Below are 66,620 nucleotides of genomic sequence, written 5' to 3' on the forward strand. Positions count from 1 at the left end.
GGGTGCAATGAGCATCTCATGCTCAGCAGCAAACCTGGAAGTGGACCAGAAGTACTTCCGGTCCACTTCCGGATCCACCAGGGAGTATGCTGGGCCCGCCGCCTCCCCCCCCACCCCCGGCTCAGCAATCAGCTGCAGGAGAACCCCCCAAGACACAGGAGGCACCAGTCACTGAGCCAGGGGGGCCCCCAGCATGCTCCCCAGCAGGCCCAGAAGTGGACCGGAAGTGCTTCTGCTCCACTTCTGGGTCTGCTGCCGAGTGCACTGGGGAGCTCCCTGTGATCCTGTGGGATGCTTCATGCACCCCAGAATCACAGCATTCACAAGCTGCCTGCTACCTAGAGGTATATAGAAAAAACATTTAAAGCTGTCTCTATGTCTGAATCTCCAAATATTTCCAAATAAATTCAAAGGGTTTTGATTCGATTCGTAGAGATTTTAGGGTCCTCTGATTCAATTTAAATTTGGAGATTCAGCCACTGAATCGGGCCGAATCTCCTCCGAATTAAATCAGGGACCGGTTTCGCATGGCCCTACTGAGCACCTAACACATAGTGGCTGTGTCTACACAAGATGCTGACTGCACAGTAGCCCAAGACTACAGTGTAGTAGCATTGCGTGGGTGGCAGAAACCATGATGTCATGCTACTGTGCAGTCAGCACCACAAAAAAGGCATTCATCGGTGCTACTGTGCAGAAACTTGGGTTACTGTGCAGTCATTTTGTATTTGTTTATACAAGTACTAAATTATTGCATAGTAAAGACTGCACAGTCAGCATCTCATGTAGTCATGGCCAGGTGAATCTACGCATGTGCTTTAATGTGCATTAGCCTATTTTAGCTATATTTGCAGCACAGAGAGCCAAATTTAAACATCAGGAAATCCTGATATCAAAAAAAAACAAATGTGGGGAAAAAAAGCAGGGCAGTGCACATAACAGCATTGTGTGACACCTGAATCTGGAGCTTGGCCAGCCAGAGCCACGCTGGCTGCTAGCCAGGCTCCATGCTTCCAGAGAGCTGCTGCTGACCTCAGGTAAGTCTGCTGGGGCTAGCCCAGGTCCTGGCTTCAGCCTCCCCTACCCCACCCAGAGCATTTTTTTCCTGTGCTAACCCCACATGCAGGGCTGTGCACCAGGGCAAAAAGAAGCAGCACAAATTTGTGCCACGGCGTTTTCCCCATGGCAACCACATGCCCCCACTTGTGGGGATGTGGCCTATAAGAATATCCTCACCCACCCTATTCTTAAGGCACTATTGCTGGAGGAAGACAGTGGAGGTTTGATTCCCCTCAGGCTGAGGTGTGCATAGAACTGAGCTCTCCCTTTTCATGACCATCAGCTGCATTTTGAAAGAAGAGTGTGAGCATGCACCTTTCTTTCAAGGAGCTGATGTAGAAGCCTACCCTTGGGAAAGGGTTGCGGGCTCCAGATCCCAAGTGGATCCCTGCACTTCTATCTAAGGTACCTAAGCCCCAGAACTGGATCTGGTCCACAAAGAATTTAGATCTGTCCTGTGGTGGTAGGTGGAGATTGTTGGCACGTGACAACAGAGGTCACAAAGGGGGTATCTCAAGGGTCCTTCTGCCTGCTGTCTGCCCTTTATTCCAGCACATTTCTGTGCCACGTTCCACCTCTTGCCTGCACAGCCCCTGCTGTAGCCCCAGCCCTACTTGCTCTCTACTTTCCCTGCCAAATTTGCCCCTCAGCATAGCTGTTGACTACAGGATTCAGTGGCACTTGGTAGTGACTGTAAGTGGAGACTACAGAATGAAGGAGAGAGCAGGGAGTGCTAAGGTGGCAGCAGGGATTAGTGGTGCACGAGGGTGGCTGGGTTGCAAGCTGCCACTGGCCTTTTGTAAAACTGACCCCTGTTCCAGGCAGTTCCTCGCTCACTGCATAGATTTTCGAATCATGCTTCTGAGGTGCCTCACAAAGAGACTCTCAGGGGATGTACAAGTGTTGCATTTAGCGTGACATAACACACGTTACCCTGATTGATGTAAATGCCCCAGTGAGAAAGCATTCACAGTGCTTAGATCATCCTAAAAATGGTATGGTCGATCTAAAGTTAGTTCACCTCAGAGGTCAGCTAACTTTAGATTGATAAAGGGTTAACCTGATCTAGTGAAGGTTAACCTGACTTAGTGAATGCCCTTACATGTTCACAGCACATCCCCAGGGCTGGGAAAGCACAGCCACTCATCACAGTCCACAACCCCTCCAAGTCTGACTGGGCTATTTTTAGCTTGCCAACTATCCCACTCAGACGAGTCATCCCCCTGTAGATCTCCCCCTGGACCCACCAATCCACCCTGGACCAATCAGCCACCTCCACGGATCCACAACCCCCAACCCAATCCCACCAGCTCCTTCTCCCCTTCTCTTTCTTAGGTGGCTTAAACTAAGTCACCTAAACCTAAGCTGGGTCCCATGAATGCTTGTTTGCACCCTCAGAGCATAACTTCAGCTCTCATATTCTACTCTGGTAGCTGGCACCTAAAAGTTAAACATTGTACCTCACCTGTAGACTTCTAAATAGTGTATTGCTTCTAGCCCTTAGTTACCAAGTTCTTATTAATTAAAACTCTGGACTGTCTGAAATCTCATATTGCTTCTGCATTCTAAGGTTCATAAACTAAATCAATAAATAAACCAAAGGAGTGGAAGAAATAGGAACAGTTTTCATTAATGCGAAATCTATCTAAGTTAAAGATCAATGGCTTTTTGTTGCAGAGTTTATTTTTAATCAGCATAAAGCTCTGAATGACATGAAAATGCCCTGGCTACTGAGAGGCCTTTTGGCCCTTGTTTAGCATCTGCAAATAGCATTTTCCTTTATAATTGATACAAATGAGTGTTTACCCCTATTTATATATCAGAGGTGTGTACCTACATCAGACCTTCAGATCCAAACACATCCAAGGTTTGGATGTAGAGACTAGAACCCAGATCCTAATAGGAATGTCACAATTAGCCCTTCAGGTAGGGTTAACTTAATTATTAATCTAAGCCAGTGAGGGACAAGCTTTTTGACAGGCATGGCAATACCCCTAGTGCCATTCTAATCCTCTCTCCCTGCCTGATCTGCCTCTTTCTTCCTTTTTCCATGTCCTATCTCCTACCCTTCCCAATTTGTTGTTCTGTGCTCTCTCCTCCCTGCCCTGCTGCTGTTCTTCCTGGTATCTACCAGATCTGTCACATGCCATACAAAAAAGCTGTGTGTACCACTTGTGGCTCACATGCTTCAGGTTGGACACCCCTATTCTAAACATACTGAAACTTTTGAGTAAGAACACGAGGGCTTACTAAATTCAGATGATCTCATCCCTCTCTAATATCTATATAATGATATCTGTACACACAATGTGATAATGCACAATCTGTTAAATATTTATTTACTAGTGAAAATCAGCATATGTGTAATGTGAGATACTAAAGATGTAGGGCAGTGACTTGTACATATATATATACTGTGCACACAGCAACAGTCCCTAATAGATTTCTCTACATGCCTAAGAATGTGTACCCATAGGGAAAAAAGTGGCTTGTTTAATTACATGTTTTGAGTATATATCAAAACATTTTACAAGTGGTGTAACAACACTAACTATTTTGGTGCCGTCCTACCTTTACTTTTGGAAATCCTGTTCACGTATTGTAAGAAAGACTAGTCATGCAAGGACTTGCAGACATGCTTGAGCTTATGCATTGTAAAAGGTTCCATTTTAGTCAAGGGAACTACTTGCTAGGTAGGAAATTAAGCAAGGGCATATGGCTTTGCAGGATTGGTACCAATAATTTCTTAGTTTACCACTGAGATTTAGCAATTTAATATTGGGAGTAGCACATGCTTGCAGCTATTAAAAGTTGTTTGCATCTCATTACTTTGTACCCTTACTACTACTGAAGTCTGATTTTTTATTCAGAATTTGGAAAACCAGCAGTCGGCTGAGTTTTGAAAACTCACACAGCCTTATTACACTTGGCAGCACCTTTCCTTACAGAATAACAATGGCTTTTCTAATAACATAACATAACATAACATAACATAACATAACATAACATAACATAACATAACATTTTTTTATTTTCATTAAGCATGGTTTTAAAGCTCATGTTCCCACTATTTTGTATCATGAAACTGTGTTTTGTACAATTTCACTGCTGTGCTGTTATATAAGATCACATTATTATCTTAATTTTGCAAATAGAGATTTCTGGATATTTGCCATAAATGAGTTATGATTCCAAAAGTGATAGTATTTTTTTCCAAACAAATGTTCATTAAAGTGCTATTATGATTTAGCAATCTAACCTTGGGAGCAGCACATTCTTGCAGTTATTAAAATTGCTTCCATCTCATTGCTTCACATCCTCACCACTACCATCTTCTGGCAGCTCAACAAACATACTATCTCACAGATACATTTTCACATAATTCACCCACACTGCAGTACAGTAGCATTTAAACTAATTAAGCAGCTCAGCTTGAGATGTCTGCTAGGGAGAGACAACTCACCAAATTTATTACTGTTAGCCTGTGATAAACCCTGTTCGTCATGGTGCATACTTTTGGATCACGATAGTGGAAAAGAACCAAGGAACCTCAGCACAGCTCACAAAGACACTCTCATGGACCCAGAGGGACAGCCTTCCATCTTCAGTTCTCTCTGTGCAAAAATGAAGTTTATTTCCTACCTATGGGGGCTTTTTACCATCTTGTACCATTTCAACTTTTTCCCAGAGCCTGACGAAGGGACTTTGATCCCGAAAGCTTGCAGGAAAGGACAATTTTCTTCCAATTTTTCCATTGGTCTAATAAAAGGTATAATTTTGGAACCAAGAGTTCTGATTTTTTGTATGTTACCCATTGAAACATTCTCAAAACAGTAACTTTGCTGGAAGTGTTCACGGTCTGCTCCTGATCATTATATTGAGTACAGTCTTAATACATCAATCAGAGCTCCCCAAGTGCATATGCATGACGACCTATTACCAGGGTGCAGGGTTCACCCTGGCAATGTGAAGTGAGAGATGTGGGGGTTGAAGACCCTGTACAGGGCCATCCCATCCTGTTAGCAAATCTTTTAAAAATTCGTATCACTTTGTGCAACTCCTTCCTTTCCAAAAACGTATCTGTGCTCTTCAGTCAAGACTTTCAATTTCCAAGGATGACACAGGGGTAGATGGAAAGAGACAATTTGAGTAACGAAAATTACTGAAATTCAGGCAAACACAAGAAATTAACCACATCTCCCGTTCAATATGGGGGTGCAGGAACTTGGGGTTCAGATATAGGAGGAGTTGCCCTCCTTTGCATATGATTTTACAGCAATTCTGTGATATGAAACTGTCATAGATCTGATTGAGCTCCCCTGTTTGGGTACTTACCAGGCTGCTGTATTGGATCCCAGCTCATGGGGTTTGGTGTGAATCCAGACAGATTCTGGGAAGTGCCTCACTCTGAGGTAGTAGAGAGCAGATCCTTTCTTTCATACCCGTTTGAGAGCCTGGGTCAGCAGTCCATCTGCCTGGTCCTTAGCCTCAGACTTAAACATGCCCATTCCCAGAACTCCCCACTGGAGATATGAACCTTCTGCTTTGCATTTGAATACTTCGGGCACGTCCACACATGCAGGCATGTGCACTTGCAGCAGCTCAAAAAGGAGTGGCACTATTTTGAGACAGGGATTTTTGCCTGAGCGCACATGCCCAGGCATGCAGTTTGGTGTGGGGCAAGTTGTGCCACTTGGGGGAAAATAACCTCCCAGATCTGCAGCCATGGGAGTGCTACAGCCTGGGACTAGCACCTGTGTGGGCCCCGGCAATATTCACTACAGCAGTCTGGTAGCACGGGCTACTGCCTGGCTGTGACCTGCTGCCACTTGTGACAGCATTCGCCCCCTTGGACCTGCAGCCCCATGGCTGCATGCCTGCCAGACCCAGATGGAGCACCCCCACTCTGCCATCTGGGCAGCGATTGCCCAGAAGATGTGCTTCTTGTGGCCAGATGGCCAACAAGTCAGGCACCTTGTCTGCCCTCCAGCTGGGTCCCCAGTGCTGGCCCTGGACAGGCTCATCTGCACAGGTCTTGCCACTTGTCTCACCGGCAGAGATCCTGGTGTTCTTTGTTTAAAAATCACAAATTCTCTGATAAGAAACCCAAATTCTCTCATTAAAATATCCAAATTAGTGTTCTTTGCTTTAAAATAAAATGCCACTATATAGAGAGAGATCTGTTGGGCAAAGTCTGATTGATATATTTACAAGTTTAAAGCAATTTGGAAGCCTACCAGTGCCACTATCATCATAATAAAATAAATTCTAAATATCTGTACACTTTGGCATTTACTTTTTGCTTTTTTGTCATAGAAAAATCAGAGCTTCCCCTACCCCCTTTGCACACCAGGATGTGCAGCACTGAGCAGCACTGATATGCCAGTGCCTTGCCCTTGCCCCTCACTGTCAACCCACAGCCTGCCCCCTCCCTAGTCCCCTCACTCCTGACCCACAGGGCTAGGTATGTGGGTGAGGGGTTTGTGGGGGTCTCTTGGGGTGGGGGTTTTTAGGGTGGATTGTGGGAGGGACTGTAAAGGGGGGCTTCTCAGGATGGGTGGGTCCTCTGCCCTTTGCAAGGTGCAGCCTCCCCCCTGCACAGCTCATGGATTGCCCCCCCAAAGGAGCACAGCTCCCCCCACAGGGGCTACATCCCCCCAGTAGGGCCCACAGTCCCCCACAGGGTCCAAAGCCCTCCCCCACAGGGGTTACAGCCCCCCCACAGGGCCCAGAGCCCCTCTGTATGGCCCTGGCCCTGGCCCCCTAACATGGCCCACAACTCACCCACAGCAGCAGCAGCTGTCAGGTCACTCAGGGCCTCATGGCACAGCCACCCTGTGTGGCATGGGGCAGCACGGCTTGGCCCCAGCTGCCTAACATCCAGCACTGCATCTGCCATATCATACTGGTGTGGCCCAACTCAGCATGGTGCAGCACAGGGCTGTACACCTTTGGGCAGCTCTGGACTACTTGGGCTGTCACCCGGGGCCCCACGCCACTCATGGGGACTGCCTGTCATGCTGGGCCAGGTGCTGCATGCACAAGACCCGTGTGCCATCAGGCCAGGTTGGTTCCATGCATGTAGGATCCAGCCCAGCATGACAGGCAGTACCCATGAGTGGCGCAGGACCCCAGGTGACAGCCCAAGTGGTCCAGAGCTGCCCAAAGGTGTACAGCCCTGTGCTGCACCATGCTGAGTTGGGCCACACCAGTATGATATGGCAGATGCAGTGCTGCAAATTGGCAGTCCCTGTGAGCAGCGCGGGGTCCCAGGTGGCAGCCTGACTGGCCTGGAGCTGCCCGAAGGTGCACAGTGCTGCGCCACACTGAGCTGGGCCTGCGCAATTTGCCACAAGCAGTGCTGGGTGCCAGGTGGCAGGGGCCAAGCCATGCTGCCCCATGCCATGGTTGGGGGCTTTGCCAGGAGGGCCCCAAGTGCCCTGATAGGCTGCTGCTGTGGAGAGGGGGGCTGTATGCTGCACGGGGGACTAGGTGGGGGACCCACCTCTCCCAATCAGCCCCCCACTATGCACCCACAGTCCCCCACCTCTCCCCCTGCTCCAGGTCCCCCCATCCTCAGTGCTTTATTTACCTGGGATGGAGGTGGGGTCCATGCAGGCCACACCACTCCAGGCTGCCCTGCATGTGGAGGCACTGTGCTTCAGCACTGGGGCAAGGCTCAGCTATAGAGATGCTCTGGCTGGATACTAGAATGTCTCTTTGGAGGAGCCAAGCCTCCAGTCACCCTGCTTTTTTCTTTGGTGGGTTTTTGGGGTTTTTCTATACCTGGATTTCCAGGTATCAAATTTTGAGCCTGCACTGCAAATATGCAGTGCAGGGAACATTTTTTTCATTCTCGCCGTGCCTCTTGTGGCGTCACAAACTGCACTCATTTGGATGTGCCCTTCATGGGCATATGATAATAAAAAATCATCTGGATACTGGACTTAACAGCTCTGGGAAGACTCTTATTGTTCTACTAGACAGACTGGATAGGGTCTTCTAGTTCAGCTCAGTTGCTTTTTGTTGGTCCTGCAGTTAACCCAGCCCTGTTCCTCTTGCTACAAAAGTATGCTTATTTCTTCAGTCCTGCTCAAAAGTCTCTGTGTGTCTCTTTTAAAAATGTTTCTGTTGTACCTCTGTCTCTTCATCCTGTTTGGGGAAATCCCAATTGTCAAACATCTTCCTTTCAAAGAGCTTAGGAAAAAAAATGGTTCTCCCAGATCATTGTTCCTACTCTGGTGCAAACTTGCTAAGGGCCTCATTGGCAAAGGTGGGTACAAATGTACTTAGAGGCAGGGCCATCCGGGGGGTGGGGAGTGGGAATCGGGGTGACCACCCCAGGCCCCACGCTTTGGGGGCCTTGTGGTCAGTGCCATACAGGACCCATCATGGCCATCATGCGCTACTGCTCATCTGCTTGCTCCCCTGCGCTCACCACTCCCCAGCCCCACACAGACTGATATGCCCCAGGCCCCACACACCCCTAGGATGACTATGCTTAGAGGTATTTCATTGCATAGAGTGATGTTGTAGCCATGATGATACAGGAAGAGGCAAGAGGCAAATGTTTTTTTTTAAGGTGATATCTTTTATTGGATGAACAGCAGGGCTGGGATAAAGTTAGACAAATTTATGAATGCAAGGAATTCTTAATCAGGTCTGAGCAGTGAGAGCCAATGCAACCTGATAAAAAATATAGTTGTAAGAGGTGGGGAGAAAAATTCCCACAGGTAACAGACAAACGATTAAGATAAGAAAAGAAGCTGACTAGAGGGAGATCAAGGCTTATCAGAAGAAAGAAGTCTCTTTCTCACCTTTCATATGTGGGGAGAATTCAGAGATCAGGTAGGTTATTGTGAGTCATAATATCTCATATAACTAATCACATAACTAATATCAGTGTTAGAGCCTTGGTTCTTAGGCCCCCTCTACACATGCAGGTAAAGGTGTGATGGGATCTAATGCGTAGTCTACACAGTTACAACACCAGGGCAGGAGGCATGATTGCAGGATTATGCATTAGATGAGAGGTGGGCAAAATATGGCCTGCGGGCCAGATCTGGCTCGCCAACTAATTGTATCCGGCCCATGGGTCAGCAGCCACAAAGTCATAGGATCCAACCCATAGGGAGCCAGTGGTTTTGGCTTCTGCATCATGCTGGGCAGGTGGGCATGTCCTAGCCCCATGCACACCTTACATCAGCACCCTCCCCACATGCTGGAAGCAGCGCCAGGTACGTGCCAGCATTAGTTGTGGACGCTGCTTGCAGGTTCCCTTTGGGGATTGGAGTGACTGTCTGGGACTGCAGCTGATGTGCTGATACAGTGGCATCACCTGTGGATCTGGGGGAATACTCCAATACTCAGGAGGAAGCTGCTGCCTGCATCTGAAGCTAATGCTGGCACCCTCAGCACTGCTTCCAGCATGTGGGCTAGGAGCTGGTGTAAGCTGCCGGGCCATGCTGGTTGGTTGGTAGGGGGAGGGGGAGGTAGGGGGAGAAGGGAGAGACAGAGAGAGTCAGCCCTGCATATGATGAGCGGCAGCAGCCAGTGCTAAGGATTGGTGAAAAGCAGGACCCGGCAGCAGGCATGCTTGCTGCTTCTGGGTCCCTTCTGACTGCAGTTGTCTGCAGCCCATGCCAAGGCTGCCCTGGGACCAAAAGTCAGCAGCTGCTGGGGCTGAGAGTTCCCTCAGTTGTGGGACTTGAAGCCCTGGCTGGGCATGGTTCACCCCTGTGGCTGGGAGCCCTGACAGTTGATGGGATTCCCAGCCACAGGGGAGACCCTGCACCACGTGTAAATTAAAGCTTGATAGCAACCAGCTGTAAAGTTAGTACATGTTTTTGGGGTCTAACTTTATAGCTGGTTGGAACTTTTTAAGATGTGATAATTACTTTGCACATCTAGCTGACCTTAAGGTAAATGCACAATTAACCAGCTAATTGTATGATGTTTGTAACGTGTAGAGGAGGTCTATGTGTCCAGTCAGCTTGTGAATTGTTGTTCCCAAGTTCATTTTGGAAAGGAGTTAGGTAGATTTCCCTTGAGCATTAGGAGAGTGAGGTCAGAGAGGGAGTAGTTGTCCTCTGAAAAATAGGCTCCTAACAGTGCATGTCTCTATCCTTTATACTTTTTTTTTCTGTGAAAGTTCATTCCAGTACATATTTGCTGTTTAGTTTAACCCATGCAGTTGCTGTAAAGGCATTTGGTACATTGGATAAGATATATCACATTTTGAGAGTCATGTGTAGGAACCGCGGATTCTGATGGTTTCGTTATAGGGTGGTGTTTATTGTAGGAGCAGTGGAGATGTGTTAACAGGTTAAGAATTTCTTGCTAAGGCAAGGCTGTGTCCTACTTGATGTCTGTTAATAGTAGTGCAAAGAACATCTTAAGATCTTGACCTTTGGCCAGTAAAAGACTTCTTTCTGAATAGTCTTTTTTATTAAAAAAAGAATACAATGCTTTATTTTTCTGAAGTAGCCTTTGATTTTTATCCCCACAGTTTTGTGCCTGCAGCAGTTTCACAGAACAAACATTTGTTGATGAATGTTGTAGCCACAGGAGATCCCACTACTGATTGCACCTGAAAATCCTTATTAGTTACAGAGAACCGAGGGTGTGCCCGCACTTTCCAGGCAAGTAAAAGCAGAAGTTTTGCCCTTTAAAGGCCTTAAATTCAACAGGTAGGTGAAGACAAACAGAAAAGGAGGGTGGAAATGGACAGATAGACAAGCTCCTGCATGTTGCTTGGTCTGTTGTTTTTAAAGGTACATTTTACCTGCAACTTGGGTAACCATCTAGGGTAGGGTTATTAAAGGAGCCTAAGGGAGTTAGGGCAAGATTTAGAAAGGGCATTCAGACCCTAACTCCCTTTGATAGCAATGGTTGGTAGGTGCCTAAATACCTTTACAAATCTGGCCTTACAAATCTCAAACCCACTGTGTTTCAGAGGGACCTGCATGCCTGTCTCCTGTGAACACCCCAATCCCTCCCACAGTCACAATTGCACCTACTGGTCTTTGCAGATACAAAATCTGAGGCTGTGCTGAGGCCAGTACAAAAATTCTGGCCTTTATTCCAGGTCATCTCCACCCCTATTCTGTTAAAATATAGCCTTCTCTGTTGATAGAAAAAATATTCTTTTATCTGGGCAGGTCTACAGCACAGTACTAATCTTAACATGGTTATGCAAATTCACAGGTTTTTTTCCATGTACTTTCACATTTCAAACTTTCCTTTAAAGCCTGTAATTATTACAACTCTAATTATACTGTCATTTAAACACATTTATATCCATTTTGGAATAATCAGCTGCATGAATATAAAATACTTTCATTATGATGGTAGTTTCCTCAGTGTCTGACCCTGTGCAGACGAAAATGGTTCTCTCTTCCTGGTTTCCTGCAATTACATTTGGAAACAATAGCTCAGTGAATGATATAAACCTCTCTGAACATGGTTCTACAGAAAATCACGTGCTGTCATAACACTTTTTGTGCATAGACAAGTTAGCATATTGGCTGAGGGGATTTAAATTTGACATCAATGAACAGTCCAAAAACCAAGCCAATCCAGCTGCCTAGAACTTTCAAATCCCACTAAGGTGAAAAAAGGCTATTTTTTATCCCCACTCTGCATACAAAACTAATTAGGATCTGGTCAGAGATCAGCAGAGGCATAACTGGCAGGGTTTGTGTCCTGGGCAACAGTGATGTCTGTTCTTGCCGATGCCTAAGCATGTGCCTAGGTCTGGTGCCATAGTTGCCCTCCCATGCCACTGGAGATCAGACATTTGACAAGGATGAACTAAATCAGCTTGGACTGAGAACCTCTAAGGTGTTTCACAGGGTGATTGGTGGTGATGGAGTTCCTCTTTTCTTTGATCCAACCTACAACCGAAGTCTCACAGTAAATCAAGGAGTCCCGGTGCAGCTAAAGTAATTTTTATTCTGGATGAAGTGTAAAGTTGGGGTTTTAATCACATTGGGGCCAAGCTTTTTGGCAAGCACGCCACAAACTATCCCTGCACCCTCCCCAAGTTTCACTCTGTCCTCCTTCCCCTGCCTACTCTGCTGCTCTTTCTGCTCCAAGTCCTGTGTATCCTGCCTGATCTGCTGCTTTGCTTCCTCCTTCCTTCCCTGTGCTCCATGCTTCTGCTTCCAGCCTGATCTACCATTGTGCTGCCTGTCCCTTCCCTGGTCTGCTATGTACCACACACAGAGGCTGCTTGTGCCACTTGTGATACCATTGCCTCAGGTGGGCCACCCACCCTGTTCCAGATGGTGTTAAACATTTGGTGAGAGCAAGATAGTTGTTCACATCAGTGGATTTCGGAAGTATCATTTGCTTACCTAAATTCCCAGCCCATTTTCAACTGGGTCATTCTATCACAATGACTTACTAAACTGGGCTCTCTTAATTGGATTGTAATCCAAGTTGGGTTTCAACATCGGGGACAGTGATCCCTATTTATCTCTTACTTATAGTGAGCCTTAATCAGTGGCATAATTAGAGATGAGCAAGGGTGGGTACAGGCCCCAGTCACTGACTAATTGGGGGTGCCAGAACAGAAGCAGGAGGTGTGATAACAGGGGAAGGGAGCCTCAAGACTTTGGCTGACTCCAGCATCATGGAGCAGGTGGAAGTGGTCGGTGCCTAGATTATGAAAGCAGGGGGTCTTGAGGCTCTGCAGCTGTGTGGGGAGGGAGAAGAAAGGGAACATGCAGTCAGACAGTTAATCCTGTTGTTGAATCTGTCATTTTATGTTGTTGCTCAGCATGGCTTTTGGCAGCATCCTTTTAGCCCCTTTGCCTCCACCTGCTGTGTCCAGTTCATTTCCTACCCCTCTTTGCTGATGAAGCCCATAACTGCAGAGTGGGCTGCCTCTTTTCCAGTGCCTCACTGGCAGGTACACCTCTGCTTCGCAGGGTGTGGAAAATACTAATTACTCCTCTGGCCTTAGTTAGCAGTGGTTTTTAAGAAGGGGATACTGCTTTGGCCTTTCATTGGAAAATCTCAAACTACAATATCTGTGTTTGCTGTAAACTGAAACCTTCCTTTCATCTTTTCCTCTGTTAAGGAATATATTCACAGTTATTGAATGCTGCCCCTTCGCTCTTACATTTATAGTTTCATAGTAGCTAGGGTCAGGAGGGACCTGAACAGATCACCTAGCCTGACCCCCTGCCACAGGCAGGAATGAATGCTGGGTTCACAAGACCCCAGACAGGTGATTGTCCAACCTCCTCTTGAATTTGCCCAAGGTAGGGGAGAGGACCACTTCCCTGGGAAGTTGGTTTCAGATTTTGGCCACCCTAACTGTAAAATATTGCCTTCTGATCTCTAACCTAAACCTATTCTCCATCAGTTTATTACCATTGTTCCTCATCACCCCAGGTGGTGCTGGGGAGAAAAGGGCTCTACCTATTTGCTGTTGATCTCCCCTGATGAGTTTGTAGGCAGCCACCAGGTCCCCCCTCAGCCTCCTCCTGCTGAGGTTGAACAGGTTCAGGTCCCTCAGTCTCTCCTCGTAGGGCCTTCCTGCTGCCCTCTCACCAAGTGAGTGGCCCTCCTCTGAACCCTCTCTAGGCTGGCCACATCCCTTTTGAAGTGCAGCGCCCAGTACTGGATGCAGCACTCCAACTGTGGCCTGACAAAGTCGCATAGAGGGGAAGTATCACCTCTCTGGACTGGCTTGAGATGCATCTTTGGATGCACGACAAGGTATGACTGGCATTGCTGGCTGCGGTCTGGCATTGGCGGCTCATGTTCATCTTGGAGTCAATAATGACTCCAAGATCCTGTTCTGCCTCTGCTTTCAAGAGGGGAACTCCCCAGCCTGTATGTATGCTGTGGATTCCTTCTCCCAAGGTGCAGCACCCTGCATTTGTCTACGTTGAACCCCATCTTATTCTCATCTCCCCACTTTTGTAGTCTGTCTAAATCTACTTGCAGCCTCTCTTTCCCTTCAAGTGTGTCCGCCTTGCCCCACATCTTAGTGTCATCAGCAAACTTGGACAGCGTGCTTTCCACCCTCTGTCCAAGTCACTGATGAAGATGTGGGCCCAAGGACTGGGCCCTGGGGTACCCTACTGATCACATCTTGCTAGTTTGAGTACAACCCATCCACCACTACTCTCTGGGTGCACCCCATCAGCCAATTTTTTACCTATCCAACTGTGCAGACATCAATGCCACAGTCACTTAATTTATTAATGAGAATGGGGTGAAAGACAGTGTCAAAGGCCTTCTTAAAGTCTAGAAAGACTATGTCCATGGCCACACCATCATCCAAGGATTTAGTTACTTGGTCATAAAAGGCAATCCCTAAGAATGATTGTATTGCCTTGCATATTTCTCCAGGAGTATCTCTACCTCTGAGTCAAATCCTCAGTTGATATGCATTAATGAAGTTGATGCATTTGTCTCAGTTTACATTGCATGGGTATCTGGCCCGAAGTGTGGAGATCTAATACTTCTACATCAATAAAAGGCTTGATTTTTTGTGTTGGGTATTTATTGTTTGACGTGCCACTTACATCTTCAAGCAATTTTTTGTTTAAAATAGGAGCTGGTATATAAAAGAAACAGGTGTACTGCATAGGCCTAGTAAATAAACTACAACTGCTGAGTTCTTGTGTAATGAAATCTACTATATTTCTCATTCTCTTGTCTTTCAGAATAAAAAGATAAAATTTAGGCCAAATGGTGTGTAGGGGAGCTTGGCCATTGCTATCAATGGAGTCAGGATTTCATTCAAAGTCTGCAAGGATGGAAAGTCTGCAGTGAGCAAACTATGAAAAATATAATCAGAAAATGAATTATAAACAGTTTTTTTCAAAATCATGTCATTATATTGTTGGTAGGCAGGCCTAAATGTGTCTTTCTGCAGTAATACATTATGAGCTCAAATGACGATCATTTTATTTTCTCTTTCTCCCAACGGTCTCATGGAGTTTGTTTGTTTGAACCCAGGTCCCCACAGAACAGCCTGTGACTGTAGCAACATTTTAAATAAGCAATAATAATAACGTATATTTTATTTAAGAGAGCAGTAATGCATGGTGCTGACATACAAGTGGTAATTTCTCAGCAGTGTATTCCTAGGGAATAACAGTAGTATTGAAAACACTCCAGAGTTAGCATGCAAAATCTGTTGCTACTTTATCTGCTTTGTCAAGTGGAAACAGACAATTTGGAGAGATACACGTATACAGACATATAAATTGCCATGGAGTACCGAGCAGAAAGCCCTCAACTCATATATCAATATGATTATAGAATAGGATTTCAATTTGTCTTAAATCTAGATCCCAAATTCACATCTCAGCTGAAAGCTAGGTTTGCAAAGTCTTTAAATGGTTTATATTTTATTACATATGGATAGAAAATATTGCTTGTATTCCTCATGCAACTAGTGCCACTAAAAATAAATGATGCTACTGAAAGGAGTAAGGAGATTAATGTTTTGATACAAGACCATCTCTGAGGAATTTTGACAGCAATGCAGTTTCAGCATTTCTAATTGAAATGTTTCCAGTTTTTGATTAAAGCTGGTTCAAAGCGATGTACAGAAGAAAGCAGTTTTTGCAGGCTTTGTAATATTCTAGAACAAGCTTTGAAAATAAAGAACAGTCAGTAGAGGATCCTGCAAACATTTTAGAAAATACTGTGTTTCTGGACCTGAGAGCACATTTTAAGGCCTGCTGGAAAGTGAATGGATTTGTATCCTATTGGCACTTCTCTGCGATTCTTCTGGGTTCGCTTGTTGCTTTTGAATCTGCCATGAGTCACCAGTTAGTGCTTGCTTTTACTTTTTTCCTTGAAGTAAAATTCCCAAGCCTGTTTCTGGAGCGCTTGATATTCCCCCTCTTAGGCAGGGTCTGTCCACTGCATGCTAACTCTTCATCTATATTCTCTATGCTGCAACCTGCACTACAGATAGCAAACCACAAGGGAGTAGGCAGGTTCTTTACTCAGGAGTTTACAGCAGGGCTTAAGATCTGTCCCTATACTGTCAATGGATTCTGAAATCAGTGAAGTAACTGTGCTCAAACTGAAAAAATTACATCAGATCTTTCAACTGAAAAGATGGACAGAACAAAAACTGTCCAATAGAGAAGTATTTCAGTTTAAGAAATTGTTGGTGACAGTGTAATGGAAAATTGCAGAAATTAAATCACATCAGGAAAAGTGATGCTGCAAGCTCCTGATAAATTATAATCCTCTGGTGTCTTATCTAGGAAGTAAACTAATTTCCCTTCATGCAGGAGTCAGACACAGAGAGATAGGTAACAAAAACATATTCATTAGTAATCAAAGAGGCAGCTGTGTACACATCCACTGAAATGTTTTTTCTCTGCAGTGCAGAGAGCAAGAAATGGGAAAGTCCTCTGTCAAAGTGGTGTCACACTTCTAGGGCAGTAGGGAAATGCAGATCACTACTCTGACTCCACTCCCAGGGATAAAGAACAATGGCCTTTTCTGCTGCTGCTCAAACAGTTAAACATCTGATACTTAGATCATTGTAATCCCAACAGCCAAACCAAGAGGTCCCAACAGATCTTTACATGGCAACCTCTGAACCTTGGATTGTGGGAACAAAACCCACAGGAACTGTTCTCAGTTATACATATAGAATCGCCAAAAGCGATGTTGTTTGCTCAGTAGACCATGAGATGTTGCTGCATAAAACAAAGCTTATTTTGTAATGGAACCAACACAGCTGTTGATGTTAAACCTCAAATCTGGTCCGAGTGGGTGGGGTAATATGTCTGATGGCAGAGGTACACTGAGTCTGTAGTGTGTCTGGAACTGCCACTGGAAACACAACCTGCTTACTCACTCCTTAGCAGTGCACTAAATCCCTGAAAAGAGGGCAGGGAAACCACTCGGGCTGTGAGAAATTTCACCAGAAGCTTTGTTTTGAGGCTGTTTCGACTCATTTCGAGCTCAAAACAGTGAAATTGAAACAAAACATAGAGCTTCAAAACAGCTTTAAAACAAAATGAGGCAAGTCAAAATGTTTTGAAATTTTCTAAATGTTTCAAGTTTTGAAGCTCAAGCTGGGCTTGCCTGCAGGGAAACAGAAACTAAAGTAAGGAGAGGGAGGGGAGAGTGGGGGGAAAGAGTGCTCTCATTATTGACTGTGTAGCTGGCCAGTGACTGTCATCCTTTCCTGAGCTCCCTTACAATCCCAGTGCTCTGGAAGAGGGATGGAAAAACTTCATAAAAGGCAGCATTGTTTGAACAGCCCTGCTTTCTGCCTTGGTGTCAGTTGAGTGAGGGCACACCTTAACACACACACAGTGTCACCCACCCATGTCAGGAGTTTTGCCTGTCAGCAGCTAGAGGTGCAGGGCCCCAGAACCCAGACTCCCCCTGCACCTATCTCCTTGACAGCTGGCAGGCTTTGTGGCCTCAGCAGGGGCTAGCAGGCCTGCAGCTTTCACCCTGCTGTGCCTTAACACACACAGTGTCACCCATATCACAAGTTTTGCTTGTCTGCTTCTCCATTTTTGTTGTTGTTTTTTTTAAGTGATGGTGCCTGGGGTTGTGGGAGTTTCCATGGGGGCCTGGGGGTTCAAGTTTGGGGGGGTGTGGCTGGGTGGGACAGGCATTGAGGGTCTGGGGGAGTGGGGGGTGGGCCTGGGTGGGGCAGCCATTGAGGGGGATGCAGCAGCTGGTGGGGAAGGGTCCAGGGGAGACACCAATTGGGGGGCTGGGGTGGGGCATGTAGGCCTTGAAGGGGGGTAGCCCCTGTGGGGGCCATTTGGCCCCCATTGGGGGACCATACACCTTGTGTGGGGGCCAGACCCCCTGTTGGGGGGCCAAACCCCTTGTGTGGGAGCTGAACCCCCTTTTGGGGGGCTGAACCCCTTGTGTCGGGGCTGAATCCCCTGTTGGAGGGCCAACCTCCCTGTTGGAGGGCTGAACCCCTTGTGTGGGGGACAAAGCTTCCTGTTGGGGGGCTGAACCCCTTCCATGGGGGCTGAAACCCTTGTGTGAGAGCCAAGTCCCCTGTTGGGGGGATGAACCCCTTGTGTGGGGGCTGAACCCCTTGTGTGGGGGCTGAATCTCCTGTTGGTGGGCTGAACCCCTTGTGTGGGAGCCATTGCCTCTGTGGGAAGGAAGTGAAATATGTATTCATGAGCTCTCAGGGCTGCTTCAGCAGTCCAGCTGGCACAAGGGGTAGTGTCCCCAGGTACCAATTGGCCAGGCCCCAGAAGCTCCTGATAGCTAGTAGCCCTGAGCTACTTGCCAGGGCAGCTTGTTGTACTGCTGGGACAGCACAGGTGCTGGCCCCGGGCTCTAGCTCCCCCTGGCTGCAGATCTGGGAGGAGCCAGGCAGGGTTATTTTGCCCTAAGTGGCACAGTTTGCTCCACAACAAAGTGCATGTCTGAGCACATGCACTGAAGCAAAAAGCCCTGGCTCAAATTTGCACCGCTTCTATTTCAGCTGCTGCAAGCACACATGCTTGCATGTGTGGATGCATCCTATGAGTCTTATGATGGTGCCGTTCAATAACTGTGTAAAAATGCAAATAATACATTTTATATTTGCAGGGATCAAATATTAGGTCTTGGGAGGTCTCCTCAATTGTCATCAGGCTTAGCAGTGATTACTTTAAAAAAAGATAGCTGTAAACACAGTAATCTCCTTTAAAGAGAGTTGTGGTCTTGTCAAGGAGTTATTGCTCATATTAGAGACAACATATTTTTATTTTAAGACTCATATTGTTGTATTTTCTACTAAGGAAACCAAAGAATCTAAGGTGGGAGCGTTGATCCTCTAGCATTCTAAGGTACCCATTAAAACTTTGCAAAAGAAATCCTCCCTTTAAGATTTTTTAACAAAATGTTAAAGCTAAGTGCCTTAATCCAAACCGTTAAAGAGAGAATCCAGTGCTTTAAAGCAGAGATGCACAACCTTCAGCCTGCAAGCTAAATGTGGCCTGTGGAACCATCCCATCTGGCCTTCAGGGTTCCCCATGGGGCAGGAAATTTGGCAGCAGGATGGCAGTGGCTATTAATGTGGTTGCACTGCCCCAGCCAAATGTGCAAACCCCAAGCCCCACACTGCTGGTTTCAGCCGAGTCATGCTCTCTCTCCCCACATCTGGTTTGGGGCTGGGCCAGGCCTCCTTTTTCCCCTGCAGGGCTAAGTCATATCCCCTCTTTCCCCACAGGGCCAAGCCATACCTACCTTTTTCACCAGGGGCTCAGGTTACAGCTGGGCTGCCCTGCACCCCACTCCACATGGTCAGATGCCCACTTCCTCAGCATCAGATTAATGTTGAGAACCTGGTGTTTGGTCATATAAAGGATAAATTTTTAATCTGCATTAACTAACCTAAGTTAGAACCCTCACAAATCCTAAGTAAATATCATACAAACTAGTGTTAATTGGTCAAGGTGAATGAACTAATTTTTAGAAGGTGTGAAAAAGCCGTCACCTGAAAATGTAATCTCTTTTAGGTGTATCAAATTGGATACCCCAAAATGGAGACACCTAAAATTATGACTCACTGGGCATGTCTACACATGCATTTATGACAGCCTAGATTTACTGTGCAGTAAGCTACTGCACGATAAGTGATTTTGGCTAGGTGTCTACAGGTGCAGAGACCTGGCAGAAAATTTGCTGCCAGGTCTCTCCGGCTCTGCTATGAGCCCCTGTGGCCACCGGTGGAGCCCCAGACTCCTGCTCTGGCTCCAGTTGTCAGCAGCCTGGCAGCCTTCATTAAAACCCAGCCCCATGCTCTGGTCCCTGGGCAACCAGTTTCTGTGTCAGAGGAGCAGCATGGCATGTGGAAAGGCAGCACTTTGCAGCTGTGTTAGTGTTCACTCTGCCTCCCTACAGTGTGCCTACCCCAGCCCATGGCCCTGGAGAAACAGGGTCCCAGGATGTTGCTGAACACCTCAATTGCCCTGCTGAGCCTACCATGCTGACTGATGGCTGGCCCACAGCCATCTCACCTCATCCAGCTCCCCTACATGCAGTGACTTCCTGCCTGCCTGCAGCGTGCCCTCCCAGGTCTCCTGCTGTGCAGCTGCAGCCACCAGGGATACTGCCAAGGGGCTCCTTGAGGCCACTGCCAGGGCTACTGTCACCCTCCTGGGCCTCCAGCCCCACCGCCTCTTGGCCCACTGCATCAGCCACACTAGTGGCATCACCTTGTGCAGCACACCTGGGATGATAAGCAGTGGCTGGACACCTTTCAGTTGACCCAGGCCACCTTCAAGGACCTGCTCACCAGCTCCAGCCCCACCTGGAGTGCCAGGACACCAACATGCGGCTTCCCCTCCCCACTGACACCCCTCCCCACTGGCCCTGGTGCTTCTCAAGCTGGCCACACCCATCAGCCTCTGGTATATGGCCCACGTGTTTGGTGTGGGCAAGGTCACCACCAGGAAGAGTGTCCTGGAGGTGTGCAGCACCCTCCAGACCCCCAGGTGGTGGTGGCATAGTTCCATGCACTGAGGTTCCCCCTCTATATCAGGGCCCTGGACAGGACCCCCATACTGGTCACTTGCCCACCCCACAGAGATTGCCCCTATTATAGCCATAGGGTGTTCCACTCTAGAGTCCTACTGATTGTCATAGGCCAATTGGGGGGGGGGGTATTCACACACATGACTGATGGCTGAGTGGGCAGTGCACATGACACCTGCATGTTTTGAAATTCCAGCCTGGCTGCACTGGTGGAGAGTGGGTGCTTCATGCTGAGGGAAGCAAGGCTGCAGCTGGGTGCCATTATCATCCCACCCTTGTTCATTGGGGACCCTATATACTCACTCCTGCCCCGGCTGATGCCCTAACCCAGCCCCCTGGACCTCTTCCAGGCTCACTTTCACAGGTACCTGGGCTGGATCCTCACCCTGGTCAAGTGCACCTTCGCATGCCTCAAGGGCTGCTAGTACTCCCCCACTGCCCACCTCAAAGTTGCTGAGGAGAACCTCTCCTGGGTCATCATTATATCCTGTGTGCTACATAATATCTGCGCAGATGGGGGAGAGTTGTTTTGTGAGGCCTGGGCAGAGGAAGCACAGTGGGCAGAGGTGGCCTGGCAGAGGGAGCACCAGCTGTGGTGGCAGTGGCAGCAGCAGCTCCCCACCACTGAGGCCCCAGGTGAGCCACACACCTGCCAGTGGGGGCCAGGGTACTGGGTGCAGGAGGTACTGGTGGACCACCTTCTGAGCACTCCCCATTCTAGTTGGCCTGCCCTGCCACCCACAGACCCCCTGCTCCCTGCCCACCCCAGTACCACTTTCATGCCAAGCAAGGATCCAAACAAGAAAACTTTATTCTCCTCACAGTACACACCCCTCATCCCTCCCCACTCCCCCAACACACTGACCTCCCTCCCTTCCCCCTCCAACACAGCCCTTTCACCACCCTTCTCACCACCAACAGTAAACAAACCTCTTCCCAGTTTGAAAACTATGCACAGAGTTTTCGTTTTTGTGTCCCAGAGTAGGGGGCTGTGGGGTTGGAGTGCCTAGGGGGCAGAGCCCGGGGCAGGTGGCCAACACCCCAGCCTTGGGCTGATCTCCCATGGGTGTGCATGCCACAGCACATGCAGTAGACAGAGGGCTCACCCAGGGGTGACAGTGGCTGGTGCTCCTCTGGAGTGGGTGGTTCCTCCTCTGGCTGTCAAAGTCTAGGCCTAGCAGAGCTAATGTCAAGTCCTGGCATTGCTGCAGGCTGCTCTAGCTCCACACCTGTATGGTACTGGAGCAAGCAGTGGGCCTGGGCCCAGGTGGGTGGCAGCAGACATGGGGCAGGGGCCGGGCCAGGGGTTCCTGTGGGTGGGAGGCAATGGTGGACCTCCTCCCAGGCCCAGGTGGGGGCCTACTGTAGGGTGGTGGGCAGTTGCCAGGGGGGCTGCAGGGCTAGGTCTTGGGCCTGCGGGCCGGTGGTGGGCACGCACAAGACTGTGAGGCCCAGAATGGTGTCCAGGGTCTGGCGGTCATCATCCATGGCCTCCACCGCCCAGGATGTTATTTTGGGCCCACAGAATATGGGGTGCTTCCACTCCAGGGCCAGGAACTTGGCCCAGAACACCCCTTCCCAGGCAGTGTCCTCCTGCTGCCACATCTCCTGGCAAGCCAGGTCCTCCTCTTACCTCCTCTCCTCCTGGGCCAGGTGCTCCTGTCACCAGGCCCAGGCATCATCTGCCTTCTCCTCTGCCACCAGCTGCTGGAGGAGGAAAGTCCAGTCCTGCATGCACCTCTGATACAGCTGGCATATCCAGAGGACTTCAGCAGTAGGTGGTGGCATCCCTGAGCCCACATCCTCACTGGGCTCTGAGGCATCTCACCTGTATCTAGATGCTGGCCTTGCAGATGCAAGATAGAAGCCTTTTGTGAGTTTGAAACATTTTAGAGATAAGATGCTGTGCACATGCCTCAGATCAGGGGTTGGCTGTGCACAGATGCCCAGGGACCATAGCAAGTTGGTCGGGCAGGCCTGGGCCAAGGTGGCTGCTGGCGAAGCCCCTTGTCCCCATGCTCTCCTCTGCAGCTGGTAGCTCACTGGGTACTGGCCGCAGGCAACCTATCTCCCCCACCCCCTTCCCAAGCCAGGCTGCTGACAGCACTTGCTGCTGTGGCTCCAGACCCTTCTCCCTACCCTGCAGACCAACTGCTCTGCTGTACTGCCACCCAGCCCATGGTGCCCAGGCTTAGGGCGCATGGGGCTCCCAGACAACTGGGACGAGGACCTGGCCATGCCCCTGCCCTCCCCGCTGGGGACCTCTCTGGGGAGGCACCCCAGGACCAGCCCCCACATTGTACCGCCACTGTGCCCTGAGCATGCCCCTGCTGCGTGTGCCCCAGGTGGTGCACGAGGAGCTATTTGTGCAGGCTGAAGGGTGACCAAGCCACTACACCCTGCTATTCCATATGGGCAGGAGTGGGCCTGGATGGGGAGGACAAGGCCATTGTGGGTCCCGCACCAGCTATCTGGGCCCCCATGCGGCTGTTGCCAATCCTGAGCAGCTTCCAGAAGCACCCAGCACAGGGGCATGGCCCAGGACTGTGAGCTGCAAGACTAAGGCTATGCCCTAGAGCACATGTAGTTGCATGGCAGGCTGCTGGGGTTGTGCAGCAGGGAGGTGGTGCTGGCCCTCCTGTGCTCGGCTGGCTACAGGTGACCCTGGGGGCTGGCAGGCCTGAACAGAGGCTGAAGCAAGGTGCAGCAAGTGGCAAAAGACTGTGGCCAGCAGCAAAATGCTAAGCAGCACTGCTGGGGTGGTGGCAGGCATGCACAGCAGGGCTGTGGCCTGCCCAAGGGGACACACAGGGCCTGCAGAGCCCTCAGGCTCCCTGTGGTGTGTGCCCCAGGGTAAAAAATGGCTGCAGACTTTTATAGCCAGTAGACAGGGGCTGGCAGTGAGACAGTCTAGCCCTGGAGCAGGAAAGGCTCCCAGCCACTAACCCTGGGGCTGGCCTCAGGCCGGCCCCCTAGTTGCTGGGCAGACCCGGCAGCAAACTTGCTGCCAGGTCACCTCTACATGTGTGTTACTGCTCAGTTACTAATTGTGATTAAATTTGCTACCTGCTTTCGCAGGTAGCAAATTAAATCACGGTTAAGGAAATTTTCTGTGCAGCAAGCGCATGCATGTGTAGATGCATGCTGTTACTATACGGTAAGTTAGGCACCCGTGCAGTAATGCATCTTGTGTAGACACACCCACTTTGGATTTTTTGCTATGCTGTTCAGAACATGAAGAATAGTTGGTCTGAAGATGCTGCATTTGGAATTAAAGGAAGCCACTCGTAGGATTTCTTAAACCAAACAGAAGTGCTTTACCATCCATACATTAAAAACAAAACAAAACAAAATCCTTGTGTACACAATTATAATGGGTGAATTTATTCGTTTCCATTGTAATGCCCTCTCTATTATGATTCACTTCTTCAAGAGAGCTCAGCAACCACAAATTAGTGTTTTGAGAGTACACAATAAATCTCATCTCTAACATTGCTGTCCCACAAAACTTCATTGCTTCTGATCCATCTTTGATCAGCATCTGATGAGGTAAGCTACTGTTTGTGAAAGTCTATGAGTCTCTGATTAAGTTAGTCTGTAATAGTGATTCTCAACCAGAGTGCTGTGTACACTGGGGTGCCTTGAGATCCTTGTTGCCTTTGAATCTGCAACAACATTGGTGTGACAAACAATGGTAGCACTGTTAGGCGTACAAACATGATTCACAAAATAAACACAAAGATTTTAAATAGGAATCTATAGTGTTCAAAATATTCCAACCTGATGCAACAAAAGAATTGCTCTATCATTTCCCTGTAAACAAAAAATGAGAGAAAACGAAGAGCTGACATTTTCTGAGGGGCACCTTGGGTCTACCTAGAGGTGCTTTGAAGCTGACTAAGAAAACAGAACCACTGGTCTATAAAGTGCATCCACTACCCTGCGTGCACTTTTAGAAATTCTTATAGTTAAGGAGGAAAGGGGAGAGAGAGAAAGAGAGAGAGAGAAAGAGGGGGAGAGATTTGTCTCTCATTTTGCTTTCAGTTCAACCCATCTGTTATATCTCTGCTGATGGGGCACTATACAGAAACCTAGATCAATCAGGGTAGTGCAGGAATTTGTATAAGCCCTCTACATGTAGCTGAATTTCACTCAAACAGAAAAGTAAAGACTTTCAGCACCCATGACAAGCTAGTGCATCCTCACAAAGTTTAAAATAATCTCCAAAACTTATCTGCCAAGGTGGAAGTTAAATCCTTGGGGGTGGGAGAGGGTTGGAAGATAAGATTGGTGTCCAGTAGCATAGTTGGTAACTAAGCAAATACATTATAAATAATGAGAGAAAAGCAGTTTTTGTACAACTTCTGGGGAAATATATATTTTTTACTTCATATACATATCTCTTTTTGACAGTAACATGATCTGTAACCATTACAAAAGATTTACATAAGTTTTAGTGTTTGGATTTCAAATCCTAGCTGATGAGGAACTTTTGCAGATCACCTTGTAATTATTTTTAATGTGCATTATATGTATTTTTATTTTAATTTGTACCCTTTTTCAAATGACTGGAAACTTGTCTGTTTGAGTGAAATTCAACTACATGTCTGCTTAACAGTGAGGTACCCTCTCTAAAGAGCTGTCACAGAACTGCTCTTTGTTTATATGATGTTGGGAGCAAAAAAGGTGTGTTTTACACCTCAGGAGACCTATATTACTGTAGCTGAGAAAAAGCAGTCTGCTTTTTACTTAGTTGTAACTAGGTGAGAATAGATGGAACAGTGTTAATCTTGGAAAGCTACATCCAAGTACAAACTGCCTGTGCTTTATCTCCACTACAAGTTTACACCTGGGTAGTTAATGTTAAGTTAATTATCTAAAAATATCACTTTTTGGCAGTAAAGACACATCCTACATGTTTGCTGTGTGTAATGATATTTTAAGACAGATATTTACCTAATTATGGCAGCCCTTTGTACAGAGATTTAACTTTGTTAAATTAATGAATTGGTATCTGAAATGGATTGTATTTAAAAAACACACCTTGTAGTTTAAATGACAACACATAACATTCTGACACAGTTATATATATTTAATATACTTAAATGCAGAGTTACTTCACTGATTTCACTGAAGCTAGGCTATTTTCCCTGAATATCTCCTGATTAAGTACTGACTACATTAGAGAAATTTGCAGGGACGTATAAATCCTGGCTGAAGACAAATCATAAGTGGCTTAAGCAGGTGTAAGTTGCTCCAACATCACTGATGCAAATTTTCCTAGTGTAGCTTGGGCCTACAGTCATTAGACTGAGGAAGGAAGAAGAACCTTCAAAAGAAAACAAACAGGTTTAAAGGAAAAGTCATTTTTTATATTTATTTCTAACAACTGTAACTAGGGAGAAACAGGCTTATCCTACCTCAGGTGATCTATTTCTGTGTTCTTATAAGGCTGTACAATGTGCAAACATACACTTTTATTTCTTTATTCAGAGTTGGGTTTTCTGTACAAAATGTTTATACAGTCATATAACATTTAGTTTATTGCAACAAAATGTTAGTCATCTGTTGGGATGCTTGTTATAACTATTTTTCTGAAGTTTGGCACCACTTCATTGACCTTACCTTCTGTTTTATACTTGCTTCCAGATCTCAGAGTGCTTTTTTTTTCTCAGGCAGTGTACTGGTTATCTAAAGAAGACATCAGAGCAATGAATCATGAAAACTCTAAAAGTAATTTTTATGTAAAGATAAAAATAGTCGAACCAAAGGCCTGTCAAAGAGCACTGCAAGACATCTTAAAGATGACCAGCAAAGGATTTCTAAAAGAAATTAACATCATGTCCTTTTCTGCTTCTTTATGATAGGTTGTTTAAGGGGGGAAAATCTGCTTATTTTTTACATTGGGAACTTCAGTTCTGCTCTTTCTTGCTTTCACACCTTAAGTGTAACATGTAGAAGGGGGCAGGGGTGATAGCTTACCTCATCAGATGCTATGAATGGACTTACAGAAAGCAGTCTCCCAAGACTATCTTGAGATAGTTGCCGTTTTCCAGGAGGGTTTGGAGGTCATTAATAATTGTGTCCAAGGTGTTCAAGTTGAGGGCAATAGGTGACTGCTAGAGGGATTCTGATGTCTTTATCACAGGATTGGTATTGTAGCAGGTCAGAGCAGGATATAAATCTGTCTCCTGATTTGAGTGGGTATGGTTTTGGGATTGTATTGTAACTAATATAGTTGCTGGAAACTTGTCAATAGAACTTAGTTTCTTTAAGAAGTCTGTGGTGTCCTTCAAATAGCTGGCAGTTCCAGTGGTGTATGGGAATAGGATAGAGTCAAAGTAACCAGAAACTGATGCCTAAAAACATGGTTATCTTATCATGAACTCTTACCTATTTTCTCTCCATGCTGATATTTAATAGGGGAGGAGAGAGAAAACAGCCTACTGGAGGGGTAGCTGGAGAATAGAAGTTTTGTTTCATAGAGGACTTGAGATTCTGAAGCGTCTTCAGATAATGGATGGCAAATAGATATATTCCGATTTAAAAATCCCGAAGTACTGACCATGCCTCTTGTGGTTAGTACTACTAAAATTATAAAATCAGACTACTTATATAGGAATATAGGTCTCCATTCCTGAAAATCTTGGCCACTATATTGAGTCATATATTTTGTAATAAAAACATAAGATTTATGCTTGTATTATTACTGTAAATGACCCAAGAGCATTGCAGACAATAGAAACAAAGAGAACCTTCAAATACAAGTTCCCATGAATTATGAACAATGCAGACAAGACTTGTATCCTGAATTTCCGTCACTGAATGCCTTTGCCTTTTCTTGGTTTTAAAGGTTTTATATTCTCTTCATATTTTTTTTGGCAGGTCCTCATGTGTAATGAGGTTTTACCAGGTGAAGTATCTATTCTCTGGGCAGATGGATTACTTCTGTGTAAATATGTAATCAATTCCAATTATGGTGATGCCTACTATATGGTACTTTAATAGTTAAAGTTACATCAACATTCATTACAAGCTCAGTTTTCACAAGCTCAGGTTTTGTATAAGTTCATCCTGAAAAACTGCTTTAGGGCTAAACTTATATTATAAACTCAATATTTATAAACCACTTGTATAAACATTTTTAGTTTGTCTTTAAAAATGAGTTTGTCTTTCCATAAATCATATGAATTGAAGGACCAGAGTAGTTTACTGAGCTAAGATCTTTTACAGTTGTGTATCTAAAAAGTCTTAGCTTTCAAAAAAAAAAAGTACACAATACAATGTAATCAAATACAGTGTTCTGGGAAAAGTCTTAATGAAGCAAATTCCAGGCCTGCAGTCCATATTTAGGAAACAGTAGAGTGAAGTTTCGATTCAGTAATAAGTGCAGGATCAAGTGCGTATGTAAAAGGGGGCAGGAGATATTCTACATATAAGGTCATGACTTTTGATGAAAATCATTTGACCCAAATGCAGAGGATCAGAGAGTGGGAAAAAATGTGTGTACTGGGGGCACTTGAAAACACTCCCATTTTTGCTGAGACATGCATGCACACACATGTGCACACCACCAGCTTGAGATAACTGAGCATGCTGGAGAGCAGCAGGGCGGACCAGAGTGTCTTGTTATGAGACCAGGGAGAAATATGGTCATCCTAATCAAGCCCTGCTTAGATGATTACTTCCTTTAACAGCATCCAACCTCAGTTGTATGAAGTCTTCCTCTCCAAACCTGGATCTAATAGTGTGTTGGAATTGGTTTTAATGCACTATGCCCCCTGCTGCTCTGTCTAGTCAATTCACAGTCAGATTGAATTCTTGCCTGTCATGGCAATGGAAATACACATTGGTTATTCTTGGCAACTTTGATCTGCATGTATATGATAGATTTTCTGAGGCAGCTCAGGATTTTGTGTGCCAAACCCTGAAGTGCAGCAGCACAGCCACTCCAGAGGGTTCCTCTGTGATCACTCTTGAGACCTCTGCCTCCAGCTTGAGAGGAGTAGACAGGGGTGCCCTTGGAATAGCTTCACCACTGCATTTCCACATGTGGCATATGTGATTGGGAGTCAGTGGGCAGGACATGCTCCAGAACATCCTTTCCCAAGAATGTCACAGAAACAGTGTTGACATACACCAGGATAAAAAGGGGCCCATCCCAGCCAGTTACTGATTTGACTCATATATGTGTGTGGCAGAAATGCCACTGTCGGTGCCCCTCTCCAGAGATCTGTCTCTGCCAGTCTGGGAGACTGGTGTTGAATCCCTCAGGGCGGGGATCTCCCACCTTGTCTGCATGACAAAAGCCTGGCACCTGGGAGGCAATGCTCTGGTCACCTGGGCAGGGGGTACAAGCCCGGCCCTGCGCGCGGGCCCAGGTAGCCAGGGATGCTTTGTAGATTGGTCGGTTTGTGGCCAGTATTGTCAGCTTCGATTGGACTGGGCTGCTGAGGTCAGAGAGGTTATTTAAGGGCCCCGTCCAAGAAGAAGGCAGCCTTTAGCCATGCGGTCATCCAGGTGAATCTGAACCTGGCTCTCTCCTCATCACTGCATGCTCCAAGAGTGCCCTGCCTCCAGAGGAAACAACAACTACCTCTGGACGATGCGAGTGAGTAAGCTGCTCGAGATCCGATTAGATATTTAGCTTCAGTAACTCAGATGCGTGTTTAAACGGCTACCTCAGCCACCCTGGTTTGCTCTATGGGATTCCTTTGATATTCCTGTAAGATTTCTATGATACTGCTCTACCTTTTACCCTGTTTCCGCCCTACCCCCTGTAATCAATAGAGTTCTCCTTTGTGACCGATGTGGGAGACTTATTGAGGGGTGGGTCTAAATTATGCCAAGGAGGCCCCTTAGGTTGGTGGACTAAGGGAGGCTTCCTAATAAGCCCCTGACTTGGGGAAGTGCCCCAAGTGCTGCTATTGGGTCTAGTACCCATTGGACAATCAGGCCTGCGTTTTCCAAGGTGCGCAGAGCCAGAAGTGAGTCCAGAGCCTTGGATGGTGGCAGCGGGAACCCCAGGCTAGCGGGTGTGCTCCAGGGAAGGGGTTGGCCGGACGGGAGGCACCCCAAGGGAGGCACTCGGAGCCTGGAAGGTGGTTGGCGCAGGGACGTGGGCGGCTCAACGCAGAAGCACCCCCTACTGGCCCGCTACACGTGGTGGCAGAGGTGGGATCCGAATACCCTGCTGTATTTGAGGCATAATTTGGTAAAAGGAATAGAGTCACTGAAATCCCTTGAGCAAACAATTTCTAATTTGGCATCGGGTCGACTGGATAGTGTAGAGAGTCAGGATGGAGGACGAGTATGTCCGGATGACTGTGCCTGAACTGAAGGAACTGGCAAAAGAGAGAGGCCTTCAAGTGAAGAAAGGGCTAAAGAAGGAAGAGCTGGTTAGACTCTTGTGCACCAGTGAGTCAGAACAAGCATCAGCTTCATGCTTGTCAGCTCCTGGGCCTGACTCAGGACCACCCTTCCGCTCGTCAAGCCCGGAGGCTGCCGAGAGATCACTCTCTGAGAGCGAGCAACAGAGACTCCATGAGAGAGAGATCAAAAGGATGGAGCTGGAGGAGAAACAGCTGGAGGCCCAGCGTGAAAGGGAACAGCGGGAAGAAAAGAAGGAACAATGACAGCTGAGAAGGCTGGAGCTGGAGGCCCAGCGCGAGAAGGAGCAGCTGGCAGCCCAACGCGAGAAGGAGCAGTTAGAATTGAAAAGGCTGGAGCTCGAGGCTCAGCGTGAGAGGGAACAGCGGGAAGAGAGGAGGATGGAGAGGGAAGCCCAGTTGGAGGCACAAAAGATAGAGCACGAGCAGAAAAAGCTCGATGCTCAGCTCCGTCTGCAGACCAACGGGGGAAACGCGAACCCTCCGCAAGCGTCCGGGGAACAGCTCAAACTGGACGTCTCCGCCTTCGCTCACTACCGAGAGGGAGACGATCCTGCGGTGTTCCTAAGCAACTTTGAAAGACAAGCCCAGCGGTGTAAGGTGCCGGAGGAAAAGATCATGATGTACTTGTCTGCGCTGGTAGAGGGTGACATGGCGGTGGTCCTGAACAGCCTGCCTTCAAAGCTGCAGTGTCTAAAAGGTTCCAGTTAGGACCAGAGTATTTTCGGAAGAAATTCCGGAATGCGCGCCCACAACCCGGAAAGTCATTGACTGATTTTGGGGCCCTGTTGGAGGATACATACATTAAATGGTTAGCCGAAGCCAAGGCTGACACTGCAGAAAAGTCACGCCAGCTCCTGGTGCTGGAACAATTCTATTATTGCTGTCCGAGAGAGGTTAAGACCCTGGTCAGGGACAGGGACCCCAAAAATGTTCACGAGGCTGCAGAAATTGCAGACCGACTGTTGCTAAACCGTGAGAAGCCTCCCTACTTTGGGAAGGAGCAAAAAGGGTTCCAAAGAGGGGGGAAAGGGAGGCCCAGGTCAAAAAGGGGAAAGAGGGCCACCTCCTGCAGAGCACAAGGCGGCCCCAGATTCGGACAAACCACCAAATTCAGAAAAGAGGGGGTGCTATAACTGCGGGGAGCAGGGCCACATCAAGCCCAACTGCCCAAAGCTAAGCACTAGACCCAAGCCCGTCAGGCGTGCAACAGCCGTGAGCAGTGAGGGGGAGGGCCGGAGCCACTCTGAGGGGAGTGTCTGTTGCTACAGGATCACAAACTCAGAGGAGGTGATGGCCCCCCCACCGGACCATGATCACGGTGAAGGAGAGGACCCTTGTGGGGGAACTGGACACGGGGGCCAGTGTGACACTAATTAATTCCAACCTGGTCTCACCTGCAGACATAATCCCGGGGAAGACCCTCACTATTCAAGGAGTGGGGTCCACAGCCCTGAAGGTACCGGTATTCCGTGCCCCCGTCGTGTGGAACGACTGTGCAACGTACCTGGAAATGGGGGTACTGGAAGGGGCTGCAGTCCCCATCCTGGTGGGACGGGATCTTATAGAGCAGGAAGCCCAGCTTCAGAGGTGGGAACAGATCCAAGAGCCAAAGCCCCGCACCGTTCATGCGGTGACTCGCCTACAGAGCAGGAAGGCTAAAGAAGGGGGGGTTGGAAAACCCCCAGGAGAAAGCCAAACCATTGGTCGCAGGGGAAGGGACCCCTGCAGACGGCAATTGCACCCTGGTCCCGAAGGGAACTGGTAACCCTGAGGGCGGGTTAAGTGACAGTCCCGGGGAGGTGTGTATTCCGTCAGTGGCAGAGGGAGGTGACGCTAGCAGGGAGGAGACCCAGGAAGTCCCTGTGGGTGAGTGTGAACTCCCTGCTGACTGCCTAGCTGGGCAAGAGGAGTTCAAGCGGGAGGTTCGGGAGGACCCCAGCTTGGAGGGACTCCGGCAGATGGCTCAGGAGCAAGAGACTGAGTTCACTCTGGACAAGAGGGAACAGGTGGTCTGGGATAAGGGGCTTCTCTATCGGTTGTGGGTGCCAAAGAACCATGCCGAGACCAGGGAGCCCCAGCGCCAGCTCACAGTACCCCGAAAATACAGACAGCAATTGCTTGCCATGGCTCATGATCTACCGTGTGCTGGTCACATGGGCAGGGAACGGACATGCCAGCAGTTGCAGGTGAACTTTTTTTGGCCCAGAATTGCCCAGAATGTGACGGACTATTGCAAATCCTGCGAGACATGCCAGTGGACGGGCAAAAGCGGGGACAAGAGAAGGGCTCCCCTGCAGCCCCTCCCGATCATAGATCAACTCTTCCACAGGGTGGCAGTGGACATCGTGGGACCTCTAAAGCATAGGACTCGTAGAGATAAGAAATACATATTGACTCTGGTGGATTACACAACGCGGTACCCGGAGGCAGTTGCCTTGACCTCCATCGAGGCACCCGTGGTTGCTGACGCCCTCATCAAGGTCTTCTGCCAGCTAGGTTTTCCCTCCGAGATCCTGATGGACCGGGGTGGGAACTTCATGGCGGAGATAATGGAGTGCCTGTGGGACTGCTGTGGGGTGCAACACCTTAAGACCACAGCCTACCACCCTCAGACAAATGGGCTGGTGGAAAGGTTCAACGGGACATTGAAAGGGATGCTCAAGACCTATGTGGACTCCAACCCCAATGACTGGGATGAGAAACTGCTGCATCTGCTCTTTGCCTACCGGGAGGTGCCCCAGGAGTCCACTGGGTTCTCGCCCTTCGAGCTGATGTTCGGCAGGTGAGTGCGAGGTCCTCTCGATTTGGTGAGAGAGGAATGGGAAGGAAAGATCGCTTCCACAAAGACCTCCGTGGTGGAGTATGTGCTTGACTTCCGTCAGAAACTGACTGACATGATGAAGGTGGCACGGGACTCCCTGGGACAGGCCCAGGAGAAGCAAAGGTCCTGGTATGATAAGAAGGCCCGCTTACGTACCTTTGAGCGGGGTGAGAATGTGATGGTTTTCCTGCCACTAAAAACAGACAAGCTGCAAGCTGCTTGGGAAGGTCCCCATGCTGTCCTGGACAGACTGGATGATGTGACCTATGTAGTGGGTATTAAGGGTAGGAAACCTAAGACAATTCACGTGAACATGCTTAAACCCTACTACGACAGAAAGGAGATGGTATTCTGGGTCCCCTCCGTTGAAGGAACTCTGGAGGACCCCGAGGAGCCGGTCATGTATGGAGACTGGGATGGCAAGGCAGGGATCAAGGAACTCCGCCTGCTGGACCATCTGCCGTCCCAGGACAAGGACCAGCTGCTCGCAGCGCTCAAGGACTTTGAGGCTGTGTTCTCTAATAAACCAGGTAGAACGGACCTGGCAGTACATTCAATAGAGACGGGCAGCCATCGCCCTATATACTCCCGACATTACCCAGTCAATGAGAAGGTGAAGCAAGAAATAAAATGGGAAATCGCAGAGATGGAGGAGTTGGGGGTAATCCAGCCTTCAATGAGTCCCTGGGTCAGTCCGGTGGTACTCGTCCGGAAGCAGGATGGGACCATCCGGTTCTGTGTGGACTACCGGAAGCTGAATGCCATTACCACCCCTGATGCATACTCTATGCCCAGGATGGACACGTTGCTGGATCGCCTGGGCCCAGCCCAGGTTATCTCTACTCTCGATCTGTCCAAAGGATTTTGGCAGATGGCCCTGGACCCGGATGCCATAGCCAAGTCTGCCTTTACCACACCTATGGGGCTATACGAGTTCACAGTTTTACCTTTCGGTCTGCGCAACTCTCCCGCCTCTTTCTAGAGACTGATCAATAATCTGCTGCAAGGATGTGAGCAGTTTGCCATGGCTTACATCGATGACATTGCCATCTTCAGTCAGGATTTCAAGTCGCACCTGACTCACCTGACCACCATGCTAGGTAAGATCAAGCAAGCTGGTCTTATGGTGAAAGCCAAGAAGTGCCAGTGGGCACTATCGGAGGTAGTGTACTTGGGTCATCGTGTGGGTGGAGGTCATATTGCTCCCTTGTGGGACAAGATCGAGGCCATCAAAGACTGGCCGCCTCCACAGACCAAGAAGCAAGTCAGAGCCTTCCTCGGCCTGGCGGGTTACTACCAAAGATTTGTCCTGGGGTTTGGAGCAACCGCAGCCCCGCTGCACAAGCTGACCAAGAAGGGCAGCCCGGACCTGGTGGTCTGGAAGCAGGGGTGCCAGGAAGCTTTTGACACCCTCAAGGCTGCCCTGGTCAAACAACCGATCCTGAAGGCACCGCTCCAGGATAAACCCTTCTACGTGGCAACGGATGCCTCTGACGTAGGACTGGGAGCTGTGCTCTTACAGGAGCACCAGGAGACACGGCACCCCGTGGCGTACCTCAGCCGGAAGCTAATCCCTCGGGAGCGAAACCTGTCCTCCATCGAGAAGGAGTGCTTGGCCATCGTCTGGGCCCTGAACAAGCTGAAGCCCTATTTATGGGGACAACAGTTCATCGTCCTGTCAGACCATGCCCCACTGCAGTGGCTGCAGACCATGCAAAACACCAATGCCAAGCTGCAACGTTGGTCTTGGCAGCTGCAGGAATTTAATTTTACTGTCCAACACATAAAAGGAAGCCAGAACGTGATAGCGGATGCCTTGTCATGAAAGGACTCTGGGTAGTGGGTCCTCAGGACCCAGGACTAGTGAGGAGATCACTAGTGTAAGACTGCCATCAAGTTTTATGGTTTCTGTATGTTATTGTCTTAACTTGTTCCATGTTCCAGGTTTTTCCCTTTTTCTTCTTCTGGCATCCCGTGGGAACTCCCTGACCCGACACGCCCGGACCCACGGCCCTGAGAGGCCCCGTGTCCGAGCTTGTAAAGGAGGGGGGGGGGGGGGGGGAAGTGTGGCAGAAATGCCACCGTCGGTGCCCCTCTCCAGAGATCTGTCTCCGCCAGTCTGGGAGGCTGGTGTTGAATCCCTCAGGGCGGGGATCTCCCACCTTGTCTGCATGACAAAAGCCTGGCGCCTGGGAGGCGATGCTCTGGTCACCTGGGCAGGGGGACAAGCCCGGCCCTGCGTGCGGGCCCAGGTAGCCAGGGATGCTTTGTAGATTGGTCGGTTTGTGGCCAGCACTGGCAGCTTCGATTGGACCGGGCTGCTGAGGTCAGAGAGGTTATTTAAGGGCCCCGTCCAAGAAGAAGGCAGCCTTTAGCCATGCGGTCATCCAGGTGAATCTGAACCTGGCTCTCTCCTCATCACTGCATGCTCCAAGAGTGCCCTGCCTCCAGAGGAAACAACAACTACCTCTGGACGATGTGAGTGAGTAAGCTGCTCGAGATCCAATTAGATATTTAGCTTCAGTAACTCAGATGCGTGTTTAAACGGCTACCTCAGCCACCCTGGTTTGCTCTATGGGATTCCTTTGATATTCCTGTAAGATTTCTATGATACTGCTCTACCTTTTACCCTGTTTCCGCCCTACCCCCTGTAATCAATAAAGTTCTCCTTTGTGACCGGTGTGGGAGACTTATTGAGAGGTGGGTCTAAATTATGCCAAGGAGGCCCCTTAGGTTGGTGGACTAAGGGAGGCTTCCTAATAAGCCCCTGACTTGGGGAAGTGCCCCAAGTGCTGGTATTGGGTCTAGTACCCATTGGACGATCAGGCCTGCGTTTTCCAAGGTGCGCAGAGCCAGAAGTGAGTCCAGAGCCTTGGATGGTGGCAGCGGGAACCCCAGGCTAGCGGGTGTGCTCCAGGGAATGGGTTGGCCGGACGGGAGGCACCCCAAGGGAGGCACTCGGAGCCTGGAAGGTGGTCGGCGCAGGGCGGTGGGCGGCTCAACGCAGGAAAGCCCCCTACTGGCCCACCACAATGTGATCATATTTTGGGGTTGGTTTGTGGACTGGGTTTTTGGGGAGTAAGCAACTGGACTTCAGATCTAAGTAATGGACCCACCATTACTGCTGGCACTTTGAAGTTGGGATTTCTCTTCTGTGGGTGGAGAAGGACCTGCTTTGGTGGTCTGCACACAGATTAATAGAATCAGAAAGGTCACGGACAATTGTGAGGTAGCACCTTGTTTCAGTGGCAGACCGTTCCTTCAGCGAGTTGGAAGAAAGTTATTCTTTTGTCTTCAGTCATTGATAAGATGTCCTCTAGGCTTCATCCTCACTGGCTTCATTCACATGGGTCATGATGGTTAAGGATGATTTGAAACAAATGAAGAAAGGGGGAAGACAGCTTAGATTGCAGGAAATTTCATGCAGAGCATCATTGGCTTCACCATACAGATTTTATTAAACCCATCTGGGGGTTATGGATAGTGGGGTTTTTTTCTCTGCTACAGCACCCATTACATCTTAGCAGGTTTGGTTTTAGTGATAGTCTGGAAAATACGGACTTGTCTCAACTCAGTAGCTGATCTGAGCCCCTTCTCTGACCCCTTGATTGCTATGTCACCAATAAGATTGAGTAGATTAAGCCGACCAGTTTGATTCTGTGGTGATTGGGAGCCGAGTGGAGGAAGCAGCTCTACAAGCCTCCTGTCTGCTTCTAACACCAAAGTCCCAGGACTGAGCAGTGGGTGGGGGTTTGCCCCACTGCTCCGCTCCCCAAGACCAGAACCAGAGCAGAGAAGCTGTTGCTCTGTAAGGAGGGCTTTGACCTAGTGTCCCTCTCTCTTCACACTGGCCTTTCCTATAGGTAGCACCTGGGACTCATGCCCACTTACCCACCCATTCTTATGCTATAGGTCCAGACATGTAACACAAGGATAGGTGGGCAAGTGGGCATGAGCCCCAGGTGCTGCCTGTAAGAGAGGCACCAGAAGGGAGCTGGGGGGGACTTCACCCTCCCATCTCTCTTCCCCACCACACTGCGCTTTCCCTGCAGAAGCTCAAACTTGGGCAGCCAGGAGGGCAGAGCAGCAGCTCTGGTGGTACAGAAGCCTGTTAGCAAGTGAGGGCACAGACAGAAGTTATATTTGTCATGCAATTGGTCCCCTGAAAGTATGCACCTGTCAGCACAGTGAGTGAGTGAAGCTTCAGTGAAGGGCATTCTAGGAAATGTAGTTCTAAAACAGAGGTTTTCTGTTGCTGGGAGAGCTGTCACTTCCTATTTTGCTGCCTAAAAAATAGGTGTTTATTCTTGCCCAATTAACTTGCTTGTCTGTTTCAAAAAAAGAAGGTGACATCTTGGCATGGCATGGAGTCCCCAGGGATGGGGGTGATACCCCTAGGGCTCTGTGACCATGCCAATCCTGCTCAACGGGCACCTTTTTTGCTTTCCTGCCATGTCTTGCTGGTAATTATAATAAATAGGGAGGCTGCCCTCAAGTTTGTTTGGACATGGTCCTGATGGACCCCACTAAACCCTGTGGGTTCCTGGACCCCTTTTTGGGTCCTGCTCATAATGGATGCCTCACGGGACACCCTCAGCCTTATGGACTAGATGTGTAACTCCAAAACTGTCCCTTTATCACACCCCATGCCTCACTGATGGTATTTAAACATTGTCCCTGATCTAGCTCAGTGTCCTGTCATCAATGGGCTCTCTGCAGCCCTGTATCTGCACCCACACTGGCGCTGGGCTCTCTACAGCCCTGTCTCTGTGTCTACACTGCTGCTGGGCCCATGCTACCGCTAGGGTCTACACACTGTAGTGTGCCCCAACGAGGCCTCCTCCTTCCCAGTAGCCTCAGCCCGGTCCACCAGTTAAAATAACAGAAAACACAAGCCCCTGGGCTATAATATAATACAAACAGTGCAGGGTGCCCTCTGTCCCTTTAAAAGAGGCAAACTTCTCCCCAAGCATTAAGTACCTTACAGCCCAGGGTACCTGGTGAGCTCCGGGAACCCTGTTAGTCCTGTAAGCGGCATATCAGGCACCCACAGCATCTCTGAGCAGTTCTTTTCTGCACACTCCTTCCCCTGGCTGCTGTCAGAGAACTAACCCCTGCTGGCCTCAGTCCTGGGGTTCATATGTGCCCCAGGCCCTGCCGTCTTCCGGTCAGCTGACTGGGTGCAGGTGCAGGCTAATTTCCTCGTTAGCCTGTTGCCACAGCAACCTGCACCTGTGTGGTTTCTACCTGGCTCCTAGGGCCCTCTCTCTCAGGCAGATTCTGCCCTTAAAGGAGCAGGCACCTTAGTGCACTGTAACACATCTTCACCAGCAGCCTTTGGTCACTGCTCCAATGCTGCTCACTACAGCTGCTGCTTTGCCCTCCATGCTGCCAGAGCTGGAACTGGAGCCATTGCAGGGAAGGTGCAGGATGTAGTAGGAAGGGGAAGACAGGAAGACTGCCAGAGCACTAGACAGGCCAGTTATACCTCTTCCCTCTTCCTATGGGCCCTCAAAAATAAAGGGTTATACAAGGGTTATTCTATTTACCATGAACAGATTTAGCTTGATCCCAGTGTTCTACAATGAGCTATGCTTCTCCAGAACTTCAGACACTTACGTGACTATTATGGCTTAGCATGCCCTCCAGCAGAAAACTGGTTTCTGTCAGTAAACGTCTGCCCATGGAACCTCCTGCAATTACAGACACAGTGTTTTCACTGTTTGTTAACTATAATGTGGCCACTTCAATCAGCATAGCACATGGTTTGCTGGTAATTTAAATCTTAGAAGAACTGCAGTGTTTCTCTAAGTTCCAAACCCTACTCTTCCCAGAAGAAAATAAAGTCACTTGGTATGATTCTCCACACTATTATACACACACAAGACCATTAAAATGATCAAACAAAGCGGTGAACTGAACCTGCTAATTTGTGAAGGAAAAGTTTCCCTGTGTCTGATTCACTGGATGGCAGAAAAGCCTTTCACATTATTTTTGTCCTATATACTATACCATGGTTTGGTCATTGGAGAATTTTCAAATGTTCCCAATTTTAAATATAGTTCTGCACTTAAAAATGACTGGGTGAAATGGCACATTTTCAGTCCACCATGCTACTTACTTTGTAGTAGAGTGGCTACTGAAAGTAGATTAGTTGCTTTGTTAATATTATCCTGAATAATAGTGAAACCTTGATCTTTTGAAGTTAATCGATTCATCTTACTTGAAAGTAACTGGCAAGCTATTGTTTAGGAAATCTCAAGTATGGTAATTGTAAAAAAAAATTACATATTTAAAACTGCATTATGCTATACAATGTAGGTATTGTGGAATGTTTTTCTTCTCTTTTTTTAGTATTTCTCATTTGTTTTTCTCATGTTTTAAGGTTTCCATCATCCCATGAGAGAATGGAAATGGTACTATGCTGACAAATGATCAGTCACGTCACACACAATGAATACTGAAGTATCATCATGAAAATTTGGGGAACCTTTTGTTAAAATTTGCTTTGCTTAAACTATTTGACAAATACTCAAGAAATAACAAATGCTTTTCTAGAAACAAGGAGAAATGAATAAACCAGAAAAAGAAGATACATTCATCATAATAAATATTCATATCTAGCACCAGTCAAAAGGTGGATGTTTTATTCATGGGACATTTTAACATTCTAAAATTTGTTTTCATTCTGAATTGGAATGAAATTTTTTTTTTTAATTTTGAAACAATTTCTGAACAATTTTGATTTGGGATTTTGTTTATAGCATTCCAATGTTTCACTTATACTTTAATATGTTTTCACTTTTATAATTTTATTCTTCAACAGTATTTCATGATTTTATAGTATGCACCATCACCCCTATCAACAAGTCGTTTTCTGAAACAATACTGGAGAAATAGTGTTATTTTTAAAATAATTAAGGGTGAGTGCTACTTAGTGCCAACTAAAACAGCTTTTTTAATAGACTAAATTATCCTGTTTGTGTCTTAATGTAACAGCTTGATACTTTGATCCAGAGATGACATCAAAATAAAGGATATGTTAGAATTAGAATTTCAAACAATAATAAACTTTGCTACATTAATGGCTCCTAGTTGATTACCACACTTGCTTTTAACCTTCTACCATATCACTGTGTACAGAAGTTCTACTACTTGAAAGCCACTAAAATGGACCAAAGTTTGTTTCCACATCAGGAACACTGCACCCTCCACTAACTTGTAAAATACTTTTCAAAATCAGCTGGAGCCAACTCTCTTTCTACAGAAATTGTTATTTAATATTATTCTGGCTTTCAGTGACTTAATTAGCACTGCAGCAGAACTTGCAGTGCTCAACATATTATAGGGTTTAAAGTCCAAATGTTCTCAAATTTTTTAAGTTATGTGTACTAGGATGAAGGTTTACTTTATCTGTCCTGCACCTTTACAAAAGTTGAAGTAAAAATAAATTCCCCTAAAAATACACTTCCAGACAAATTATGTCTGACTACTACTATTATGTCTCTCTATGTTAGAGAGGGAAGAAAATTCAAAACATCCAAAGTCCTGTGAAAAAAGCTATAATTTGTGGCCCAGCTACTGTTGAAAGTGGTACTGGACAGAATACATTGTCTGTGCTATATGGAAACACAATCTTACTTAACAGAAAGTATGTTTTACAGAAAACACAGTGGGTGCATCTACATATGTGCTTTACTGCGCATTAGATTAATCTAATGCATGGTAAAGCATCACTGCCTACACACATGCAACAATTATTGCACAGTAGATTAATTTAAAGGACTGTTTGCTAGTACTGACAGACACAGGTACTAGCCAACAGTGCTTTATATTAAAGTGCCTGAACGCACTTGTAGATGCTGACCTGGGAGCGAATTGTTCCCTGTCAGTCCCAGCAGCAGGGAGCCACAATTGCTGCTCAGCTTAGGGACAAGGCAGGAGCTGTCCCTGGCTCTGGGGGAGGGGCATCTCCAAGTGGCACAGAGATGGGGCCAGCTCACCGCCCTCCCCTTGGAGTCCAGACCTGATTCCCTGTGCTTCCTGCCAGCCCAAAGTTGCCACCAGGGCACCCTGCCAGTCTGAGGCTGAGCCGCTGTTCTCCCTGCCAGCCTGAGGCTAAGCCACTGTTCTCCCTGCCAGCCTCAGGCTGACTTCCATGCCCTCTGTCAGCCTGGCACCCAGGCAGCTGTGGCCGGAGCATGGAGTTCCCCCTGGCTGCTGTAGTGGGGCAGAGCAGGGCAGCAGCAGCCCTGGACTAGGCTGCTCCTGTTGGGCTCAATTTGCTCCCAACCCGGGCACACATGTAGATGCGTTCTGGGGCATAGTTTAATGCACCTGAATTTTCTGTGCAGAAAATTTAGGTCCATGAATTCCATGTGTAGATGTGCCCAGTTACAACTAAATAAAAACAGGCTTCTCTGTAGCTTGAATTCCATCTCTGTCTCTGCTTACTATAGACCTCACCCTCTCTCAAACTCTAACAGCACATAACTGTCTACATATTCTCTGATGCAGCCACACTACAGTTGCTGCTGGCCTCATAGATCTGGCCCAAGAGGAGCCCCCATGGACCAGATCCAAACCAAGGCACAGGGTGAGTTTGATACCCTGGTGTAAATCTCTGGGAAGGTAGGGTAGATTTACACCTTATAGACTAACCAAAGTAAATATACCTAGAGAGTGCACAAGCTTTTGGGAGCTGGAATTCATAGCTCACATCATCAACAGGTGTGAAAGGACATGCAGAAGGCAGAACAGATTGGAAGCAGAAAGAAAGAATAGGTAGAAAGCAGAATAGGTTTTGTGGCCAAGGGACTTGTGTAGCAAGCTGAAAACCAGAAAGTTCTGAATTCAAGCATTGGTGTGTGGCCTTGAGCTTCCCAGCTGGAAATGGCAGCCCTTGTGGGTTTGAGAAATTTTGGGAAGAGCATCTTCACAGACACGCTTACTAACCCAGTGAGGAGGGCTTTAAACTAGGTTCACCAGTGGATGGAGACCAAAGCTCTGAGGTAATTGGGGAAATGGGTGACCTGGAGGAAGCACCAGCAGGAGGAGGCAACAGGGGAGGCCTTCTCATTATTCCTGACAAATCAGGGCAATTGGCTACTTATCTCAGGTGCCTGTACACAAATGCACAGAGACTGGGAAACAAGCAGGAAGAATTGGAAGTCCTTGCACAGCCACAGAACTGTAATGTAATTGGAATAACAGACACTTGGTGGATAGCTCACATGACTGGAGCACTGTCATGGATGGGTATAAACTGTTCAGGAAGGACAGGCAAGGAAGAAGAGGGGCAGGAGCTGCACTTTATGTAAAAGAGCTGCAGTATGAAACTGGAGATAGGCCTGTTGAAAGTCTCTGGGTTAGGGTCAGAGGGGAGAGCAATAAGGTTGATGTCATGGTGGATGACTGCTATCTACTACCAAATGAGGAGGTAGTGGATGAGGCTTTCTTCAAACAGCTAGCAGAAGTTTCTTGATCACAGGCCCTTATTCTAATGGCAGAATTCAGTCACCCTGACATCTTTTGGGAGGGCAATACAGTAGTGTGCAGGCAATCCAGGAAATTTTTGGAGAGTGTGGGGGACAATTTCCTGGTGCAAGTATTGGAAGGCCCAACTAGGGGCTTTGCTCTTCTTAACCTGCTGGTCCCAAAAAGGGAAGAATTGATAGGGTATGTGGAAGTAGATGGTAACTTGGGCAGCAGCAACCATGAGATGATTGAGTTCAGGATCCTGAGGAACGGAAGGATGGAGAGCAGCAGAGTAAGGACCCTGGACTTCAGAAAAGCAGACTGACTCACTCAAGGAATTGACAGGCAGTATCCTCTGGGAGGCCAGTCTGACAGGGAGAGGAGTTCAGGAGAGCTGGCTGTATTTTAAAGAAACCTTATCGAGGTCGCAGGAACAAACAATCCTGACGTGTGGGAAGACTAGCAAGTATGGCAGATCAGTTTGGTTTAGCAGGGAACTCTTCAGCCAGCTAAAACACAAAAAGCTTATAAGAAGCTTATAAGAAGTGCAGTTTTGGACAGACAACTGGAGGAGTATAAGAGTATTGCTCAGGCATGCAGGGATGAAACCAGGAAGACCAAAGCATAATTGGAGTTGCATCTGGCAAAGGATGTGAAGGGTAACAAGAAGGGTTTCCACAAGAATGTCAGAAACAAGAGGAGGATCAGGGAAAGTGTGGATTCTTTTAAATGGAGGCAGCAACCTAGTGACCGAAGATGCAGAAAAAGTTGAAGTACACAATGCATTTTTCACCTCAGTTTTCACAGGCAAGGACAGCTCACAGACTACTGCATCTGGCAGCATAATTTGAGAAGGAGGCAAGCAACGGACAGTGGCAAAAAAACAAGTTGGGGACTATTTAGAAAAGCTGGACACATACAAGTCCATGGGGCCAAATGGGATGCAGCTCATTTCTCATTTGGAACTCATGGACTGGTTATGATTTCCATCATACTTTAGATGCAGTAAAGCCTAAATATATAGGTGTGGTGGCAGGAGCTGCTCCCAAACCAGAAGCACTGGGGGCAACCCCCAACACTCCAGGGGATAGACCCGGAGATCCTGGCCCTGAAAACTTACTGGAGAGGCAGTCTGGGTTGCTGGGAGGGTCATGTGAGCCAGCGCTGCACCAGCTTTTCAAGCAACTCTCAACTAAGTTTGGCGGCAGCCAGCTGATGATGTCAGCCACAGCTGCCACCACAAGGGATTTAAAAACACTGGCAGAAGCTGACAGAGCGAAGGGAGGCAGGAAGGAGAGCTTGCCAGGCTGTGATCTGGCAGAGCAATAATAGTGGATTTGGCCCGATTTGGCAGCTGAATCTCTGAATCTGAATTGAATCAGGAGATTAATAAAAAGGGCCAAATCGATATGAAGTTCTCTGAATTGATTCAGAAAAGATTCAGAGAGCTTTGGAGAGATTCAGAGATTCGGGCAGTCCCCGCTTGCTGCTGCAAGGAGCTGGACCCAGATTTCATGCCAGCAAGTATGGGGGTGGGGGAGCTGGGAGGAGGGGGGACAGGACCACAGGGGGACGCTTGCTTGGCCCTATCCTCTGCCTGCTCCCACAGCCCCCCTGAGCACCTTCTGTGCTGGGATGCTGGGGCTGGGCGGGGCAGCCATTGATGGGGTTGGGAGAGCAGGCGGGGGATGGGGCCTGTTTCATTTGGAGATTCAGCTGAGTCGGCAGTGGTGGAATCTCCAAATCAGATTTGGCCAAATCAATTCAGGATAGTGATTCTAACCACCAAATTGAATCACTGTCCCCTGAACCACCTGAATCCGAATCTAAAGCAAATACTAGTACTTTGCACAAACCTACTAAATACCTCCCCAGTATCCTCTTCTGTAGACTAAATAACTCCAGTTATTTCAGTCTTTCCTCATAAGTCTGGCTTCCCAAGCCTGTAATAATTGTTTTTTGCTCTGTCCTAGACTCTTTCCAATCTGTCAACATCCTTCTTGAAAGTGTGGGGCCCAAAACTGGACACAGTACTCCAGGTGAGGCCTTACAAGTGCTGAATAGCGTGAAAGAATCATTTGCCTTGATTTGCAAGTGACACTCCTGTTAATAAAACTCAGTATGCTATTGGCCTTTCTTGCACATTGAGCACACTGTCGGCAGTCTGTTTAGTAAAATTTCTTGGGATGGATGAAAGCACCATGAATTAATGATATAAAAAACTGCATTTATTCTGGGGGACTTCAGTGAGTTTTCCCCAGAGATGAAGATGATCCAATACCCTGTAGGGTCTGTGACAAACATTTATATTATCTGGTTCTTCTGCTGAGATCAGATTGGATCTTTCAAATTAATGGAATTGGGAGATCATCATTAAGAACGGGTCTTATTCGACCTGCAGGGATGTGGACAGTGGGGTTCCCCAGGGCTCGGTCCTCAGGCCCACACTGTTCAACATCTTCATCAGTGACTTGGGCGAGGAGGTAGAAAGCATCCTGTTCAGATTCGCAGATGACACTAAGATGTGGGGTGAAGTGGGTATGCTAGTAGGAAGGAACAGGCTGCAAGCGGATCTAGACAGGTTACAGGGGTGGGCAGATGAGAACAGGATGGGGTTCAACACTGACAAGTGCAGGGTAATGCACCTGGGGAGGAAGAACCAGCAGCATACCTACAGGCTGGGGAACTCCCTTCTCGCTAGTGTCAAGACAGAAAAGGATCTTGGAGTCATCATTGATGCCACAATGAACATGGGCTGACAAAGTGGGGATGCGGTCAGGAAGGCCAACCATACTTTGTCGTGCATCCACAGATGCATCTCAAGCAGATCCAAGGAGCTGATCCTCCCCCTCTATGCGACACTGGTCAGGCCACAGCTGGAGTACTGTGTCCAGTTCTGGGCACCGCACTTCAGGAGGGATGTGGCCAATATGGAGACGGTCCAAAGGAGGACCACCCACATGATCAGGGGTCAGCAGGGCAGGTCCTACGAGGAGAGGCTGAGGGACCTGAACTTGTTCAGCCTCCAAAAGAGAAGGCTGAGAGGGGATCTAGTGGCAGTCTACAAACTAGTCAAGGGGGACCAGCAGGCATTGGGAGAGTCCCTGTTCTCCTGAGCACTCCCGGGAGTTACAAGAAACAGTGGACACAAGCTAGCAGGGGGTAGTTTCAGGCTAGACATTAGGAGGTGCTATTTCACTGTCAGGGTGGCTAGGACCTGGAACCAACTTCCAAAAGAAGTGGTGCTGGCTCCTACCCTGGGGGTCTTTAAAAGGAGGCTGGATGTACATCTGGCCGGGGTCATTTGACCCCAGTACTCTTTCCTGCCATGGCAGGGGGTCGGACTAGATGATCTCCTCAGGTCCCTTCCGACCCTACCAACTATGAAACTATGAAACTTGCTTCATCTGTTAAAAATAACTAAAGCCACAATATCTTGAACTTGCAATATTTTCAATCAGCTGCACTGCCACTCCTGATCTTGCTTTTCAATATACTTCAAGTTATAGGAGGTAGTTTGTGCACCATCTGATATCATTTGGCAGACAGGATTTCATTACAGTTTCTGTTCATTGTTTAAAATAGTAAAACACTGTTACTATAGTGGTAGAATCACTGATGATCCATGGCTATGATAAGCAACTATTGGGAGAAAACAGATGGTGTGAATGGGGAGGAAAGTCTAGTGAGAAAGAAATTGTTTAAGTTAGGTGATATTTAAAAGCAGTAATTCAGTCTGTGTGATTTCTCCTTTTATGTCAGAAAACTCCACAAAAGTTATCAAAAATACTTCAAATGTTGTTAGTAGAGGAGGAAGAAAGTCCTTCTTGGGAGTGAGAGGTCTTTATCATCAAAGTCACTATGCACTTCCTTAACAGGCATGCATTTTGGCTGCGCTATCATTGAGATGCAGGAGTTTCACAATAAATTATTTCTGCCAAACATTTTTACAAATACAACTTAGTCATGAGAATTTTTACATATGCATTTTAATAACACTTGTAAGCACACTCCTGAAACAATAGTCTATAAAAAGGCACCTTTCTTCTTTTTTCTATGAGTCACAACATACATTGTATGACTCTTAGAAATTGAATGTGTTTTCTTTCTCTTTCAACCTAAAAAGCTTTTAGGAACTTATCTTTCTTCAACAAATCCTATAGTAAAGAACACATCCTATAGTAAAAAAGAAAAAAAGAGATTCTTTAGAATCTATTGCACTGTATTTTCCTATTTCTAAAAAAATCGTAAGCAGTAGCAGCAATTAGAGATTAAATAGATTCTTTTTATTATGAGATGGTAAGCTTTTCTGCACTAAATTAATAGACCTCAGAATGTCCATTTCTTGTGAAACAAAAAATATAAGATAATGTTACTCTTCCATTTAAATTATTAACTTCTTTCTAGCTTGGTTCTTTTTATAGATAACTTGTACAAGAAGCAAAGATTGTTGTGATATCTTTTATTGGAGTAACTATATACAGTAAAAGCTTTGTTGTCCAGCATGAGTGGGGTAAGGGGGTGCCGGTTATATAAACATTCTGGTTACCTGAGGGCAGGAGGTTTTCGGCTGGACACAGAATGAGTGGGGGGGGTGGGGGATGAGGAGCGGTGGCAGCGCAGGGGTGATGAGTGGTGGCAGCAACGAGATTTCCCTACTGCGTGCAAGTACCCCACACCCCCGAGTCCAGACAACTGGAAATTCCAGTTAATAGAGTGTTCTGGTTACTTAAATGCCACTTAACAGATCTTTTACTGTAGCTGAAAAAGCTTTTGACTGAGACCGAGCATGAAGGGTACTTATTTCTTCAGGTCTCTTAATTGACTATATCTTATTTGTATCTTATTTGACAGAGTTAGTCTTTTGTATCCTCAGGTGGAATTGTTCTCTAAGATATACAACTCTCACTGAATGGAATAGCAGCAATATTAGATCCATACAGAGATATAGTCCTGCCAGATGTTTTATATTCACCACCACCACCACCACCTGGTCTGCAGAAACAGATTACACATGAATGAGCAAATTGTAAAAAAGTGCTCAGCACCCAGCAGTTTCCTTAGAGAAAAATGAGAGCCCCTTTGGAAAATTCAGCCTAAGCGCACAGTTCTCCCAGGTGTTGAGTTTCCTCAGCTCCATGAGACTGAATGTGTTTCATAGCACCACTATTATCAACAAGGTAAGCAGTGATGAAATTACTATTGCTTCCGTTTTGAACCTAACAGTAGGACAACAGAGATCAAGCCTGTGATTAATACTATATAATATAAGCTACATAGTTCTGTGTTTAAAAAAATCTGGAAACTATTTTATAGTCTTAGAAGCACAAGGTTCTAATACTTACTTAACAAGGCTCAGGAAGCACAAACTAAATCACATACATTAAAAATTGGTTTTTTTAATATAAGGTCAGTTTCTAAAGTTTTGTTTGAAAGAAAAGAAAAGAAAAGAAAAGAAAAGAAAAGAAAAAAGAAAAAGGCTGCCTGTGGTTAGCTGGCCTCTTAGTTATTGAAAAACCTTTCTGGTTAAGTTCATAATCTTCAACCACTTAATTTTAGAGTGAGTCTCAATCTTTTGAATTGAATTTGAATTGAATTGAATTTGAGCAAATGTACCTATAGAGATGAATTAAGAACACTTTTTTTTGCAAATTTTCCAGTTTCCTTAACATGAGGGTCTTTTAATTTTTAGGAAGTTTTATGAGTGAATCACATTAATTTTTTATCCAGAAAGCACAAACATGAATCCAAAAAAGGTTTATATCTATTACCTTTGAAATCAATAGCAAGTTTTCCACTTGATCTGAATCAAGACCTTAGACTAGAACAGCAGCAAAGTGTGATAATTGTATATTGTCAATTTTGATAAGGGTCATGCTGTCACTACACCCCCATTCCTAATGCTGTGTCTCATCCACTTATTCCATGCCAATGCACCCACTGACCAAATAATTCATTTTCTGTTAAAGGAAAACCCAAGGAGTTTCAAAATAAACATTTCCTTAAAATGAAATTAAAAAAAATATTATCCCATCTGTATCCTCAAATGACAAATTAAAATAAAACACAAATTAAATACATGTAGGCTAAAGACTTGTTGGAAGCATGCAGGTACAAATCATTCACAAAAGTAGATCACAAGTTTTCCAATTGGAAACCATTAGAAACATGTAATGGACACAATGTGTGGAACAAAGAAGAGGCAAGATCTGTGACTGACAGATAAAACTGTAAAACTGTCAATTCAATGCATGGCTGATATCAAGACTGTTCGGTTGTAGACAAACAGATACGGAATCCAAGTCAGGAGGAATTACTTTTAGAAGGGATTTGGAAAGTAATATTTGGATGCCTGAGCTGAATTTTGACCTTTCTGCTCTAGAAACAACATTAACTGGAAATTAAAAAAGGTTCAAAGGCTACCCACAGAAATAATAAATCAACTCAGAAGATCAATACATGCAAAGAAGTTACAATTTTTTTTAATCCCACAAAGAAGGGAAATAACAATGGTGAGAACAATAGTGAGAATATGATATGGGTATTTGTGCTCCCTTTTCCCTTACAGAAAAAATAGAATTAAAAACAAGCAGTATTCAAATAACATATTCAAATGAAGACCATTTTAACAAAGGTGGGTACACAGGTTGGTTATTAGTGAGTACTGCCAGGGCTTTATATGACTCAAATAGAATTAGGCCTGACAGGTAGCTTCATAATTGTAACTACATTTTAAGGGTCAGAAAGTAAATTTAAATCCTTTATTTCCTAGGAAGGATGTGTTATAAATATTAAACAGCAGATGCAGAAGACATCACAAAATTTTCTACTTCATCCATAATACATGACTACTTCAGTCCACATACAGCCAGCAAGGGATGGATTCAGGGGAGTGAATCCACTTATCCTGATATACCACTCATGGACTGGCAGCCATTTGGACTTTTCAGGTCTGTTTCCCATTGCAGAAGAAATCAGTGATGTGGAACTGCATAATTTATAGGTATAATGTTCTTACGGTCCTTCTGTTAGTATTACATGCAGGTCATAGGACCACAGAAAAGCAGGGCTGAAAAGGGCCTCACAAGACCATTTAGTCCAGCCCCCTGGTGTCATGGTTTATACCTAAACTGATCTGAATTAAATTTTATATCAAGAATTGATGACAATGTATATAGAACACTTTTTGCCTAATAATGCATCATCAGTATTGCCAACGCACACGATTTGGGGAATTGTTCTTAAAGTCTATGCTTCAGGAATGTGAAAAACTTAGCTCTTTCTTTATATATATATATTCCAGTGTGGATAGAAAGGACACTGGGCCTGAGAGACTGTTCCCAGATGGACTGTAGGTTTTCATTTGCATATCACATTGGAAATGTTGGGGGAGGGGGTGGGTGGGAAACCCTGACCTGCAGAACTCTGTGGTCCCCATAAAGATTGGAGAAGTCTGGGTTGATGGGCTCATGGACTCTGACTCAAGTCAGACTTTTGTTCAGGTCCAATAGGCTGAAGACATCCTCATGGGGGAATGTATGTATGTGACCTGCATCCACAGGGATACCCGCCCCTACACGATGGCATATTTAAAGCTGACAGCTGGTGAGTGTGAGGGCCAAGTGAGAGCTGCTGTGCACACTCAATTCCCTTTTTCAGACCCTGAGTTCTTTGGGTTGCAGCTCTGGTCACATCAATAGCATAGGCGGTCTCAGCAAGAAGCCCTCCTTGGGCAAAAGAAGCACTCAGGAAAAGGAGTTATGGTCCAGTGTAAATTAGACCCTCCAGAAGGGGGAGGTGACATGCTGGGGCCCACTGAGCCTGGCCCTGAGTCAGTACTGGGTCAATTGGGAGCCCAGGGTTCCTTGTGGGATCAGTGGGAAGACCCCACATTTGCAAGACTATATGGCCAATTAGCCCGAACTAACGAATCTGTCCTCGACCCCTGCCTGACCAACCAGGACCCCCAGTTTGAATTGCAGGGGGATCTTCTAGTCTTAATGACTAAAGACCAGGCCATGGGAAACTGGTGGTCCCAGCTGTTGGTGCCCCAGCCTTACTGCAAGCAGGTGCTAAGATTGGCTCATGCCAGACCCTGGGGCGGTCATCTGGGACAGGAGAAAACCCAGAGATGGGTGCTCACAAGATTCTTTTGGCCTGGAGTGTTTGATAAGGTTAAATATGGTGCCTCATGCCTTGACTGCCAATTAGTAGTGCCCCGGCTTGGTCCTAAGACCCCATTGGTACCTGTTCCCCTGATTGATACCCCATTCGAGTGGGTCAGAGTGGGTTGAGTCAGCCCCCTGGAACCGAGCTCCCAAGGTGCCCAGTTCATATTGGTTCTTGTGGACTATGCCACCCCTTCCTGGAGGCTGTAGTGATTTGGATAGCATCCACTCAAACCATGACCTCAGAACTAATACAGATCTTTTCCCGGGTGGGTATCCCAAAAGAGGTCTTAACCAATAAAGGTATGTTGTTGAGGTTTTTTGTGCTGACTTTTGCAGGAGGTTTTGGGTTTGCTCAGAGTCTGGTCAATCAAGACCTCAGTGTACCACCCCCAAACTGAGGGACTCATTGAGTGATTTAACTAGACGTTGAAGAGGATGTTACTGAAATTTGTGTTGGATGAGCTGCAAAATTGGGACCAGCTACTCCCCTATCTGTTGTTCACCATTTGGGAGATACTCCAGTCCTCTCCCAGCTTTTCATGGTTCAAGTTATTATATGGGAGACAGCCCTAAGGGGTGCTGAAATTATTGCAGGAATCAGCAGACCTAGACCTCCATAGTGCAGAATGTCCTAGAGTATGCCCTAAAGTTATGTAAATGCATGGATTTGGTAGGGGCGTTTGCAAAGGAAAACCTGGAAGCTGCCAAGTACAGGCAAGAACAGCACTGTAACAAAAGGGCCCGACTGCAGGTATATCAGCCTGGAGACCAAATGCTACTTTTACTTCCATCATCAAAAAGTAAGGTATTGGTGAAAAGACAAGGCCTGTTCAAAGTGCTATGGCAAGTCAGGTGGGTTGACTATGAAATACACCTCATAGGGAAGCATTGAGAGTCACAGATGTATCATGTAAACCTCTTAAAACCCTGGGTTGCCTGAGAAGCTTGCCTCATGGTCCTGGACTAGAAGACAACCACTTCAGAGGTTCAGGATCCTCGCACTAGTTTACCAGCAGGGGCCCATTTGGGGGAAGGACTAACCTCAGCTCAACAAGGAGATATGAACACTCTGCTGACAGTTTTTGGAGATGTTTGCAGAGAAACCTGTTAAGACCGCATTAGTGAAACACTGGATCACACTCAAGCTGGGCACCACCATCCAAAGAATCTGCTCACAAATTCCAGCATGGTTAAGGGACACAGCCAGACAAGAGGTGGCAAAAATGCTGGACCTGGGGGTAATAGAGGAGTCAGCAAGTGAATGGAGCAGCTCTATTGTACTGGTCCCAAAGCCTGACCACACTGTAAGGTTCTGAATTGACTTTTCCAGGATCAATGCAGTTTTGAAACACAATGTTAGGATAGATGTATTAGTAGAAGGAATTGGCTATGCCAAGTATTAGGTCCTGACTCCATGCAGCGCCCAGTGACTAGGGAGACAACGATCCAATTGCTCATGAATCCTGTTATCATTAGCCAGAGTAAGCAGGGAGCAAACACCAGTACACATTGCTCGCAACAGCTTTATTCAAAATGGAGACAGCTTCAGGTCAGGTCCCAAAAAAAACAACAACCCAGGGACCTGCACTGAACATTAGTTTTTTTCACATTTTATACACATTGGTTCATGCTTCTTAACATTTACTCCACCCTTGCTCTTCCTTTGTTCCATCCAAATCTCCTCGTATCTCAAGCTCCGCTGCTGTTTACTGTTTAACTATGCATTTCATTCATTTACATGCCTCTTTGCTAAGAGTGCATGTCTAAGACATTGAATCCTGCTTCTCTCAGTCACTTGGACTTTGACCAAAGCCTGAAAGCTTCTGGAGGCTTCTTTACCAATCAGCATTCACTTTTTTGCATATGTTCATCTCAGATTCTGTTACCAGTTATGTGTTGTCTTTCACGTTCCAGTCTATTTTTCTGTCTCATGTTGTACCATCTTCCACATTCCTGAGACTTCACTTCATTCACAGCATGCAGACTTACACAGGCTCACTTGAAAATGGTTGACACAGTTAAAATGGTTATTTAGCATAAGCAAATGGCTGGCTTAGCATAGAGCAGATTTTGCTCATGAATGCTTATCTCATAACGATACATAATAATACTTAATAAAATATATATCTTACAAAACTACTATATTATTAAAAAAATGCTTGCCTAAGTGTATTAAAATGTTACTTTTAATACATCATTCTGCCTTGTGGTCAGCAGCTTTTGCTAGGCCACAAGTTATAGCCTTGTATTCAGCTGCAAATCCAGTGCTCCCCAAGATCCAAATACTGTCACCCTAAAGTAAGAAGTGACCTAGAAACCTCTACTCAGAAACGATAAAAAGAAGAGAATGCTATGTGAAGAATGCCCATCTGCAATGTTAAGGAGGAGACAGTCTCGGATAAAGGGGGCTTGAAGGAAAAAGAAGAAACAAGGAACTGGGTTAGAGGGCTCATTTAACTACTAAAAATCACACCCCTAGGTGGGGAAAAAGTATGCTAATGAAACACACATATATATAAATAAGATACATGGCTAAAACACAGGTATAGAGACATGCTCAGTAAAGAACTTCTTGCGTCACTCACTTATAACCAATCATTAAACAAGCACGCTTGCGAAGGCTTGAAAACTCCTGTATAAAAGATGCTTAGAAATAGTGATCTGGTGTGCTTGTTACGTGAATTATTCCGCTTGCACCTTTTATTGCTAGCAATAAACCTTCTTTGTACTTTCACCCCTGGTATCTTTATTGGCCTTTACATACCGGACACGATCCCAGACTTGAGTTGGGGCACAACACTAACACCAAATATATATCCACCTTGGACCTAGCAAAAAGTTATAGACAGATTCCCCTGTACCCTGCATCCCAGGAACACCCTAAGCCAGAAGATCCTTCCCCATGAATAAAAATACATGACAATTGAAAAGGATTGTCTTGCAGGATCAATGCAGTTTTGAAATGCAATGTTAGGGTAGATGTATTGGTAGAAGGAATTGGCCATGCCAAGTGTTAGATCCAGTATACTTCTTGGGGACCCTCTTCCAATTAGTCCTTAATTGTGCTCCATTAAAATGGCTATACACCATGAGGCAGATAAATTCCCAACTAATGCAGTGGTACCTAGCTCTGCAGCCATTCATGTTTGAAATATGCCACCATCCAGGTACTGCCCATGCAAATAAGGACTTCTTCTCCAGAGAAGGTGGGGAGAGGTAGAAGAAATGAAAGAATGTACCTTGGACTCCACTCTTGGAGGGGAGGGTATGTAACAGGCTGCAGGCTCACAGCCTGGAGTAATTAACCGGCCATCTGCCTAAGGGGCTGCAGCTGACTCAGTTAACCAGTAATGATGGGAAGTTGACTGGCTGACCTGAAAACAATAGGAGACAGGAAGAAGTGGGGTGGAGGACCTAGAGGGGAATATTTGTATGGAGAGGGAGGATTCCTCAAAAGCAGACCAGAGGGTGAAAACAAGCCCTGGCTGGGAGTGTTAATTTGGTATTGTGTTGTTATTAGCAATGTAGTCCTGTGGTGCAGATTAACTGGGCGGGGTTTGAAGCTTGCTTTGCTGGGCACACACTACAGGTGTGTTCATGTGGATTGTTTGCTTTTGTATGAGCCCTGGAAAGCAGAAGAGCCCAAGGGATTACAGTTTGTGTTCCTGAGCCCAGAGAGAGAGTGATGCTGGGGCTAGATTAAGGGCTCAAGAACTGATTTGAGCCAAGCTAGCTGGCAACCTGTTACAGGGAGAAGCATCTCTCTACATGGGCTGCTGATAGGAGTGTCCCTGGGTTAGCTCTGCAGCCTCAGAGGACACATCTTCCTTCTACTTTCTGTGAATTCCCTTGGCACTAAGGCCAAGATTTGAGATTTAGAGACTGATGAAGAATTTTCTGTCCGAAGTTCATGATCAGCAACCTTTTCTAGGTCAACCATCTTGTAAGTTAGTAGCAATGACCTCCATGTTAAATTGTCAGGTCAAAGTGAACCTAGTTGCCAGTGCTTCTTTTTGATAGCTTTCAGCCTGTTTTCTCCTGCAATAGTACAACCTTGCAGTTTAAGTCTAAATTTTAACAAATTGTTTGTTAATCTATCTAGTCTGCTTTACTTAGATACATGCTTTTTGCTTTGGATCCATTTACATAAATCCATAAATATATAGGACTAGGAACATATTCCACTTCTTTCGTGTTTTGAATGATTTGATGATACTTCTGCTTTCAATCTATATATTTTTTAAAACCTGTAATTTTTCTTAGTGACAGAGGAAAAAGGGAGAAAATAGTATGATTAGAGTTAAATTCCACCAGGGCTTTTAGAATTGTTTAGATAATATAACACAAGATATTGTCGTGTCAGGAACTCTCAAGCATAAAAGGAAACAAGTCACTTTCATTTATTTAATTTCATATTGCTTATATTTTTAAAAATCTAATGCTACTTGGCAAATTCCATCTGCATTTGATTTTAAATTTCATAGCATAAGAAATGCCATGTATTGGGTCAGACCAATGGTCCATTTAGCCCAGTATTCTGTTTTATACAGAAGCACAGTGTGAATGCTGAGGGAGAGAGTGAACATGTTTTGCCAGAAATCTTCCACCCCCTTCTTTTCTTCCATTGCAGCTCTCAGCACTTAGATGTTTAGGAAATCAAGATTTTTAGGCAGCACTTAGTTCCAGTATTTTGAGACAGGAAATAATAAACCCCTAGTTATTGTCTCTACATTATATAATGCTTTGTAGACCCTCAAGCACTTCTTTCCTAAGCTGAGCCTAGTTATTGCCTCCTCATATGGAAGCCCTTTGATATCCCTCATCATTGTTGTTGCCTTTCTCTGTACCTTTTTTTGTTCTTCTATGTCCTTTTTAAGATGTAGGAAGCGAAACTGCACACTGTATTCAAGGTATGGATGGAACATGGATTTATAAAGGGGAATAATAATAAAGCCCAGAATTGTCCATACCATTTGCCTGTGACTAGATACAAAGTTTTCACAAGATTGTTTTGTTAAAAATGAATCTTCTCCAATTATTTTTGCAAAATATCTTCAGTATTGATGCAAATGTTTCTTTTTTAAAAAAAAAATGACTTTTTTGCAAAGATACCATAGAAAATTAGGGTTGGCCGGGACCTCAGGAGGTCATCTAGTCCAACCAGATCATCCCAGCCAAGGCTTTGTCTAGTTGGGTCTTAAAAACCTCCAAAGACGGAGATTCCACAACTTCTCTGGGTAGCCTGTTCCAGTGCTTTACTATCCTCCTAGTAAGAGTTTTTCCTAATATCTAACTTAAATTTCCCTTACTGCAACTCGAGACCATTGCTCCTTGTTCTGTCATCTGCCACCACTGAGAATAGTCTAACTCCATCCTCTTTGTAACTACTGTTCAGGTAGTTGAAGGCTGCTATTAAATCCTCCCCCAGGCTTGTCTTATCCAAGCCCAGTTCCCTCAGCCTCTCCTTATGTTATGTTCCCCAGCCCTCTAGCCATTTTCATTGCCCCTCACTAGACTCTCTCTAATTTGTCCACATCCTTTCTGTAGTGGGGGGCCCAAAGCTGGACATAGTACTCCATATGTGGCCTCTCCAGTGCCAAATAGAGGGGAATAATTTCTTCCCTTGATCTGCTGGCAGTGCTCCTACTAATGAATCCCAGCATGCCGTTAGCCTTCTTCACAACAAGGGCACACTGTTGGCTCATATTCAGCTTATTGTCCACTATGACCTCCAAGTCCTTTTCTGCAGAGCTGCTGCTAAACCAGTTGGTCTCCAGCCTGTAGCAGTGCATGGGATTGTTCCATCCTAAATTCAGGACTTTGCACTTGTCCTTGTTGAAAGATTTCTTTTGGTCCAATCCTCCAATTTGTCGATGTCCCTCTGAATCCTAGCTCTACTCTTCAGCATATCTACTCCTCCTCCAAGCTTAGTGTCGTCCACATACTTGCTGAGGGTGCACTCCATCCCATTTTCCAGATTGTTGATGAAAATATTGAACAAAACGGGTCCTGTAGGCAGTGTGAGTCCTGGCATGATCACACATGTGTAGGATGGTTAGAGGTTGGAAGTCTCTGGAACACCTAAACTTCTGACCTTGATGATGCTATAACCTACTTTTGAGAGTCGAGCATGCACAGTTCAGACGTAGTTATGTAACCGAAGAGCAGGAAGATTATGTTAATTAGTGTGTGGTACTAATAGATTGAGTGGTCCATGTGAAAGATACTATTGATTGACATTGATGGACTGAGATGTGCAAGCTATGATCAGACCGATGTGTGATTGGCAGGTGGCATGAGGAAGCCACTACAAAAGCCAGTGTGAGCCACCATCTCAGTGCTTGACTGAGCATACATGTGTGTGTGCACATATGTGAAGACAATGTGCATCGTAGAAGGTGGCTTGTGTAGGTGGGATCGAATTTATGAGTAAAGTTTTATAGAAAGCACGATTGATGTTTGGATGCTTGCCATGTGAGAGACTGAGGACAGTGGTAGCTGAAAGTATCAAATATAGTGTAGTGTGTGGGAAGCAACCTACAAAGGATATGCTTCACTCATGAATTTACCTGTGGACCTACCTGCCTTGTCTTCACTAGTAGGTTAATGTATCACCCACCCTCTTCTGAGGTGCTAAGTACCCACTGAGAGTGAGGGAACAGCCAGAAATCTTCAGCATGTCAGAGGCTGTGAGACAGGCTTTCCTGTTCACCAGCCTTTGGGGTGCTCTAGTCTGCCAACTAATGGTGACAGGCTGTTGTTGATCTCCTTTTGTAAATATTGTGTATAGTGTTTTGCTGATTGGTTTATTGTTGTTTTATTATGTATTTGTTGTTGTTCTTTGGTATTGGCTTTACAATATATTTACTTGTTAACTTGAATATTGTGTGGAGTATTAATTGGTATTTGGCTTCTCTGGACAAGACAAGCTACAGGCCAATCTCCAGAGAGAATTTTACCCCAAGGTGCCTTATCTACAAATAGCTGGCAGGCTATAGCGGCCTAACAAACCTCTGGACATAGAATATGTTTTCCCTGCTAGGCCTGTCTTCAGTCCCAGGACCAACCCAAGTGGCACTCTACTTGATACTGGCTGCTAACCAGACATCAAGCTTTTGATTACTACCCTTTGAACCCAATGATCCAGCCAGTTTTTCTGTCTACCATACAATCCATTCATCTAACCCATAGTTCCTCAGCTTGCTTGTGAGAATCTTGTGACTAATCATATCAAAAGCCTTCCTAAAGCCAAGGTATATCACTTCCCCTTCGTGAACCCATGCTTACTGTCCCTAATCACCACTGTCTCCTCCAGGTATGTAGAAAACGTATCTAAATATATGTATTTCTAACATATTCAGTGCAGCTATTGTACTGAGATGCATTTTCTTTCAAAAAGTGAGTTCAGCTGACAAATTCATATTTGAGTATTAGAATAATTTAAATTGGGTCAGCATCCTAAAGCCTGTAGGCCAGATCCAGAGCTTTCAGACAAGACCTTTGGATCTGGCAACGAGCAGATCTAGAATTTTGAAAAGAGGGGGTTGCAGATAGAGGTACATCAACACATATAAAACAACACATTTTTTTCCAATTAATAATAAACGAAAAGCTTTACTAATATGCAAGGGCTGAGGGTTGCATTATTCGGTTTAAGTTTAAAGCCAAAATAAATATAAATTAATTGGAATGAGTTTTAAACAATTGCAAGGCTATGTGATAGGAGTTTCATTACCAGGAGCAGCTAACAGACAGCAGAATTGCAGAACAAAGGCTAACTTGATTGGTGGAACATCAAGACCATTCAAAAGAAGAGAGGGTTATTAATACCAGTGGAATAAAGAGTTCAGAAGGGGTCAGGTAGGTTATAATATGCCATGAAGTCAATCAACTTCCCTCAGCACTGCCTGACTAGAAATGTTGCTGCCACTCCCAGGGTTTAAACTTCTGTTGGAGTAGACATCAAAGCGGGATATAAGTGCAAAAATGCAACCCTGTTGGATCCATTAGTGTATCTCATGGGCGGGCAATTATTTTGGGTAGAGGGCTACTTATTGAGTTTTGGCAAACCATCAAGGGCCGCAAGACAGGCAGCCCAGGGCAGATTAATATTAATTTTCTAAAAATTTTAGGGGCCCTGCGGGCCTTATAGAATGGCCTGGTGGGCCACATCCAGCTCCCGTGCCACATTTTGCCCACCCCTGGTGTATCTGGACCATGGTATCATGCCTTCAGCAACACTTGGCGGAGATGGAGCTTAGCCTGTGTAGCACCATGCTACAGTGGTGAGAAGCAGCAGAGACATCTGGGTCCTAATGCCAGCCCATTCAGAGTCTAGCAGAGTCATTTTAGTCTGCTTGCAGAAAATGTTGCCAACCCCTTATTTTGATAGAAATGTGAATGATAATTTTAATGAAAAAATAGTACTATATTTGTAAGAAACTTTAAGAAAATTTTTGAACCAATAAGAATGTGTTCTTTTGAATTTTTTAGGCAAATCATTTTTGCATGATATTTTATCAAACTAACTGAATTCTTGTTTTCTAGTACAACATCCCCATGAGTAGTGTATGTTTTTCTAAGGAGAGCCATAGCTAAGCCATTTATTTATAGTTTTGAAATAAACATGCAAACAGGGAAATTCCTTTCCAAAAGAGAATAAGATTTTTTTTAATTGCCAGCCAAGACAGTGACTACATTGCATCATTAAATTTCATTGCGCTATTGTAAAATGTAGTGTTTTTAGAAAACCTTTCCAAGATGAGCAATGCTGAAGTGTTAAGGAAGATCCCCTCAGAACAGGAGCCAAGGTCCTCACCATGCAACAAGAGGGGAAGCACTGTGGGAAAAGTTATGCCTTCCTGATTATCTAGCAGGTTCTACCATGGTCTGACAAGCTGTAGAGCAGTCTTAGATTATACTTATTCTGCACAGCCCTGAGTTAGGTGAGTCTTAAAAAGGCCTTTCCACCTCAGGAGTCTGGCCCTCGCTACAGTATAAGATGTGTTCTTCATTTGCATTCTTAGTTAAATGATCAAACTTGAGAGTCAGAAACAATTTGCAACAGAGCAGGAGATGTGGGCAGGTGCAGCACTTTAAAAGAGTTTAGCTCTGAGTGTGGACTACTACCAATCCAGCCTGCACTGGAGCCACTACTGCTACCATCCTCCCCCAATGCTCCATTGCTTCTCATTGCCACTTCCCAAGTAAAGCTTCCTCCGCTGCAGAAACAGTGCTGAAGAACCCTTCCCCCACAGCTCTGTGGACTGATAAAATAGCTCTGAAGGCTGGATTCAATCTGTGGGGTGTAGCTTGTTGATCCCTGAATTCCTAATGAAATAAAATCCTGGTGAATTTTCTTGTTTTCAAATAAGCTAATAGCTCAAGGTAAAGAGCAGTCCCTGCCCATCCCCAACTAAGTCTTTAGATCATTGGAAAATTACAAACTGCCTGGTCTGCGTTTGAATGTTGCCCTGACTTACCCGAGAGCACACTTTGTCGTCTTAGTGAAGACAAAGCAGAAGAGCTCAGGTAGGGACAGTGCATCAGGATTGCATTTTTCCCATTTGCTAGCAGGCAAGGGGAACAAGTATTCAATTTACTCCTGTCACTACACTTTGCCAGTTGCACAGGAGGGTGGCATTGCCTTTCTTGTATCTGTTCAGGTAAATGAGGCCCTGTGGGACCATAAAGAGAGCACAAAGGCCACAATTGTTCCTAGCCCTTGTAAGGGCCACACGCTTTCTTGGGGTGTGTACACACATATGAGTTGACTTAAAATAAGATGACTTACCTAAGTTGATTTAAATTAAGCCATGTTGGAGCGCACCCTTGACATAGTGGCAGCCATCCTGTGAGTCATCCCCTGCAGTAACCCCTGGTTAAGTCAACTTAACTAATGAGACTCAAGATAATACACCTCAGAGGTGTATTATTTTGCACCACATTTAAGTAGACTCTGCTCCACATATGTATCTGCACTCTAACAGTTAAGTCAACTTAAAAAAGTTAAGTCAACTTAACTTTCAGAAAGTTACCCATTGTGTCCACTATCATATATCTATACAATGCCAAGCTCTTTTTGTTTTTTTATGAAGCTGTGGTTGAGATTCTAAAAGTGTCATAAAAGACTTGGATGCCCGTTCCTACTCCCTTAAGTAGCACTTAAAACCCCACTCCTTACCCTTAGATGCTTTTCAGTGGCACTGCAAGACATGGGCAATGAATACATGTTGTGCTTGTTATGAAAATGAAATGATCCTGAGATTCTCAAGCTTGAATCATTTGTGTTTGGAGCCCACTCTTCACTTCAGATGACAGATGAGTGGGTCAAGTTTATCTCTAATTTTTTTGTTAACTAGTTACTTCTACATGCCACAGTTTCTCCTTTCAATTAAAAGAACTTCAGCAAGTGTAAAGAGCCTGAATTACTTGTATGCAAAATGTGGGCTGAAGCATGTGTTTTTCTTCCTCCAGTAGCTAAAGGAAGTACTTCTACAACTTGATAATGAGCTAAAAATATTAGCTCACTTCTAATTTTTTGGTTTCTTCCCTAAAGATACTTGACTGTTTTGCTGCACATGAACAGAGTCCCTGTCCCCCCCCCCACAAAAAAACCCAACTAAACTAAACTGTTCTCAGACATCTTAGAATCATAAAATCATATGAAAGTAATCCAGCCCTCTGCTTAAAGCAGGATCATCCCTGACTAAACCATCCTAGCCAAGTGTCTTTCCAACCTGCTTTTGAAAACTTCCAGGGATGGAGATTCCACAACTTTTCTGGGTAAACTGTTCCAGTGCTTCACTACCCTCCTCATGAGAGATTTTTTCTTAATACCTAACCTAAACTTCCCTTGCTGCAACTTGAGACCATTGCTTCTTGTTCTGTCTAAATGGGACTGCTTCTGTGTAACAATGGGTGAGTTACTGAGGTCCCAAGACACTCTGGCTATAAATAAATGCCAAATTTGTACCAATGGAAAGCCTATTGTCCTGGAATCCTATAGACATAAGAGTCCACTGTCCTGCTTCAACTCCCTCTGAAGTATGTGGGCTAACACTTTTTCCCAAGATATGGTTGTGAGTACCTCTAAGGTTATTGCGTGTCATTCCTAAGGAAAGCCACCCAGTCTGTGTGCTCTCACTGGCTACTTACAAATGCAGTGGCAAGACAGCTTGGAAGCGTGATGTGTAAATTACTGTGCCATGCCTATTTTGATCTGAATTAAACCCTGGGATAATCAGGCCCACATCAAATGAGATATCTATTTACAACCACTCTTCCTACTTCCTATTGGTTTGGGCTTTATGTCTAGTTCTTCCTGTTTAGTTCTTGTCTGAGTCATTACTGAAAATATAGAAACTTTTTTTGTCTTAATTAAATCAAAGGATGGACCTCTAAGTTTTTTAATTATCTCAGCTACTTGTGTAATAATGTACAGCTCATCCTGAGTAAGAAAGGCAAAGTTAGGCCCCATGCATTCTAGTTAAAAAAATGAATTAATATAATCATTATCCATCACAAAAACTTTAAATGGGAAGGGACATGAGCTTGAATGGTTGGGATGGGCCGAGTCTAGTGGACTGGCTCAAGAAGGTAAATAGCAGTTGGTTAGGAGATAATAGAGGTGCTTTCATTTTTGATACTTCCAACAAAAATTAGTTAGAACAATGAGGCAGTGGTATAGACAACCTAGGGAAGTTGTGGACTCTGCATCACTGGAGATGTTCAAGAAGAGTCCGGACAGCCAATGGTCAAGGATGGTGTAGGCATAACTATGCCTATGCACTACTATGGGTATTTTCTATGCTAGGCATTGGCTGCATCCAAGGCTGAGAATTTTGACTGGGACTTAAACTCAGAGGTCTTAAGCAAGGGTCTTACCCCTTTGCTCAGGGTGAGACTGATCAGCATATTTGGAGTCAGGAAGGAATTTTACCTCATAATCAGATTGGTATGGACTGTGCAGTTTTTTGCTTTCTCCTATAGGGAGGGGCATGACCATCTACCAGGAATCTCTTGAACATATATTAACAACCTTTAATTGGCTTCTGTGGTCCCCCTGTTTAACTTGTGTGGGTTATGTCTTGTTTTGTGTCAGGGTTCACAGTTTTGCCAAGAGGATAAACAATGGATTTGTATAAGATGATTTAGGGATGATCCTGTCTCTAGCAAGAGGTTGGACTAAATGACCTATGGAGGTTCCTTCCAGCCCTAATTCTTTATGGTTCTATGATTCTGTATGAGAACATTGAAAATTGGGTGAGAAGATGTATGTAAAAAGAATTGAAGGCTTGATTATCTCACCTCTTGGTGGAGAAGGGCATGGAACATGTAGGAAGAAATCTCATCAATAGCAATGTGTATCAGCCCCCCGCCTGGCTTGGTGACTGGTGCCTCCTGGGTCTGGGGTGGCACGGCAGCAGACCTGGAAGTGAACCATGAAAAGTGCACCCTTTTTGGGGTTACCTCATGTCTAGATATTGGTGTCTCAGGTAAAATACTCACAGTTGCTTTTTATGACCATTATAAGTTTGAATGGCTATGGATAAAACAGTTTCTCAGAAGACCAGATTTAAGGAAGAGTTGGTTTTAAGTTACATCTTAATCCATTAAGAACCTATTGGATCAGATGCTTAATAAACAATCAGGTCTTTGCTGATTTGTACCTGCTGAGATTCTGGCTTATTGTCCATAACCTGAGTAACCATAAGGCTGAGTAACTAAAACCATAACATGTTTCACCAAAGCCTCTTCAAAAGACTTCAAACAACCCCACCAAAAGCCAGAATAGAATACACAAAATGTAATAAAGATCTCAGTAGGAAGAGTTCCAAGTTGCACCTTAGATCGTTCTCAGGTTATGAACTAAATGTAGTGAGTAGATGCAACTATTATAGAGTTCCCTGGGTGAAATTCAGTGATGCATCAATCATCTGCACTACATGTTGTGCTTAAGTTACTCATAAAATGGCTGAGGGCAGATGTAAGTGGCCCAGCAGTATAACCTGATTTGGCAGTCAGTGGATCTTCAGGAAGTGGGGTATGTATGTTAAGCAGGCACTGTGAAGGCATCATTTGAAAATATGCTTATTTAGTTATCAATATTGTGCATCTCACTAGGATTCTAATAGATCTGAAACAAAGCAGAAGTCAAGCCAGAGTCCTGGACCCAGCCAGTCCCAGTCAAGAAAACAGGGCAAGTCCTCCCCTGAATAAGGACCACCTGCAGCAAGCCCAAAGTAGTGCCCTGGTCCCAGCTGGGCTAAATCAATCAGGCTGGAGAATCCCTTGAAGTCACAGGCAACAAGCCCTACCCACTCCAGCCCTTAAAAGCCAGATTCAGTCCATAATCTCCTTGTCAGGGCAAAGGCACAAATTCTTTCTCCTGACCTTCCATGCACTTCCTTGCTGACTTTCTGGTTTTGACTCTGGCTTCTAATCCTAGCAAGACCTGATGCTGGTTCTCTTCTCTTGATTTTTGGTTTGACCATCAGCTCTGGCTTTTGGCTTCTGACCCTGGTTAACACCCAGTTTATCCTGGCCTGTCCTGACTGGCTCTGGCTTCCAAATCCAGTTCTGATGCCAGACCCCGCCTCCTTCCAGCTCCCTGGGAACCCATCTGGACTATAGCAATGCTTTGGGTGTCTAATCTCTAAGCCAGACTGCTCATGCCCTGGTGCAGAATACAGATTCCTCACCCCTTATTTTAACGTAATATCTGTACCTGTCCCTAGTACTCCTAGGCCAAGTTCAGCCCTCCCATCAGTGAGTGTGGTCTCCACTAACATCACTATAACTTCTCCAGTAAGTATAACTGACTTACTCTGCAGCTTAAGTCACTTTTGTTTTTTTGCTCTATTTCTGCCACTCATTTTAGTTACAAAAATAAGAATAAAATGATTGCCTAGGATCATCAACTCTTAGCTGAAACTGATTTCTTTTTACCTTAGGCATTTTTCCAGACTCTTCATTCTGGAAATCTTTTAAGGAACAGAAACAATATGAAAAACAGTGTGTTCTTTCCCTCATATGTCTCTTGGAACACAGACCAATTTTTATTATGCAAGTGAAGAATGGTCTTATTGGCTGTAGATCAACAAACTACCACTCATTGCTGAAAGGGACAGGGACAAGTAATACAAAGTAATGGGCTAGATAGACTCTGCTGTCTGGTACTAGAGCAGAAATCTGAAGAAACTCCTCTGACTTTGTTAGTATTATTCTGTCTTTGCAATATCATAAGTAAAAGAGAATTCTGGGTCAGCTTCCCAGAACAGTCTCACTGGGCACATCTAAACATGCAGTTAAAGCAATTGAATAAACTCTGGCACAGTTCATGCTGGAGTTTATTGCTCCCAGGCACTGCATTTACATGTGCGCCTGGGACCACAGTGCGTTGAGCCAGGGTAGAGCAGCCCTGACTGGCAGAGGGCCTGGGAGGTCACCCTGCCAGCCTGGGGCTACTCCAACCCGATTCAACATGCTGCAAAGGGACTGGCTGGGGCACGAGGGTGCTTCAATGCAGGGCCAGCTGGCAGGCAGGCCCTACACTGAAGCCCCCTCAGGCCCCTGCCTGCCCCATTAGCATCTACATGTGCATTGCAGTGCACTAAATAATGCTGCTACAGAATAGTACTTGTGTTTACAAGTACTATCCTACAGCAGCGATTATTAATTTACTGTGGCCTCATAGGGCTGCATTTGTAGATGCCAAGACTTTACTGTGGAGCTAATTAGTGAGCTCAGTAGTCCTTAAAGGCTCTTTCAGTGTAGTCTGCCCACACTGGTTTGTGGAGTGAGGGGAGGGGAGGGGAGAAGGAAGCTGGGAGCAGGAGGAGAAAAGGAAGGGGTGCAGCCTACTGTGCTAAATCCTGGATCCAGTGTTGGACCACTGATTGGGCATATGGACTCCCTCAGCTCTCCCTGTCCCAGAATACCCAATCAGGTGGCTAGAACAGCTGGTCTGGGACCTGTGCTGTATGCCATGGGAGCATGCCATGCTCCATATGGATCTGACTAGACCCAGAGGCAGCACTGAAGGCCTAATTGAAGGGCTCTATGGGCTGTATGTTTGACACCCCTGCCATAAGCATACCATCACCAGCAGTGGGACTCTCAAACATACTGACCTGCCCCTAATTAGCTCCCTCTGTGTACTTAGGTCAGGCTAATGAACAATGTGGTGTGACTGTCAATTAGCTTGTCTCAAACTAATTGGTTCACCCACCACTTTCATCTGAACAGGAGGTAGGAGATGTAGCTTTGAGGCCATCTTCAGTCTGAAGGGGGTTAACTCCCCATTTCCCAGTGCCCTAAAACAGAGGTCAACAGCCTATGACCCATAGAGCTTGACTTATGAAGAGATTGGATGCAGCCTATAGTAATTTGGGGAATCAGCACTATTCTGCAGCCAGGTCAGCAGAGGAGGTGTCCCCAGGATTATACCATCTATGTTGTACTGTCTCTTCCCTTCACAGCATCTGCTGATTGCTGGGGGATGCAGAGATTTGAAGACCAGAGCAGGGGGCGAGGATGCAAGCATCTGCCTATGGCCTATGCCAATGGCCTGCCCAAAACACTGGGTTATAGACTCTCCACCCCTTCTGTCATGCAGCCAATAATTCAAGAGTCATGGGGGCAAAAGAAAAGGAGTCAGGTAGAAGCATGACTCGATGGCCTCTGGAGTAGGTTCCACTTGTTGGATAGGGGGTCCTGGGTTCTTGTGCATGTTCCCAAGCTGTCTTTTTCTCTAGCTGATGCCTGTCTAACATAAAATGCACCAACAATCCTTGGAGCAGAACTTGGGCCTCCCTCCTTCCAGATAATTGTACTCATCTCATCAGTGGGTTACACTGTCAGACTCCTATTTGCTTGTTCCACGACACTTACATCCTTTATGCTTAGTGACTCAGTTTTTTTCAAGATGAGAAAATATTAATTCAATGGACTATTCTATAGTCAGGTAGTGAGGGCACTCTCTTGAGACATGTGGCCTGCAGATTTGAACCCTGTCCAGCTACAGCAGACCTAAAACTAAGCCTTCCACTTCCTTGGCAAGTATACCGATTACCAGTCTACTGTGTAAAAGATGGGCACCAGTCTCATAGGCTCTGCTGGCCAGTTCAATTTTAAACTGCAGTTTCTTGTTACTTGGTGGGGAAGAGGAGCTGTAGTTCAGGGGTTGGCAGCCTACAG

General features: G+C 45.9%; 1 long non-coding RNA gene across 3 annotated transcripts; it reads right to left on the bottom strand.

Moving 5' to 3' along the window:
- Nucleotides 1-23,890: 23,890 nt before the first annotated feature.
- On the bottom strand, nt 23,891-38,036 carry LOC132249973 (uncharacterized). Of its 3 annotated transcripts, XR_009461528.1 has the most exons (4): nt 37,770-38,036; nt 36,009-36,108; nt 26,185-26,250; nt 24,243-25,888 (listed from the first exon to the last, which is right to left on the bottom strand). It is a non-coding gene; the product is annotated as an uncharacterized LOC132249973 (long non-coding RNA). The 3 variants fall into 3 exon arrangements; XR_009461524.1 differs by lacking the exons at nt 24,243-25,888; nt 36,009-36,108 and adding an exon at nt 23,891-24,224; XR_009461527.1 differs by lacking the exon at nt 36,009-36,108 and having other exon boundaries at nt 37,753-38,036.
- Between the last annotated feature and the right edge of the window lie 28,584 nt (nt 38,037-66,620).

This window comes from Alligator mississippiensis, chromosome 1, assembly GCF_030867095.1.
Source record: "Alligator mississippiensis isolate rAllMis1 chromosome 1, rAllMis1, whole genome shotgun sequence".
In the NCBI taxonomy this organism is placed as follows: domain Eukaryota; kingdom Metazoa; phylum Chordata; order Crocodylia; family Alligatoridae; genus Alligator; species Alligator mississippiensis.